The sequence below is a fragment of the Aegilops tauschii genome, chromosome 6, assembly GCF_002575655.3.
Source record: "Aegilops tauschii subsp. strangulata cultivar AL8/78 chromosome 6, Aet v6.0, whole genome shotgun sequence".
Lineage (NCBI taxonomy): Eukaryota > Viridiplantae > Streptophyta > Magnoliopsida > Poales > Poaceae > Aegilops > Aegilops tauschii.
In genome coordinates, this window is record NC_053040.3 from 156,504,547 (window position 1) to 156,574,417 (window position 69,871).

General features: G+C 46.6%; 6 protein-coding genes and 1 non-coding gene across 9 annotated transcripts; 1 reads left to right on the top strand and 6 right to left on the bottom strand.

Moving 5' to 3' along the window:
- Positions 1-575: 575 nt before the first annotated feature.
- Positions 576-1,394, bottom strand: LOC109749978 (zinc finger CCCH domain-containing protein 14-like). Its single transcript, XM_020308922.3, has one exon. The coding sequence runs from the start codon at positions 1,387-1,389 to the stop codon at positions 760-762; it is 630 nt and encodes a 209-aa protein (XP_020164511.1). The 5' UTR covers positions 1,390-1,394; the 3' UTR covers positions 576-759.
- Positions 1,395-1,825: 431 nt separating this feature from the next.
- LOC120966326 (uncharacterized) lies at positions 1,826-5,260 on the top strand. The gene is made up of 4 exons (XM_073501236.1): positions 1,826-1,889; positions 3,828-3,917; positions 4,019-4,317; positions 4,971-5,260. Exons 1-4 carry the CDS (start codon positions 1,869-1,871, stop codon positions 5,092-5,094), a joined length of 534 nt encoding a protein of 177 aa, XP_073357337.1. The 5' UTR covers positions 1,826-1,868; the 3' UTR covers positions 5,095-5,260.
- Positions 5,261-21,150: 15,890 nt separating this feature from the next.
- On the bottom strand, positions 21,151-23,101 carry LOC109749972 (zinc finger CCCH domain-containing protein 52-like). Of its 2 annotated transcripts, none has more exons than XM_040392261.3 (4): positions 22,420-23,101; positions 22,110-22,336; positions 21,935-21,995; positions 21,151-21,865 (listed from the first exon to the last, which is right to left on the bottom strand). In XM_040392261.3, exons 1-4 carry the CDS (start codon positions 22,464-22,466, stop codon positions 21,274-21,276), a joined length of 927 nt encoding a protein of 308 aa, XP_040248195.1. In that variant the 5' UTR covers positions 22,467-23,101; the 3' UTR covers positions 21,151-21,273. The 2 variants fall into 2 exon arrangements, with proteins under 2 accessions (XP_040248195.1, XP_020164499.2); XM_020308910.4 differs by having other exon boundaries at positions 21,935-21,998.
- On the bottom strand, positions 23,098-29,762 carry LOC109750019 (zinc finger CCCH domain-containing protein 14-like). Its single transcript, XM_045229810.2, has 5 exons — positions 29,485-29,762; positions 26,855-27,295; positions 26,489-26,607; positions 26,366-26,426; positions 23,098-23,903 (listed from the first exon to the last, which is right to left on the bottom strand). The coding sequence occupies exons 1-5, from the start codon at positions 29,628-29,630 to the stop codon at positions 23,237-23,239; spliced, it is 1,434 nt and encodes a 477-aa protein (XP_045085745.2). The 5' UTR covers positions 29,631-29,762; the 3' UTR covers positions 23,098-23,236.
- Positions 29,763-30,823: 1,061 nt separating this feature from the next.
- LOC109749925 (zinc finger CCCH domain-containing protein 14) lies at positions 30,824-33,783 on the bottom strand. The gene is made up of 3 exons (XM_020308866.4): positions 33,571-33,783; positions 32,896-32,956; positions 30,824-31,800 (listed from the first exon to the last, which is right to left on the bottom strand). The coding sequence occupies exons 1-3, from the start codon at positions 33,635-33,637 to the stop codon at positions 31,014-31,016; spliced, it is 915 nt and encodes a 304-aa protein (XP_020164455.1). The 5' UTR covers positions 33,638-33,783; the 3' UTR covers positions 30,824-31,013.
- A 4,572-nt stretch (positions 33,784-38,355) lies between these two features.
- On the bottom strand, positions 38,356-41,872 carry LOC109749918 (nicotianamine aminotransferase 1). Its single transcript, XM_020308857.4, has 7 exons — positions 41,460-41,872; positions 40,726-41,065; positions 40,408-40,626; positions 39,952-40,011; positions 39,641-39,796; positions 39,450-39,543; positions 38,356-38,734 (listed from the first exon to the last, which is right to left on the bottom strand). The coding sequence occupies exons 1-7, from the start codon at positions 41,777-41,779 to the stop codon at positions 38,613-38,615; spliced, it is 1,311 nt and encodes a 436-aa protein (XP_020164446.1). The 5' UTR covers positions 41,780-41,872; the 3' UTR covers positions 38,356-38,612.
- Positions 41,873-50,404: 8,532 nt separating this feature from the next.
- On the bottom strand, positions 50,405-56,888 carry LOC109749902 (uncharacterized). 2 transcript variants are annotated; one of them, XR_005759788.3, is made up of 3 exons: positions 56,660-56,888; positions 55,624-55,678; positions 50,405-53,958 (listed from the first exon to the last, which is right to left on the bottom strand). It is a non-coding gene; the product is annotated as an uncharacterized protein (transcript). The 2 variants fall into 2 exon arrangements; XR_012187447.1 differs by having other exon boundaries at positions 55,617-55,678; positions 56,660-56,862.
- Between the last annotated feature and the right edge of the window lie 12,983 nt (positions 56,889-69,871).

Consider the following 69,871-nt stretch of genomic DNA (forward strand, 5'->3'; position numbering starts at 1 on the left):
GGCAATATTACAGAAGAATTCTGATAGTATATCCAGGCTTCAAGGGCATTTGGGGTAGTTAATTATTATAAATCCTGCAACCGTTTTCACCAAAAGCAAGCCGAAGAGAGTATATTAGAATTTCAGGATTCGTTGGTTCACTTTGGACGTTGTTGGTCTGCTGCTACAAATCCTCAATCTAGGTTGTTGGCCCGCTACTGGGCAGCAAATCGATCTCCTCAACACTTCGATCAATGCTGCTTCAAATCTCGAAACAATAAAAAGATCAAATTAGCCAAATCATTGGGGTTGCTCTCACGCCAGGCTCAATAGGTTTGTCAATAGGCATGGGTCTGCGGCTAGCGGAGGCGGCATCGAGATGCTGGAGAGGCGCTCCAGTGCGCGACGGAGGACCTGGTGGCCGGCCGAAGGCTAGCTGCACACGTCCTGGATGAGGGAGGCCTGCATCTGCACCTTTGATTTATTTGAATTCACATGAAAGCATAAATCCACGTTACCAAGTTAGCATCGGACCAATTTCTGAGAGAAATCATATTAACGATTGGATCAACTTAATACTCGGTAGTACTACAATGTACCCTAAAACCTCTCAATTTTTTATAGTACAGATACTCGAGAAAATGAATTACAGTACTGAAAACAGAACATGCTTGTTCACAAAAAAAAAACATGCTGATAAAAGTCATGACTAAAATGCATTATGAAATCAACTGGACGGCATAATCCCATGTGAGTTACACTGACGCGGTCGATGGATCGCTACCAACCACACGGATCTCTAGGAGCAGCAGGAGCCGGCCTGCGGAGCTCGCTCTCGCTGTGGGCGAAGCGGCAGCCGTCGCCATAGGTGCAGGACCCTCTGGCGAAGTGCGCGCACAGCCTGGCCTTGACGCCGTTATATCGCCCTCCGCCCGGCACCGGGAGATGCTCCCAGACCATAGCGCTGGCGTGCCTGATCTGATCGGGCGTGCCCTCCAGCTCCACGTTCTTCAATCCGGCGTCGCACTCGTGGTCACGGATGCACAGCCTGGCGCCGGTGATCCGGGATATCTGCCTTATGGTCGCTCCGCCACGCCCGATGACGGCGCCTGCAAGGGACGCGTCCACGGTGATCCTGGCCGTCGCCGGAGCGCCGAAACCCGCCGGAGCTGCCTTGCCGGGGTTGGGCGCCAGTGGAGGTGCGTGGCGACCAGCGGTCCCTTGCTCTATGTGTGGTGGCGCTGAGTTGTCCTGGGGCAGATGCTCGGAAAGTTCCTTCTCGCCTTGCGAAGGAGCTTCACCGCCCAGGCTGCCCAGGTTTGCGACGGCCTGGTAGCCGCCAGGGAAGTCGTGGGTGAAGAGGCAATCCTCACCAAAGCGGCAACCTGCAGTACTGCACGATGGCAACATGAATATCACGCGGATGAACTCTACTGAACCGGGAAATTAAAGCAACGGGACAAGAGCTTGTACGTGTTCACGCTGACATCAGTTCTCATGAAATCTAATTACTTCATCGGATCCGCTAAAAATCAGTCGACTGAGACTTGGGGAAGTCTCAGTCGATTGCTCAGCCGTCCGATGTTGAGCAGCGTGTAGATTCGCGCTGAGGCTGTTTGTCCCTTGTTTCGGCCTGTGTAAGGCGTGGACCGGCCCATTTTCCTTTTCTTCTTGTGGAACCGCGATCCCGCGCGAGCGTTTGCTTTTTTAGTGGGCTGGGCTGTTTTTCTGTGTGGGCTTTTGTTTGTTGTTTTGTTTTTTGAGAAGTGGAAGCGGCCGCCCCATGGTGATTAAGAAGAGGTGAACGGGCAGTCAGAGCTCAATCCACATCGTCTCTCTCCATTCCCCAATATCAAATCAGAAGACGAACCAGAGGACAAGAGAGGGGAATGGCCGGCGCTGCTGATGCAGTGAGTTCCCCCCTAATTTTTCTTCTCCATCCTTCTTTCTGTCTTGTTTTTGCTGATGCTACACCGTAGATCTGTAGGGGATTGGGGTCCTTCTTTCTGTCTTGTTTTTGCTGATGCTACACCGTAGATCTGTAGGGGATGGGGGGGGGGGGGTAGTTTTGTTAGTGGATCGAGTGTAGATTAGTAGATTCAAGTCTACGATGGACTCCAGGATTTATAGGCATTTTTTTGTATCCTTACTTGTTCAAGCAATCAACAGATTGGAGGATTGATTTTGGAGGTGGTAGTTTGTACGAACAAGTTCAAGTTGTATTTTTGTAGTGTCTCAAAGGGGGCGGCCAGAGTAAGCGGCTGCTAGGCCTTTTTTGTTAGGTGGTGCAGACCTAACGCCAAGTTAACCTCAATTTTTAGTCTTTTTAATTTCAATTTTTTTGTTAGCTTCTTAGTCTGAAAATAGATTTTAGTCCAGGGGCTTGTTGTGAGTCAGCAACATGAGGTCCTCGCCCAAGCTAAGTGCATGTCTGCTGCAATGTAGGAATGTGTTACTGTGCCCATGTATCCAGTAGAGTAGATAGGATTTTTGTATGTCCATAATTCCCCCGCAAGATGAGGTACCGTTCTTTTTCTTTGTTACTAAATATCTGATTAGTAGTTTGAAGCAGAGAATTGCGTCCATAGTTTATATTTTTTTATGTTTTTTTTGCATGTTGAATGCACAATAATGTCTCTCGCTTAATGAATGATACGCACACTCGTGCGTATTCAAGAAAAAAATAGTGTCTCTCGCTCACGCATGTCGATCGGCAATGTCGGTGTGGCAGATCATACTGCCAAAGTTCTTGTTGGTGATATACCTCATATCTCGTGTCCTTATTGTTCAAGCAGCCAATAGATTGGAGGTGTTTTTGTGTGTTTTTTCATGCAGTTGTAAGGTGCTGGAGAGTGTGGCAGATCATACTGTTTTTGTGTGTTTAAGTTCAGTTAGGTTCAGTTAGTCTGGTTCTTTTTCTGCTTCTTCATATGTAAAGCCAAGTAAATTGTACTTCTTTAGTCTGAAGTTCAGTTAGGTTCAGTAAGGTGCTGGAGATGTACATGCATGCATATTCATTTTTGTACACTTTTCTTTTTTTACAAAATAAATTGCATTGGATACTAAATTTGTTAACAATACATGAACTAGTGATTACAGTATAGGCTGGGCATTTATATCTGACACCGTGGACAGTTACTTGTTTGTTCTGTTTGTGTAAAATGCCGTTTTTAGAGAATGAACCAGGCAGGAGAACCGTTGTAGCTGCTTACTCATTGAGGCACTGGTTAGAACTAGTAGTAAAGCCAAGTAGCTATAATAGTGATTAGTATCTTTTTTTGTTTTTTTACTGGAAGTAGTACTGGTAGCACCACCATTTTTCTATGTAGGTACATTTAGTTCAGAGGTTAGACTCATGACCATCACAGGAGTATTTTCTGATCTGTCGAGTAGCAAAAAATGAAATATCTTAGCCTAGATTAGCATCGTTTCTGAATTAATTTAGTCATAAAAATGTATTAAAAAGCAAGATTTTTGTCATTTTTGGGGGGCAGGATTTAATTTCAGGAACCTGAACGGACCCTGTGTGAAGCTATTCGAAACTACTTTTTGTTTGTAATTCCTTTTTTTTTCAGAAGAGCGTAATAGTAACCACATGTACAGCAATACTTTCGTTTCTTCTGTTTCTTGAAACTGAAACTACTAGTCTTTTTACATCATAAGTACTTTTGTTTTGGTTGTACCATCGGGTAAGCATGGTTTTTGGGCTTTTTTCGCAGTCATTAAGCTGCATGAATACATTGTGAAATATATATATGTTTCTGAGGTGAAAGAATGACACTGTAAAGTGTTTTTTTTAGTGAGTTATCCATTCTAATTTTTTTTGCTTCCTTTTTTGATGTGTACAGGGGGTTTGTGAAGTTTGTTTCAACCATTGCAAGTATGAGAGCAAGGGAAGCGGTTTCAGCATGCTTGCATGGGAGTTCAAGAATGCAGGGGTAACTCACTCCTAACTTTTTGTACTAATGTCATCACAATACTCACAACTTTTTGTTGTGACATCACTCCTAACTTTTTTGTTTTTTTTTGTTCAAATCAGGTTGTGCCTTGCAATGAAAGGGCCCGTTTCAACAATGCGACAAGAGAGAAGGTGACGTTTGTGGCAAACCAACGGGCATACACTGTAAAGTGTTACAAGGGTCGCAGAAAGAGCGCTATGTATGGGAGAGGTTGGAGGAAGTTCTATGAAGACAACAATCTGGGCAAGGGTCAGATGGTGGTGTTCTACCTGGATGAACCTTCGCCTACGGCATCTATTTTGTGGTTCCAGATGGGCAATGGCTCTGAAGATGAACAGCCTATGGAAGAGGGTGATCCCATTGAAGATTCAGATTTCAGGTAATGAGGATGGAGAAGCTTCAAGCGATGATAGTGAAGGCATTGTTCACACTAGGGGGCTTTTGCTTAATGAGACAGAGGATGCTCAGCTACAAGGGCTGCTGCCTCTCAGTGATGGTTTCGTCGGGTTTGCTTTTGTTCACCGCCTCACAAGGACTGACATTCGCTTGGGCATGATGGTATGTATATATTTGTCTTCGTTTTTTCTTTTTTTGTATGTGTATGCTACAGGCATATATATGTGAACACACAATGCAAATATGATTCCTTGAAAGAGAAGGGGCGGGGGTAATATGGATTCTGAACCAAAAATATAAGATTTTTTTATTAGTTTTTAGTATCTGCAAGCATGTTTTGAACATGTATTCATGCTCAGTTTTTTTCCAGTACGCTCTTTTCAAGCAAAAAAAATCTGAATTGTGTTTTTACTCGTTTTTTAAATTATTCAAAGACCAAAGAAAGTTTGATTGTTTTGATATAGACACTCATATTTTTTCGTGTCTGTTTGTGTTTTTTTGATAGAAAATACCCAAGAAAGTTGCTGCTGCCACGCCGTTTGAAGAACAGGGGGTTGTTGGTATTTCTGTGGATGGTCGGAGATTCAAAAAAATCTCATATAAAACTGCTGATGATGGCCGCATTGTGTTTGGCAGGAAGAAGTGGAAAGACTTCGCAGCTAGCAGAGGACTCAAAGTCAACACAGCTGTTCTTATTGGCTTCAAGAGCAGCGAGAGGGATGATGTCCATGTCCTGGTTATCTTGAAGAAGCTTGGCTAGGCACCAGCCACAGCAACTAATGACAAGCAGAGCTGCGTCTATAATACTCATCTTTTGGGTATTCTATATATTTCTGTGTCGAAGTCTGTATGACGAACCTTTAATTTATGTGTACACCGAACAATGCGGCTTGAATAATATATGATGGGAACCTTTTTCTACATTATATTCAAGTGTTTCACCTAAGTTTTTTTTTTGTTGATTTTTCCAGTAACCATACATATACTTTTTTAATTTATGTGTACATGCTTTTTTTTAAATGTCAAAATGTGTGCTACTGTATTCGTTTCAAGGACAGCAGACTTCCTCTATACATGTCAATTTTTTTCCACGCTATCCAACCAGCTTATGTGTTTTTAATTGTGGTGTCGAGGAACACGCTCCTTACACACAAACGAATGGAGAATGTGGACATGAAACTTTATTCGATTTTTTAAGCCTGTCGTGATCTAATTTTGCTTGCATGTCTTTTTCTAAAATGATTACTGGGGCAACTACATGTTTTTTTGTCGCAACTAGGGGGTGGGAGACCTTTGTTTTGTTGGAGAGGGCGACGTCAAAAGACATGGCCCCCAATTTACATGTTCCGCACTAGGGGGCACGTAAAACTGCATGTCTTTCTACATTGGTCGCAACTAGGGGAGGGGACATTTGTTTTCTTGGTCGCAACGCGGGGAGTAGGGGGGGCACCTTTTTGTTTTGTCGGAGGGGGAGCCGTCGAGAGACACGGGGGCCCATTTTGCATATCCCACACTAGGCACGTAACTGCATGTCTTCTCTAACTTGGTCGCAACTCGACTATCCTATGTTTTTGTCGAATGGGGCGGCGTCGAGAGACATGGGGCCCAGTTGCATGTCCCACACCAGGCATGCAACTGCATGTCTTTCTAGGTTGGTCGCAACTAGAGGGCTTTTTTTGTCTTGTCAGTGGGCGCGGCGTCGAGAGACATGGGGCTCCAGTTGCATGTCCTACAGTAGGCACGCAACTGCATGTCTTTTCTAGCTGGGTTGCAACCTGACTTCCATTTTTTTGTTGGTTGCCGGAGGGGCGGCTTCTAGTTTTCTGGTCCAAACTCGGGGAGGGGGGGCGGGGGTACCCAATTTTTTGTCGAATGGGGTGGCGTCAACAGACATGGGGCCCAGTTGCATGTCCCACACTAGGCACGCAACTGCATGTCTTCTAGCTTGGTCGCAACTAGAGGGTTTTTGTCTTGTCGGTGGGCGCGGCGTCGAGAGACATGGGGGGCCCAGTTGCATGTCCCAGACCAGGCACGCAATTGCATGTCTTCTAGCTTGGTCGCAACTAGAGGGATTTTTTCTTGTCGGAAGGGCGCGGCGTTGAGAGAAATGGGGCCCTAGTTGCATCTCCCACACTAGGCACGCAACTGCATGCTTTCTAGCTGGGTTGCAACTTGACTTCCATTTTTTTGTTGGTTGCCGGAGGGGCGGCTTCTAGTTTTCTGGTCCCAACTCGGGGAGGGGTGCAGGTACCCAATTTTTTGTCGAATGGGGCGGCGTCAACAGACATGGGGCCCAGTTGCATGTCCCACACCAGGCACGCAACTGCATGTCTTCTAGCTTGGTCGCAACTAGAGGGCTTTTGTCTTGTCGGTGGGCGCGGCGTCGAGAGACATGGGGGGCCCAGTTGCATGTCCCAGACCAGGCACGCAATTGCATGTCTTCTAGCTTGGTCGCAACTAGAGGGATTTTTTCTTGTCGGAAGGGCGCGGCGTCGAGAGACATGGGGCCCTAGTTGCATGTCCCACACTAGGCACGCAACTGCATGCCTTCTAGCTGGGTTGCAACTTGACTTCCATTTTTCTTGGTTGCCGGAGAGGCGGCTTCTAGTTTTCTGGTCCCAACTCGGGGGAGGGGGGAAGGTAACTTTTGTTTTGTCGAATGGGACGGCGTCAACAGACATGGGCCCAGTTGCATGTCCCACACCAGGCATGCAACTGCATGTCTTCTAGCTTGGTCGCAACTAGAGGGATTTTTTCTTGTCGGAAGGGCGCGGCGTCGAAGAGACATGGGGCCCGAGTTGCATCTCCCACACTAGGACACGCAACTGCATGTCTTCTAGCTTGGTCGCAACTTGACTTTTTCATTTTTTTATGATTTTTCGGAGGGGCGGCTTCTAGTTTTTAGGTTGCAACTCGGGGGGTGAGAGTACTTTTTGTTTTGTCGAATGGGGCGGCGTCGAGAGACATCAGGCGTAGTTGCATGTCCCACACCAAGCACGCAACTGCATGTCTTCTAGTTTGTTCGCAACTAGGAGGGGCTTTGTTTTGTCGGAGGGGGCGGCGTCAAGAGACATGGGAACTAGTTGCATGCCCACACCAGGCACGCAACTGCATGTCTTCTAGCTTTGGTCACAACTAAGGGGGGGCTTTGTTTTGTCGGAGGGGGCAGCATTGAGCGACATGGGGCCCAGTTGCATGTCCAACAATACTCATGCAACTGCATGTCTTTCTAGCTTGGCCGGAACTTAGTGTCTTCCAACTTAGTTGCAATTAGGGGCCTTTGTTTTACCGGAGAGGGTGACAATAAGAGAGGGCAACAACTAGTCATGCAATTGCAAGCGTTGTCCCCCGGAGTATAACTACATGTTCTTTTACAAACAATTTTTTTTCTCAAACTAGACCTTTTTTGCTTGGTCGGAAGGGGGCAGCTCCCCCGTGAATCCTCTACCCTCACTATGTGTCATACGAGCACCATAACACCGCTGTTTTAAACCACGCTCGCAAACACAAATCAAGCATGCTCTACCCTCACTGTGTAGAGGATTTATTAAAAAGTAATATTCATATACATTTGTTTACTTTCTTCTTTTTGCATTTTTTGTTTTCCCAAGGATTTAAGAAAAAATAATATTTTCTTGTATCTTATTCTAACAGCGGAGCTCATTTTCTCAAAAATAAAAGGAGCATATTAAGGAAGAAGAGTTACTTGTCCAGATCCTCGGACACATTTTTTTAATACTTTTTTGTGAAGGAAAGGAGTTTTTTCGAAACGGAGGCAAAAGATTTGTCCTATCGATTAATTAAGCAGAGATAATTGCCCAACAAATCAACGGAAAACAGTGACTATACACGGTGTGCTACTGTTTTCTTTTTTTTCTTTTGTTTTAAGTCTCTGGAATGTGGACCCAGGCTCTACTTCTTTCTAGAGGTCACCCAACGGCATATAGACACAGAGAGAGAACGGGAAAGGAAGGAAGCCGCATCACGGGGGCCGTCACATCCAAGGTTTCCGGGGCGGAAGTCGCCGGCAACGAGATACTCGTCGACGCCCGCGGCGAGATGCTCGGTGGCGCCCCTCATGAGTCCTCGCGCCCTGCTGATGAGGTGAGCTACGGCCCCTTTTCCCCTCTCTCCCCTCCACCCCACACAATCGCGCCCCCGTTTGCGTGTACGCGAGGCGAAATCGAGTTGCGGATGTCCATTTTCTGCAGTATAGGATTCATAATTTCTTGAGAATCACGATTCCGTGAGGAATTGCAAGTCTAGAAGAGGGATTTTGGTGTGTTTTCGTGCAGCGGCATGGGGGGGGGGGGAACTAGCGTGGTCGGCCGTGAGGTGAAATGGGCGCCGGTGGTGCTGCTGTTGGAAATATGCCCTAGAGGCAATAATAAATGGTTATTATTATATTTCTTTGTTCATGGTAATTGTCTATTATTCATGCTATAATTGTATTGTCCGGAAATCGTAATACATGTGTGAATACATAGACCACAACCTGTCCCTAGTAAGCCTCTAGTTGACTAGCTCGTTGATCAACAGATAGTCATGGTTTCCTGACTATGGACATTGGATGTCATTGATAACGGGATCACATCATTAGGAGAATGATGTGATGGACAAGACCCAATCCTAAGCATAGCATAAAAGATCGTGTAGTTTCGTTTGCTAGAGCTTTTCCAATGTCAAGTATCTTTTCCTTAGACCATGAGATCGTGCAACTCCCGGATACCGTAGGAGTGCTTTGGGTGTGCCAAACGTCACAACGTAACTGGGTGACTATAAAGGTGCACTACGGGTATCTCCGAAAGTGTCTGTTGGGTTGGCACGGATCGAGACTGGGATTTGTCACTCCGTGTGACGGAGAGGTATCTCTGGGCCCACTCGGTAATGCATCATCATAATGAGCTCAATGTGACTAAGGCGTTAGTAACGGGATCATGCATTGCGGTACGAGTAAAGAGACTTGCCGGTAACAAGATTGAACAAGGTATTGGGATACCGACGATCGAATCTCGGGCAAGTAACATACCGATTGACAAAGGGAATTGCATACGGATTGATTGAATCCTCGACACCGTGGTTCATCCAATGAGATCATCGTGGAACATGTGGGAGCCAACATGGGTATCCAGATCCCGCTGTTGGTTATTGACCGGAGAGGCGTCTCGGTCATGTCTGCATGTCTCCCGAACCCGTAGGGTCTACACACTTAAGGTCCGGTGACGCTAGGGTTGTAGAGATATATGTATGCGGAAACCCGAAAGTTGTTCGGAGTCCCGGATGAGATCCCGGACATCACGAGAGGTTCCGGAATGGTCCAGAGGTGAAGAATTATATATAGGAAGTCAAGTTTCGGCCACCGGGAAAGTTTCGGGGGTTACCGGTATTGTACCGGGACCACCGGAAGGGTCCCGGGGGTCCACCGGGTGGGGCCACCTATCCCGGAGGGCCCCGTGGGCTGAAAGTGGAAGGGAACCAGCCCTTATTGGGCTGGGGCGCCCCCCTTGGGCCTCCCCCCATGCGCCTAGGGTTGGGAACCCTAGGGGGGGAGCTTCCCACTTGCCTTGGGGGGCAAGGCACCCCTTCCCCCCCACTTGGCCGCCGCCCCCCTTGGAGATCTGATCTCCCAAGGGCTGCCCCCCCAGGGGTCCTATAAATAGTGGGGGGGAGGGAGGGCAGCAACCTACAGCCTTGGGCGCCTCCCTCCTCCCCTGCAACACCTCTCTCTCTCTCGCAGAAGCTCGGCGAAGCCCTGCCGGAGACCCGCTACATCCACCACCACGCCGTCGTGTTGTTGGATCTCCATCAACCTCTCCTCCCCCCTTGCTGGATCAAGAAGGAGGAGACGTCGCTGCACCGTACGTGTGTTGAACGCGGAGGTGCCGTCCGTTCGGCACTCGGTCATCGGTGATTTGGATCACGGCGAGTACGACTCCGTCATCCACGTTCATTGGAACGCTTCCGCTCGCGGTCTACAAGGGTATGTAGATGCACTCCTTTCCCCTCATTGCTAGTAGACTCCATAAATGCATCTTGGTGAGCGTAGGAAAATTTTAAAATTATGCTACGAATCCCAACAGTGGCATCATGAGCCAGGTCTATGCGTAGTTACTATGCACGAGTAGAACACAAAGCAGTTGTGGGTGTTGAGTTTGCCAATTCTTCTTGCCGCTACTAGTCTTTTCTTGTTTCGGTGGCATTGTAGGATGAAGCGGCCCGGACCGACCTTACACGTACACTTACGTGAGACAGGTTCCACCGACTGACATGCACAAGTTGCATAAGGTGGCTAGCGGGTGTCTGTCTCTCCTACATTAGTCGGAACGGATTCGATGAAAAGGGTCCTTATGAAGGGTACATAGAAATTGGCAAATCACGTTGTGGTCATACGTAGGTAAGAAACGTTCTTGCTAGAAACCTACAAACCACGTAAAAACTTGCAACAACAATTAGAGGACGTCTAACTTGTTTTTGCAGCAAGTGCTATGTGATGTGATATGGCCAGAAGATGTGATGAATGATATATGTGATGTATGAGATTGATCATATTCTTGTAAAAGGGAATCACGACTTGCATGTCGATGAGTATGACAACCGGCAGGAGCCATAGGAGTTGTCTTTATTATTTTGCATGACCTGTGTGTCATTGAATAACGCCATGTAAATTACTTTACTTTGTTGCTAAACGCGTTAGAAGTAGAAGTAATCGTTGGCGTGACGACTTCATGAAGACACAATGATGGAGATCATGGTGTCATGCCGGTGACGAAGATGATCATGGTGCCTCGAAGATGGAGATCAAAGGAGCATGATGATATTGGCCATATCATGTCACTATTTGATTGCATGTGATGTTTATCATGTTTTTGCATCTTATTTGCTTAGAACGATGGTAGTAAGTAAGATGATCCCTTATAATAATTTCAAGAAAGTGTTCACCCTAACTGTGCACCGTTGCGAAGGTTCGTTGTTTCGAAGCACCACGTGATGATCGGGTGTGATAGATTCTAACGTTCGAATACAACGGGTGTTGACGAGCCTAGCATGTACAGACATGGCCTCGGAACACACGCAATACACTTAGGTTGACTTGACGAGCCTAGCATGTACAGACATGGCCTCGGAACACGGAGGACCGAAAGGTCGAGCATGAGTCGTATAGAAGATACGATCAACATGGAGATGTTCACCGATCTTGACTAGTCCGTCTCACGTGATGATCGGACACGGCCTAGTTAAACTCGGATCATGTTTCACTTAGATGACTAGAGGGATGTCTATCTGAGTGGGAGTTCGCAATCAGATGAACTTCATTATCATGAACATAGTCAAAAAGGTATTTGCAAATTATGTCATAGCTTGCGCTTTAGTTCTACTGGTTAAGATATGTTCCTAGAGAAAATTTAGTTGAAAGTTGGTAGTAGCAATTATGCGGACTGGGTCCGTAAACTGAGGATTGTCCTCATTGCTGCACAGAAGGCTTATGTCCTTAATGCACCGCTTGGTGTGCTGAACCTCAGCGTCGTCTGTAGATGTTACGAAACATCTGACATACACGTTTTGATGACTACGTGATAGTTCAGTGCGGTTTAGAATTGTGGCACCAAAGACGTTTTTGAAACGTCGCAGAACATGTGAGATGTTCCAAAGACTGAAATTGGGATTTCAGACTAGTGCCCACGTCAAGGGGTATGGACCTCTGACAAGTTTCTTAAGCCTGCAAACTAAGGGAGAAAAGCTCAATCGTTGAGTGTGTGCTCAGATTGTCTGAGTGCCACAATCGCTTGAATCGAGTGGGAGTTAATCTCCCAGATGAGATAGTGATAGTTCTCCATAGTCACTGCCACCAAGCTAGTAGAGCTTCGTGATGAACTATAACATATCAAGGATAGTTATGATGATCCTTGAGCTATTCGCGATGTTTGACACCGCGAGAGTAGAAATGGAGAAGGAGCATCAATTGTTGATGGTTAGTAAAACCACTAGTTTAAGAAGGGCAAGGGCAAAAGGGATACTTCATGAAACAGCAAGTCGTTTGCTGCTCTAGCGAAGAATCCCAAGGTTGAACCCAAACCCGAGACTAAGTGCTTCTGTAATGAGAGGAACGGTCACTGAAGTAGTACTACCCTAGATACTTGGTAGATGAGAAGGCAGGCAAGGTCGACAGTAGTATATTGGATATACGTTATATGAATGTGTACTTTACTAGTACTCCTAGCAGCACCAGGGTATTAGATACCGGTTCGGTTGCTAAGTGTTAGTAACTCGAAATAAAAGCTGCGGAATAAATGGAGACTAGCTAAAGGTGAGATGACGATATGTGTTGGAAGTGTTTCCAAGGTTGATGTGATCAAGCATCGCATGCTCCCTCTACCATCGAGATTTGGTGTTTGCGTTGAACATGATTGGATTGTGTTTACCTCAAAACGGTTATTCATTTAAGGAGAATAATGGTTACTCTGTTTATTTGAATAATACCTTCAATGGTCTTGCACCTAAAATGAATCTCGATCGTAGTGATACACATGTTCATGCCAAAAAGATATAAGATAGTAATGATAGTACCACATACTTGTGGCACTGCCACTTGAGTCATATTGGTGTAGAACGCATGAAGAAGCTCCATGTAGGTGGATCTTTGGACTCACTCATTTTTGAAAAGATTGAGACATGCGAACCATGTCTATTGGTATATATGCATGAAGAAACTCCATACAGATGGATCGTTTGGACTCACTTAATTATGAATCACTTGAGACATGCAAATCATACCACATGGGCAAAATGACTGAAAGTCCTCGTTTTCAGTGAGATGGAACAAGAGAGCAACTTATTGGAAGTAATACATTTTGATGTACGCAGTCCAATGAGTGCTGAGGCATGCAGTGGACATCGTTATGTTCTTACTTCACAGATGATTTGAGTAGATGCTGAGTGTATTTACTTGATGAAACACTAGTCTGAATTATTGAAAGGTTCAAGTAATTTCAGAGTGAAGTTGAAGATCGTCGTGACAAGAGGATAAAATGTCTGTGATATGATCATAGAGATGAGTATCTGAGATACGAGTTTGGCACACAATTGAGACATTGTGGAAAGTGTTTCACAATTAATACCGCCTGGAACACCATAGTGTGATGGTGTGTCCGAACATCATAACTGCACCCTATTGGATATGGTGCATACCATGATGTTTCTTATCAAATTACCACTATCATTTATGGGTTAGGCATTAGAGACAACCGCATTCACTTTAAAAGGGGCACCATGCAATTCCGTTGAGACGACACCGTTTATAGAAACCTAAGTTGTCGTTTCTTAAAAGTTTGGGGCTGCGATGCTTATGTGGAAAAGTTTCAGGCTGATAAGCTCGAACCCAAAGCGGATAAATGCATCTTCATAGAATACCCAAAAACAGTTGGGTATACCTCCTATTTCAGATCTGGAAGCAAAAGTAATTGCTTCTAGAAACGAGTCCTTTCTCGAGGAAAAGTTTCTCTCGAAAGAATTGAGTGGGAGGATGGTGGAGACTTGATAAGGTTATTGAACCGTCGCGTCAACTAGTATGTAGCAGGGCACAGGAAGTTGTTCCTGTGGCACCTACACCAATTCAAGTGGAAGCTTATGATGGTGATCATGAAACTTCGGATCAAGTCACTACCAAACCTCATAGGACGACGAAGATGCGCACTACTTCAGAGTAATGCGTGATCCTGCCTTGGAAGTCATGTTGCTAGACAACTATGAACCTACGAGCTATGGAGAAGCGATGGTGGGCCCATATTCCGACGAATGGCTCGAGGCCATGAAATCCGAGATAGAATCCATGTATCAGAACAAAGCATGGACTTTGGTGAACTTGCCCGATGATCGGCAAGCCATTGAGATAAATGGATCTTTAAGAAGAAGACGGACATGGACGGTAATGTTACCGTCTATGAAGCTCGACTTGTGGCAAAGAGTATTTTCACAAGTTCAAGGAGTTGACTACGATGAGTTTTTCTCATCCGTAGCGATGCTTAGGTCCGTCGGAATCATGTTAGCATTAGCTACATTTATGAAATCTGGCAAATGGATGTCAAAACAAGTTTCCTTACCAGTTTTCGTAAGGAAAGGTTGTATGTGATACAATCAGAAAGGTTTTGTCGATCCTAAGGATGCTAAAAGGTATGCTAGCTCCAGCGATCCTTCCATGGATTAGAGCAAGCATCTCGGAGTCAGAATATACGCTTTGATTGGGTGATCAAAGTTTTTGGGTTTATATAAAGTTTGTTAGAAACTTGTATTTACAATAAAGTGAGTGGGAGCGCTACAACATTTCTGATAAGTATATGTGAATGACATATTGTTGATCCGAAATGATGTAAAATTTCTGGAAAGCATAAAGGGTTGTTTGAAAGGAGTTTTTCAAAGGAAGACCTGGATAAAGCTGCTTACATATTGGGCATCAAGATCCATAGAGATAGATCAAGACGCCTGATGATACTTTCAAAAAGACAGCACACCTTGACATGATTTTGAAAGAGTTCAAAATAGATCAGCAAAGAAGTAGTTCTTGGTTGTGTTACAAGGTGTGAGTATTGAGTGAGACTCAAGACCTGACCACAGCGGAAGATAGAGAAAGGACGAAGGTCGTCCCCTATGCTTTAGACATAGGCTCTATAGTATGCTATGCTGTGTACCGCACATGTAGTGTGCCTTGCCATGAGTTGGTCAAGAGGGTACAATGGTGATCCGGGAAAGGATCTCATGACAGCGGTCGAACTTATCCTTAGTACCTAGTGGATTAAGGAATTTTCTCGATTATGGAGGTGGAAAGGAGTTCGTCGTAAAGGGTTACGTCGATGCGAACTTTGACACTAATCCGGATGACTCTGAGTAGTAAACCGGATTCGTATAGTAGAGCAATTATTTGAAATGGCTCCAAATAGCGCGTGGTAGCATCCACAAGATGACATAGATATTCGTAAAGCACACGGTTCTGAAAGGTTCAGACCCGTTGACTAATAACCTCTCTCACAAGCATAACATGACCAAACCAGAACACATTGAGTGATAATCACATAGTGATGTGAACTAGATTGTTGACTCTAGTAAACTCTTTAGATGTTGGTCACATGGTGATGTGACCAGTGAGTGTTAATCACATGGTGATGTGAACTAGATTATTGACTCTAGTGCAAGTGGGAGACTGTTGGAAATATGCCCTAGAGGCAATAATAAATGGTTATTATTATATTTCTTTGTTCATGGTAATTGTCTATTATTCATGCTATAATTGTATTGTCCGCAAATCGTAATACATGTGTGAATACATAGACCACAACCTGTCCCTAGTAAGCCTCTAGTTGACTAGCTCGTTGATCAACAGATAGTCATGGTTTCCTGACTATGGACATTGGATGTCATTGATAACGGGATCACATCATTAGGAGAATGATGTGATGGACAAGACCCAATCCTAAGCATAGCATAAAAGATCGTGTAGTTTCGTTTGCTAGAGCTTTTCCAATGTCAAGTATCTTTTCCTTAGACCATGAGATCGTGCAACTCCCGGATACCGTAGGAGTGCTTTGGGTGTGCCAAACGTCACAACGTAACTGGGTGACTATAAAGGTGCACTACGGGTATCTCCGAAAGTGTCTGTTGGGTTGGCACGGATCGAGACTGGGATTTGTCACTCCGTGTGACGGAGAGGTATCTCTGGGCCCACTCGGTAATGCATCATCATAATGAGCTCAATGTGACTAAGGCGTTAGTAACGGGATCATGCATTGCGGTACGAGTAAAGAGACTTGCCGGTAACAAGATTGAACAAGGTATTGGGATACCGACGATCGAATCTCGGGCAAGTAACATACCGATTGACAAAGGGAATTGCATACGGATTGATTGAATCCTCGACACCGTGGTTCATCCAATGAGATCATCGTGGAACATGTGGGAGCCAACATGGGTATCCAGATCCCGCTGTTGGTTATTGACCGGAGAGGCGTCTCGGTCATGTCTGCATGTCTCCCGAACCCGTAGGGTCTACACACTTAAGGTCCGGTGACGCTAGGGTTGTAGAGATATATGTATGCGGAAACCCGAAAGTTGTTCGGAGTCCCGGATGAGATCCCGGACATCACGAGAGGTTCCGGAATGGTCCAGAGGTGAAGAATTATATATAGGAAGTCAAGTTTCGGCCACCGGGAAAGTTTCGGGGGTTACCGGTATTGTACCGGGACCACCGGAAGGGTCCCGGGGGTCCACCGGGTGGGGCCACCTATCCCGGAGGGCCCCGTGGGCTGAAAGTGGAAGGGAACCAGCCCTTAGTGGGCTGGGGCGCCCCCCTTGGGCCTCCCCCCATGCACCTAGGGTTGGGAACCCTAGGGGGGAGCTTCCCCCTTGCCTTGGGGGGCAAGGCACCCCTTCCCCCCCCCCCCACTTGGCCGCCGCCCCCCTTGGAGATCTGATCTCCCAAGGGCTGGCGCCCCCCCCAGGGGTCCTATAAATAGTGGGGGGGAGGGAGGGCAGCAACCTACAGCCTTGGGCGCCTCCCTCCTCCCCTGCAACACCTCTCTCTCTCTCGCAGAAGCTCGGCGAAGCCCTGCCGGAGACCCGCTACATCCACCACCACGCCGTCGTGCTGTTGGATCTCCATCAACCTCTCCTCCCCCCTTGCTGGATCAAGAAGGAGGAGACGTCGCTGCACCGTACGTGTGTTGAACGCGGAGGTGCCGTCAGTTCGGCACTCGGTCATCGGTGATTTGGATCACGGCGAGGACGACTCCGTCATCCACGTTCATTGGAACGCTTCCGCTCGCGGTCTACAAGGGTATGTAGATGCACTCATTTCCCCTCGTTGCTAGTAGACTCCATAGATGCATCTTGGTGAGCGTAGGAAAATTTTAAAATTATGCTACGAATCCCAACAGCTGCCCGACGAGAAGGTGTCAGGGGCAGCGTGGCCGTCTTCTCCATCGTTCTCCGGCGGCACCCCGGCCAGCGCCACGCCCGGTGAGCAGGATGGGGAACTTAGTAGGACTATGTCTGAATTTTATTATGTGCTCTATGAGAGCGTCAGTCTAATTCTGTTCACTGTCAGAAGGCATTCTGTTTGTTTGTGTTTTTTCTGAACTTAACATGTGGGAGCTGCTCAGATACAACGGCAACTAATCAATTTAGAGAGCGGGGACACGAATCATGGACAGATATGTATGCATGTTTTTGCAGTTTGCTGCTTGTTTTTTATCTGTTGCCTGAAAATTCAGAGTTTGTGTACTTGAACATGTTTTTATCTGTACTTATGTTTTGAACAAGATATATCTGTGATTCACAAGTAAATGATGGCACCAGAACTGCTAGTATATAGCAGAATTTAGCAGTTTTGTAGTCCCCTCGCTGAATTCACGCAAACTGGAATATGTTTTGCGTCTTGTCCCCTGGCTGAATTCGCTAACTGGAATATGTTGCGTCTAGTCCCCATGTCTAGTCATTCAGTGATTTGTGAGCATGGGAGGGATTTTGTATTTTGTTGAGATTGCGTCTTAGGAGAATGTACGCACCTAAGAACGTTTTACAATTTAGGTCTGCACAATTTTGTTGCAAACATCCTCCCTGAGTTTAGAAGCAAAACATTCAGCCGGATTGATGCGTCTAGGGATGGGGACACAGGTACAACAGGCCTGACAAACAGCAAAAACCCAGCAGAAAGCACATACAACAGTAGCAGCTTGTTGGTCCAGCCTCAACCACGACAAACAAAGTGAGAAGCCCAGCCCAAAGTAACAAACAAACAAACAGGGGGAAAACGAAATAAGCCCAGGTGCTAAGCCGTTTCAACCCAGCAGAAACAGAGCTACTTAACGGGCTTAATCTGCATGCGACGACGTCAGCCGACTGAGACTTCGCGAAGTCTCACTCGACTGATACCATATTCCTTTTTCCAAGTCACTTGCTTCAACGCTCGAGTTCTTTGGATTAACAAAAAGTGTCTCAAAACATGTGTTATTTTTTCATACACAAATTAATGTACAACTATTACAAAAAGAACTAAACTGTCATGGCGGGCGGCATGGAACTAGCACAATGTCCTGAATCTAGGCATTATGTTAAACAAAATAATGGAGTAATTACCTGAAGAATCGTGTGCATGGCCATGGCTTGGATTTACTCCCTACGCCCGTCAGGAATGACTCCGGCTCTGTTACACCAAATCAATCGATCAGTCATCATCAAGTGCACCAAGTCGATCAATATGACGTGGCAGAAACGAAGATGGATCTGTAGCCGGTTTCTGTGGGCTGGACTCCATATCCAATCGACTCACCTCGGGCTCGCCGAGGCAAAACCCCGTGGCCAGCCTCGCATGCTCTTCCAGCCGGGCGGGCGCCCCGAGCCTCCGCGCGAGACGAGCAATCGCAACCCCTCGCCGCTCCCGACGCCCAGAGTGTCACGGTGCTCGGGTCGTTGGACAGCAGCAGGTGGAAGCCGGCGGGCAGCGCCTTGCAGGCCTCCGAGCCGCCGACGGCGAGCAGCAGCTCCCTCAAGTACGTGATCCTCTTCGCCCGCCCCTCCTCCTCCCTGGCATCCATCGGCCGGTCAGATTAATCAGATCAGTGTAAGGAAGGAACTAACCATGCGTGCCCCGATTGATGGCCCGCGCTTCCTGACGGTCGCGGCATGAACCAGCGCGCGTGCCTACCTGGTCATGGCGACGGGGGTAGGAATAGTGGCATCGTCACGAGGCGCCGAGCTCATGTCGATGGCAGCGGGAGGCCAGTGGACCTAAGCCTGGGGAGTAATTGACTGGGGAGAAGTCCCGGCGCATGCATGCTCGATCGCCAATGTGAAGCGTCGCTTGTGACGTTGATCCACCGCCACGATTGGCTGGTGAAACTGCTTCAGCCGCTGCATGCAAATTCAGCATCTACAGTCGGAATCGGCAAAACCGGACCCTAAAACGCCCGCGGACACATTCAGACACATCCACAGGTAATGACCTGTCAGTCCTTAAATTTGCTCATCCACATCCAAATACCCCATACTAGAAATCTTACATTCATAAAAAAAACATGCAAAACATAAAATTCACATACTACGTAGATCAAGTACCCTAGTCTGCGTCGGAGATGTCCACTATCTCGGTGCCCAGCTCCGAGTACATGGACAGCAGCCGCAGCTCCGGCTCTTGCGTCGGCCTCCGCATCCATCTCCGTCTCGACCTCGTCGAAGAGCGTGCCGGTCGCCGCCCGTTCCTGTCGGATGAACTGTCGGTTGGCCTCCACATAGGCCTCATCCTTGATGAACTCCAGAATGGCCTGCTGCTTCGCCATCTCGGCCGCTTGGCCGGCCGCGAACTCCTGCTCCGCGTCCTCCATGTTGAAGCCCGGAGCCGGTAACAGCTCCTGCTTCGCCTCGTAATCCGCCACCTCCATTGGAGCCGGCTACTGCTCCTCTCCCTCCTCCTCCGGCTCCGGCGAGTCCGGAGGCAGCCCAGCAGCGATGTGGGCGACGCGCTCGCCCCGGTCGATCTGGTATCGGCGCTCCGGCGTGAGCATAGAGTACACGGTTATCTTTTGTCGGACCATGGCAAAGCTAGAGAGCGTGGGAAGAGCGGGAGAGAGGAGGTGGATGAGTTTGGGCTGGCCGCGCGGAGAAGGAGGTGGATGGGCTAGAGTTGGGGGACGTCGGCCGGCTTAAATAGCCGGAGTTGCCCCCGGGCGGCGTTCACACCCTCCACCAAAGGAGACGCCCGTCGGACCGCCGGGTTTCCGGGCGACTCCGCGTTAGGCCCCATCGTCAGTCCGACGTGGCGGACGCGCCCAGGCGCCCCATATTCATGCCATATTTGGGCTGGATATGAGGGGTGCCGGTCAGCCCAGGCATTTGAGGAGCCCGTCTAGATCGCATTTTCATGACCGTGTCATCCGCCCGGACGTTTGAGGTGGATTTGGGGCGCCATGATGTAGACGCTCTTAGTAGAGGCCTCTCACCACGCCTATCCCAAGGTCGCTTCACATTTGGAAAAATCAAGATGCCGTTAAAAATTAAAGTATTTATGTGGTTTGTGCATAAGAGAGTAATTTTGACAAAGAGTAACTTAGCAAAGAGTAGTTGGGTTGGTAGTAAACGGTGTGACTTCTGTGATCAGGATGAATCAATACAACCTATGTTTCTCCAACATCCATTACCTAGGTTACTGTGGTGGACCATTCATGCGTCCTTCAATGTGTCTCCCCCACCACTTTATCAAATTTATTTAGGGCATAATTAAATAGGGTAGAGTCTAAGATGACACATATTCAAGTAGGAATGTGTACATTATTTTGGACCATTTGAAATTGCCACAATGACGTCGTCTTTAAAAGACAAACAATCATCTTTTTTTTTGCAGTATCTTCAAGGCATTGACATGGATCCGTATGTGGTCGTTACTTAACCATGCGAAGCATATGAAGTTTATGGATGTTGGATGCAACCGATGAAAAATGATCGCACGGGATACTTAGAACCGGTTTGGATGGCGGACCAACAATAGGATAGGTGTCTAGTCATCTTACCCTATTTTCGCCTGTTGCGACAACTTTTTTAGAGTTTTGTCAGATTATTTGAGACCATGTTTTGGACCTCTCACTATTTTTAATAAAATGAGTGTGTGCACCATGAGATAGAGAGGCCGAGGGTATTTGTTCTTTTCGAGAGAAAAAAGTAGAGGCCTCTCTCAAGCCGCTACGGCCTAGGTAGATGGTGACAGGGCCGCTAAACTGCCGGTCACTCAGATAAATGAACCACAGTACTGAAAACAGAAGAGCCTCATAAAAGTCATGAGTGACTAAGGTGCAGTACAAAATCCATAAAATCGACGGCATAATCCCAAGTTTAGAGTTACACTTCCTTTTCTAAAAAAAAAAGTTTAGAGTTACACTGGTCTCATCCAGCGGTCGATGGACCGCTACCAACCACACGGATCTCGAGGAGCAGGAGCCGGCCTGCGTAGCTCGCTCTCGCTGTGGGCAAAGCGGCAGCCGTCGCCATACGTGCAGGATCCTCTGGCAAAGTGCGCGCACAGCCTGGTCTTGACGCCGTTATATCGCCCTCCGCCGAGCACCGGGAGATGCTCCCAGACCATAGCGCTGGCGTGCCTGATCTGATCGGGCGTGCCCTCCAGCTCCACGTTCTTCAAGCCGGCGTCCCGCTCGTGGTCGCGGATGCGCAGCCTGGCGCCGCTGGCCCGGGATATCTCCCTGATGGTCGCTCCGCCCCGCCCGATGACAGCGCCCGCGAGGGACGCGTCCACGGTGATCTTGGACATCGCCGGAGCTGCGTTGGGCGGCGTCGGTGCTCTGAGTGCATGGTCGCCGGTGGGCCTTGGTTTGTCCATGACCAGGGGTGGCGGCGTTGGATTGAGCCTGACAAGCTCCTCCTCGTCTTGTGCTGGAGCCGGAGCTGGACCACTCGGGATGCTCGTTTCTGCGACGGCATGGGAGCCGGCCGGGATGTCGTGGATGAAGTGGCAGTTGGAACCAAAGCGGCAACCTGCGGTGCTGCACGATGAGGGACAAGAAAGTGATCAGATCTGTATTGATGCCGAAATCAGGGGAGCTGGTGGTTACCTGAAGAACCTGACGCATGGCTTGGACTTGCTTCCTGCGCCTGCTTGAAACTCCTCCGGCTCTGCTACACCAAAACAATCGATCATGCGGTTCCACGTTCATACGACAGTAGAATGGAAAATCTGGAGAGGAAACGACCAGGCCTGTTTCGTCTGGACTCACTCGGCTGGCTCACCTCGGTTTCGCCGAGGCAATTCCGGATCCCCTAGGCCTCCAGGAGCACCTCCAGCCAGAGTTTGGGAAGGAACCCACAGTGCGGCGTCATCGGGGTGCTTGGCCAAGTCGGCGTCGGCGGGCAGCAGCTTGCATGCCTCCAAGCTGCCGACGGCGAGCAGGAGCTCCCTCGAGTACGCCATCCTCTCCGTCCGCCTCGCGATGACGGCATCCCTCTCCTCCTCCTCCCTTGCAACGATCGTCCGGTCAAATTAATCGCATAAGTCGAGAAAGAATTAACCGCAAGACGGTCGCTGTACGAACGAGCGTACCTCGGCTGCATAGTGGCGTCATCACGAGGCGCCGAGGACGAGCTCATCTCGCCGGCGCCGGAAATTTTCAGCCTGGCCGAGCTATGTAAATAATCCGGGGTGGGGGAGGCCAGTGGACGTACGGCCGGCGACGCCCCTCCTATGCTGCCATGCTGGGGAGCGTTACTGGTAATTGAAGCGATTGATTAATGCGCCCAGGCTAGGAACGAGGCGTCGATTGTGACGTTGATCCATGGCGACGATTGGCTGGTGCAACTGGTTCGACCGCTGCATGCGCGAGACGTAGCAGAGCTTCTTCAACTCCCCAGGCTTATTAATGTGCGAGCAGAGCACAAACGTTGAGAACGCAGACCAAGTAGTACATCGTGTTGCTGGTCAGTGTTGCGACTCTGCAGCTTAACATGTCTCCCCAGGCCTCGGCAACGTCACTGGGAGGTTCAGGTTTCAACATGAAAGTTCAGAGGCCGGCTTGGAGTATATCAAGTTCCAAGTTCAGGTTTCAACATGAAAGTTCAGATGCCGACTTTTGGAAACGAAACATGTCGAGCTTTCTACTAATAAAACCACAAAAGGCTTATAGAAGTCATGACAGATATGAAATCCATAAAACCGATGGCATTATCCCAAGGACAGTCAGAGAATAAATCTTCAGCCCTCAAGGGTTCACAGTTACACTGACTAATGGGTGGGCAGATCAACCTCATGCGGCAGCCGATTTGAGCAGCTCATTTTCGCCATGGGCAAAGTGGCATCTGACGCCAAATGTGCACGACCCTTTCGTGAAGTTGTCGCACAGCTTGGTCTTGAAGTTGCTTCCCTACCCACCGCCGCCGGCGCGGTGAGATCCTCCGGCCAGGTTCTCACTCGGCAGAGGGGCGTTGGCGCCACCGCTGATCCTGAAGAACAACTCCCTGAGCATGGCGCTGGCGTTGTTGATCTGATCAAACGTGCCCTCGAGCTCAATGTTTTTCAAGGCTTCGTTTGATTCGTGGTCCCGGATGGCCAGCTTGGCCCCGGTGACTCGGGATATCTGCTTTGTGTTGACTCTACCCCGCCCGATGATGCCTCCTGCGAGGGACGCATCGACACTGACCTTGGCTGTGGAAGAAGCCCCGAAGCCTGCTGGGATGGTCATGGCAGGGCTGGGCATTGCCGGAGGTCCAAAGTGGCCGGTGGGCCTTGGTCCCATATGGGGTGGCATGGACTTGTTGATGAACATGTGCTTGCCGAGCTCCCTCTCACCATGTGCAAAGTGGCACTTGTCACCCCATTTGCATCCCTCAGCAGTGTTGTACTTGTTGCACAATTTAGTCTTGACAGTTGGTGTAAGGGGGCCATCTGGAACTGCAGATCCTGCAGGCATTCTTCCTTGGGGATGTGCAAATGCTTGGCCACCCAGGTTGCTCATCTTTGCAACAGCCTGGTGGCCACCGGGAAAGTAATGGAGGAAATGGCAACCCTCGCCAAAGGGGCAACCAGAGGTACTGCACAATGAGAATAAGATGTGGGTAAGTAACTTAATTAGCAAGACAATTCATTTAAGCACAACTGATATTGACTAGGAGGATTCAGACATGAGAGTTCATAAGCCACAAGGGTAGGTGTTGATAGCATCTGAAGAGCAATAAACATTCTAGGGCAAACTTTGCCGAACACAGGAGACATTGTGGAGTACAATCCAAATGGACAGAAGAAAAGTTCTACAATGACTGATGTTCTGATATTACAGTGAACTAATCTACATTTCGAATGTTTATAGATAATAATCATTCCTTTGTGTTGGCTCATTCTGCATCACAAAATCACAGGCAGTTTGGAGGACAAGAAACTATTCATGTGTGTTTCAGCAAAAGAAAAAAAATGAAGAGTTCCATAGTCAACATTGTCAGTTTCGTCAAAGTACTTAAATACTGATGTTTGTTGAACGTCTATTTCAGGAAAGCTCTCTTATGGATCATAAGTTCAAATTTTGTTACTCCCTTATGATTAAGTATCACAAGCTTGTGATGCTTCAGTGACTCAACAAGAAACTGTTGATGGACATATAATTTTAAACCATACAGTAAAACTATTCATGCATGTACGAAATGTTAGAATAAATAGTATATATCAAGAACGATATATGTGGCAGAATTTCAGGTGTCCAACTCATATATTCGATCTTTGTTTCTATATCATGGTTTTAGAGTCACGCGACTAGTCGCAAAAAAATGTCGACTCAACTTAGCGTTGACTCGAGTCGCGAGTCGCGACTAGTCGCAACTGCAGGCTCGACTTTTTCCGAGTCGCTACCCCAAAGCGACTCAGATGAGTCACGACTCGAAAACCATGCATGATATTACTGGCTGGTTGTTCATCTGAAAGCAGTTACATATCCTTATACTGTTCTTGCACTCTCACATATTCAGAAGCGATTTTGCACAACCCATGCACATTCCAATTTTTACTCCGGTCGAAGTTCTTAGAGCAAATTTGGAGATGTAAAACAGAAGATGTAAAAAGATTCATCTCCAAAAGAAACATTTTACATCTCTAAAAAAGAGAAAACTCCAACAGATGATGGAAATTGGTGATGTAAAAGTGCAACTCCAATGGATGATGCAAATGGAGATGTAAAAACTAGAATTGTCGCGAAACGCGGCGTTTGAATCGGGGCGGCGGCCACGGGGCAAAAGCTGTGCGACGGAGCAGCGGTGGGTGTAGGAGCTAGGCGGTGGCTTGGAGATAGCGGATGAGCGGCGGTGACGGCGGAAACAGCGGCTGTGAAGCGGCGAAAAATGCGGTCGATTCGCAGCGTGCGGGCGGAGCGGCAGTGCGGTGGTGGCTGGGCAGGTGCTTGGCGGTTGGGTGGTGGTTAGGCGGGTGCTTGGTGGTCGGGTGATGGCTGCGGCGACGGTGGCCGGGACAAACCGGGCGGCGGCGGTGGAGCGGCGGAAAATACGTCAGACTCGCGGCGTGCGGGCGGAGCGGTGATGCGGTGGTGGCTGGCCGGGTGCTTGGCAGCCGGGTGGTGGTTGCGGCGACAGCGGCGGGGACGAACCGGGCGGCAGCGGTGGAGCGACGAAAAATACGTCCGATTCACGGCGTGCGGGCAGAGCGGCGATGCGGCGGTGGCTGGGCAGGTGCTTGGCGGTCGGGTAGTGGCTGCGGCGATGGCGGCGGGGACGAACCAGGCGGCGGCAATGAAGCGGCGGAAAATACGTCAGATTCGTGGCGTGCGGGCGGAGCGGCGATGTGGTGGAGGCTGGGCGGGTACTTGGCGGTCAGGTGGTGGCTGTGGCGACTGCGGCGGGGACGAACCGGGCGGCGGCGGTGGAGCGGCGGAAAATACATCTGATTTGCGGCGTGCAAGCAGAGCGGCGATGCGGTGGTAGCTGGGCGGGTGCTTGACGGTCAGGTGGTGGCTGCGGCGACGGCGGAAACCAGACGGCGGGGGTGGCTTATCGGGGCGGCGGATGAGCGGCGGAGGGGTGGTTGACGGTCGAAGGTGGCGCGGGCGGGCGGCGGCGGCAATGCTGCGAGTGAATCGGGGCGGCAGCGACTGTGCAGCGGGCGGAGAGAGGAAGAAGGGAAAGGAAATGAAGGTCGATTGGAGGTTGGCGCGCGGCCACCGTTTTTACATCTACTGGAGGTGGAGATACAAATTTACATCGTGAGGTGTTGTATTTTACATCTCCGAGAAGCGAAGATGTAATTTTTTTCCATCTACATCATCTGTTGGAGGTGGATTTTGGGGCCTCGGAGATGCAAAAGTTAGTTATCTTTGCATCTAGATCATTTGGAGATGCTTTTAAGCATGGATTAGAGAGAACCTGTTGCACAATCTTGCTTAAATGATTTGTTAGCAGCAAGCATTCTTTCACAGGTAAAAGTAAAGTTTTAACGAAATAACAGATATGCATAATAAATGTTACCAGGTGGAGTTCATTTTAAGTTGGACTATAACCTGAAAAATTTGGTGCATGGCTTCAATTTGCTTCCTACACCGGTTTGAAATGACTCCGATTCTGTTGAATCAAATTAATTATGCGCGCCATGTCAATAAGCTGTTGATTAACTAATCACACACCTGCTATTTTTGGAGCTGGAGCTGGGCCACTTGGGATGCTCGTTTCTGCGACGGCCTGAGAGCCGCCCGGGATGTCGTGGATGAAGTGGCAGTTGGAACCAAAGCGGCAGCCTGCGGTACTGCACGACAGGAAACAACATGCGGATAAGTAATTGAACCTGAACTAACGGAAGAAGAAAGTAATCTGAACTGCATTGATGCCGAAAGTAATGAGATCATAATTTTCTTTACCCCAAAACCGTAGAGCAATCGTTCTGCGGTAATTTTCAATTTTTCATTGATTAAGGTAATATGTACTACAAAGGATCAAAATAAAAGAAAATACGGTACTCAGATCATGTTGACGCTGTCCCAGAAAGGGATTACCTGAAGAACCTGACGCATGGCTTGGATTTGCTTTCTGCGCCTGCTTCAAACGCCTCCGGCACTGTTACACCAAAACTATCGGTCATCACGCGGTTACGATAGTACAGTATACGGTGAGGAAAGTGGCCGGTGGGCCTTGGTCCCATATGGGGTGGCATGGAGTTGTTGATGAATGTGTGCTTGCCGAGCTCCCTCTCACCATGTGCAAAGTGGCACTTGTCGCCCCATTTGCATCCCTCTGCAGTGTTATACTTGTTGCACAATTTAGTCTTGACAGTTGGTGTAGGGTGGCCATCTGGAACAGCAGATCCTGTGGGCATTCTTCCTTGGGGGTGTGCAAATGCTTGGCCACCCAGGTTGCTCATCTTTGCAACAGCCTGGTGGCCACCGGGGAAGTAATGGAGGAAATGGCAACCCTCGCCAAAGGGGCAACCAGAGGTACTGCACAGTGAGAATAATATGTGGGTAAGTAATTTAATTAGAAAAAAAGTTCATTTAAGCGCAACTGATATTGACTAGGAAGACTCAGACATATGAATTCATAAGCCAAAAGGCTCATGAATATGATTACAAGTGTTGATAACATCTGAAGAACAATAAACATTCTAGGGCAAACTTTGCTGAACACAGGAGACATTGTGGACTACAATCCAAATGCACAGAAGAAAAGTTCTAGAGTGACTGATGTTCTGATATAGAATGGACCTAATCTACATTTTTTTATATTTGTTGATAATAATCATTTCTTGGTATTGGCTCATTCTGCATCACACAAATCACAGGCAGTTTGGAGGACAAGAAACTATTCATGTGTGTTTCGGCAAAAGAAAAAATGAACAGTTCCTAGTCAACATTGTCAGTTTCATCAAAGTACTTAAATACTGATGTTTGTTGAACGTCTATTTCAGGAAGGCTCTCTTATGGATCATAAGTTCAAATTTTGTTACTCCCTCATGATTAAGTATCACAAGCTTGTGATGCTTCAGTGACTCAACAAGAAACTGTTGATGGACATATAATTTAAACCATACAGTAAAACTATTCATGCATGTACCAAATGTTAGAATAAATAGTATATATCAAAAAGGATATATGTGGCAGAATTTCAGGTGTCCAACTCATATATTCAATCTTCGTTTTTCTCAATTCGATAAGAGGCTGTATCATGATATTACTGGCTGGTTGTTCGTCTGAACAGCAGTCACATATCCTTATACTGTTCTTGCACTCTCACATATTCAGAAGCGATTTTGGACAACCCATGCACATTCCAATTTTTACTCCAGTGGAAGTTCTTAAAGCATCTCCAATAGAAGATGCAAATTTGGAGATGTAAAAATTTACATCTCCAAAAAGTGCATTTTACATCTCCAAAAAAGAGACAACTCCAACAGATGATGGAAATTGGTGATGTAAAAGAGCAACTCCAATAGATGATGCAAATGGAGATGTAAAAACTAGAATTGGGGCGGCTGAGCGGCGACGGCCGAAATGCGGCGTTCAAATCGGTGTGGCGGCCGCGGGGCAAAAGCTGTGCGACGGCGGCAGGGTGTAGGGGCTAGGCGGTGGCTTGGCGGTGACGGCGGAAATGGCGGCGGTGGTGAGCGGCAAAAAATATGGTCGATTCGCAGTGTGCGGGCAGAGCGGCGGTGCGGTGGTGGCTGGGCGGGTGCTTGGCGGTTGGGTGGTGGTTGGGCAGGTGCTTGGTGGTCGAGTGGTGGCTGCAGCGACGGCGGCAGGGACGAACCAGGCGGCGACGGTGGAGTGGCGGAAAATATGTTTGATTCGCGGCGTTCGGGCGGAGCGGCGATGCGGTGGTGACTGGGCGGGTGCTTGGTAGTCGTGTGGTGGCTGTGACGACGGCGGCAGGGACGAACCGGGCGGCGACGGTGGAGCGGCGGAAAATATGTTTGATCCGCGGCGTTCGGGCGAAGCGGCGATGCGGTGGTGACTGGGCGGGTGCTTGGCGATCGTGTGGTGGTTGCGGCGACGGCAGAAGTGGGGCGGCGCCGGCGTGAATCATGGCAGCGATTCGAAGCGGAGCGGCGGAGCAACGGCGGAGGTGTTTAGCGGACGGAGGTGGCACGGGCGGGCGGCGGCGGCTGTGCGGCGAGCAGAGAGAGAAAGTAGGGAAAGGAAATGAAGGGCGGTTGGCGGTTGGCAAGCACCGTTTTTACATCTACTGAAGGTGGAGATACAAATTAACATCATGAGGTGTTGTATTTTACATCTCCGAGAGGCTGAGATGTAATTTTTTTTGCATCTACATCATCTGTTGGAGGTGGGTTTTGGGGCCTCTGAGATGCAAAAGTTAGTTATCTTTGCATCTAGATCATCTATTGGAGATGCTCTTAAGCTTGGATTAGAGAGAACCTTTTGCACAATCTTGCTTAAATGATTTGTTAGCAACAAGCATTGTTTCACAGATAAAAGTAAAGTTTTAACGAAATAACAGGTATGCATAATAAATGTTACCAGGTGGAGTTCATTTTAGGTTGGACTATAACCTGGAAATTTTGGTGCATGGCTTCAATTTGCTTCCTACACCTGTTTGAAATGACTCCGATTCTGTTGAATCAAATTAATTATGCGCGCCATGTTAACAAGCTGTTGATTAACTAATCGCATACCTGTTATTTTTGGAGCTGGAGCTGGGCCACTCGGGATGCTCGTTTCTGCGACGGCCTGGGAGCCGCCCGGGATGTCGTGGATGAAGTGGCAGTTGGAACCAAAGCGGCAACCTGCGGTACTGCACGTGCACGATGAGAAACACCATGCTGATAAGTAACTGAACCTGAACTAACGGAACAAGAAAGTAATCAGAACTGCAATGATGCCGAAGGTAATCAGATCATGTTTTTCTTTACCCCAAAACCGTAGAACAGTTGTTCTGTGGTAATTTTCAATCTTTCACTAATTAAGGTATATGTACAATGGATCAAAATAAAAAGAAAATACAGTACTCGGGTCATGTTGGCGTTGTCCCAGAAAGGGATTACCTGAAGAACCTGACGCATGGCTTGGATTTGCTTCCCGCGCCTGCTTCAAACGCCTCCGGCACTGTACACCAAAACAATCGATCATGCGGTTCCAAGTTCAGTATACGCATCGCAGAATGGAAAATCTGGAGAGGAAACGAGCAAGCCAGTTTCGTCTGCACTCACTCGGCTCGCTCACCTCGGTTTCGCCGAGGCAATTCCGGATCCCCTATGCCTCCAGGAGCACCTCCAGGAACCCACAGTGCGGCATCATCGGGGTGCTTGGCCAAGTCGGCGTGGGCGGGCAGCAGCTTGCATGCCTCCAAGCTGCCGACGGCGAGCAGGAGCCCCCTCGAGTACGTCATCCTCTTCGTCCGCCTCGCGATGACGTCGTTCCTCTCCTCCTCCCTTGCAACGATCGGCCGGTCAGATGAATCAATTGACAGACGGCGGTCGCTGTATGAACGAGCGTACCTCGTCGTGGCTACGGAGGGAGGAATAGCGGCATCATCACGAGGCGCCGAGGCCGAGCTCATCTCGCCGGCGGCGGGAACTCAGCCTAGTACGGCCGGGGAGGAGGGAGGCAAGTGGACGTACGGCCGGCGGCGCCCCTCCTATGCTAGGGAGCTTACTGTATTAAAATGCACCCAGGAACGAGGCGTCGCTTGTGACTTTGATCCATAGCGACGATTGGCTGGCGCAACTGGTTCAGCCAGCCGATGCACGCGCGAGATGCAGCGGAGCTTCTTCAACTTCCACAGGAGCTGCACGAGCGTTCGTTCGTGCGGATCTTCTCCCCAGGCTTATTAATGTGAGAGCAGAGCACAAACGTTGAGCCCGAGCCGGGAATCGTGCTGTTGGTCAGTGTTGCGACCCTGCAACTTAAAATGTCTCCCCCGGCCTCGGCAACATCACGGGGAGGTTCAGGTTTCAACATGAAAGTTCAGAGGCCGACTTGTTCGAGTATATCAAGTTCAGGTCAGTCAGATACTTCAGGAAATGAACATGTCAAGCTTTCTACTAAAACCACAACAGGCTGATAAAAGTCATGACAGATATGAAATCCATAAAATCGATGGCATAATCTCAGGGACAGTCAGAAAATCCATCATCAGCCCTCAAGGTTCAGAGTTACACCGACTAATCGCTACTACAAATCACGTTGGGTGGGTAGATCAACCTCACGCGGCAGCCGACTTGCGCAGCTCGTTCTCGCCATGGGCAAAGTGGCATCTGTCGCCAAACGTGCACGATCCTTTCGTGAAGTTGTCGCACAGCTTGGTCTTGAAGTTGCTTCCCTGCCCACCGCCGCCGCCGCCGCGGTGAGATCCTCCAGCCAGGATCACGCCCGGCGGAGGGGCGTTGGCGCCGCCGCTGATCCTGAAGATCAACTCCCTGAGCATGGCGCTGGCGTTGTTGATCTGATCAAACGTGCCCTCGAGCTCAATGTTTTTCAAGGCTTCGTTTGATTCGTGGTCCCGGATGGCCAGCTTGGCCCCGGTGACTCGGGATATCTGCTTTGTGTTGACTCCACCCCGCCCGATGATGGCGCCTGCGAGGGATGCATCGACACTGACCTTGGCTGTGGAGGACGCCCCGAAACCTGCTGGAGTGGCCATGCCAGGGCTGGGCATTGCCGGAGGTCCAAAGTGACCGGTGGGCCTTGGTCCCATATGGGGTGGCATGGAGTTGTTGATGAACGTCTGCTTGCCGAGCTCCCTCTCACCATGTGCAAAGTGGCACTTGTCGCCCCATTTGCATCCCTCTGCAGTGTTATACTTGTTGCACAATTTAGTCTTGACAGTTGGTGTAGGGTGGCCATCTGGAACAGCAGATCCTGTGGGCATTCTTCCTTGGGGGTGTGCAAATGCTTGGCCACCCAGGTTGCTCATCTTTGCAACAGCCTGGTGGCCACCGGGGAAGTAATGGAGGAAATGGCAACCCTCGCCAAAGGGGCAACCAGAGGTACTGCACAGTGAGAATAATATGTGGGTAAGTAATTTAATTAGAAAAAAAGTTCATTTAAGCGCAACTGATATTGACTAGGAAGACTCGGACATATGAATTCATAAGCCAAAAGGCTCATGAATATGATTACAAGTGTTGATAACATCTGAAGAACAATAAACATTCTAGGGCAAACTTTGCTGAACCCAATATACTTTGTGGACTACAATCCAAATGAACCGAAGAAAAGTTCTACAGTGACTGCTATATACAGTGAAAACAATCTACAGTTCAAATGTTTGTTGATGATAATGATTTCTTTGTGTTGGCTCATTCTGCATCACCAAATCACAGGCAGTTTGGAGGACAAGAAACTATTCATGTGTGTTTCGGCAAGAGAAGAAATTGAACAGTTCCATAGTCAACATTCTCTGTTATATGTGTCTTCATCAAAGTACTTAAATACTGATGTTTGTTGAATGTCTGTTTCAGGGAGGCTCTCTTACGGATCATAAGTTCAAATTTTGTTACTCCCTCATGATTAAGTATCACAAGCTTGTGATGCTTCAGTGACTCAACAAGCAACTGTTGATGGACATATAATTTAAAACCATACAGTAAAACTTCATGCATGTACCAAATGTTAGAGTAAATAGTATATATCAAGAAGGATATATGTGGCAGAATTTCAGGTGTCCAACTCATATATTCAATCTTCTTTTCTCTCAATTCGATAAGAGGCTGTATCATGATATTACTGGCAGAATTTCAAGTGTCCAACTCATATATTCAATCTTCTTTTCTCTCAATTTGATAAGAGGCTGTATCATACGATACTACTGGCTGGTTGTTCGTCTGAAAAGAAGTTACATATCCTTATACTGTTCTTGCACTTTCACATATTCAGAAGCGATTTTGCACAGCCCATGCACATTCCAATTTTTACTCCAGTGGAAGTTCTTAAGCTTGGATTAGGGAGAACCTGTCGCACAATCTTGCTTAAATGATTTGTTAGCAGCAAGCATTCTTTCACAGATAAAAGTAAAGTTTTAACAAAATAACAGGTATGCAGAATAAATGTTACCAGGTGGAGTTCATTTTAAGTTGGACTATAACCTGAAAAATTTGGTGCATGGCTTCGATTTGCTTCCTACACCGGTTTGAAATGACTCCGATTCTGTTGAATCAAATTAATTATGTGCGCCAAGTTAATAAGCTGTTGATTAACTAATCGCGATGCATAAAAGGACATTAATAGGCTGTTGCCTAATTGTACTACAATATAGTGCACTAATCGAAGCATAGACTACTAGTAGGAACTTTTCAGCTTGAACTAGTATCCAGCACTGAGAGCCTCGCTCCAAACTCCAGGCGAATTGTTGAGTAGGGAGCGAGGGCATGCCAAGTATTAATGCGCAGACTCCAGAAAAGAAGAGGGAGCCAGCTCCAATGGAGCAACGCAACAATACGCGACAATTAATAGGCGAATATTCATGTGCTCGGGTAAAATTACTGATCCCCAACAAACCAGCATGCGGCGAATTGGCATATCTTAAGCAACACGAGCTTCTGAATATCCCCGAAACCCAACCATGGAGAAGTACAGATCCCATCAGGCCACCGCAGCACCGCTTCCACCGAAAAAGATACGAAACCCTAACCTAGCAACAGAGCAACTGAGCGGCATTCCCCAAGAACACTGAGCCGGAAGCTTCACCGGACTAAACAAGCAGGGCGTCCTAGAGAAGCCGCCGGGGAAGATGATTTAGGGCAGGGCTCCACCCGACTCACCTCGCGTGCGCTTGCCTCCGACGGCGGCGCCATCGGCCGTGCCCCTCTTGCGGCCGCCGCCTTCCATCGCTGCGTGCGCGCGCGCGGTAGCTCCGGCGAGCTTGGCTAGGGTTTGTGGCCTGTGAGTGGTGGCGGCGAGCAGGGGCGGAGGGAGGCTACCGGAACGGCACGGCAGGGTCGCTAAAGAGATCCGGACGGAGGAGTGAGGAAAGGCTTAAAAGGCGACCGGTCGGATAGGCTACGGGCGCGGTGTTCGGTCGGACGGCCGGGCCGGATGGTTTGTGAAAACATTTTAATACTTTTTTGTTTTTTTTCTCTTCTCCGTCTCTTTGTTTCGTGGTACCCAAATTTTGAGAACATGGTGTTGGGTTGGACGGCCGGGCCGGATGGTTCGAGAAGATATTTTAATATTTTTTGTTTTTTCTTCTCCTCTCCGTCTCTTTGTTTCGTAGTACCTAAATTTTTGAAATCTAATCGGCCCACAATCACACTCCACTATGAAACGTGGGAGCTTGTCAAAATGACATAATTTCATGTAGGATGATAGTAATATCCATTCACTTAATGTAAGAAACGAATTAGAAGGGTCGACACATTTCTATGAACAAATCATATCCGTTTCACAAAAACCTCTCATGTGTTACTCCATGTATGCTGCTTTCTTTCATATTTGAAACCATTGACACTCCACCCTTTGGGTTGTCGTTCGTTCATAAGCTCGTAGCCCGTTGCAAATGTGCCATGATATCACTCAGAACTTTGCCGTCAACTCGGCTCATCCTTCGCCAACCATCCCCTTTCATGCTCATGTGATCCCTCCAGGGGCTTCCCAGTCACCGTCTCCCATGGAGTTGCCACACCATCTTCTGCTCTCACCTTCTTTAATGCCCTGGCAGCTACCCCCCTCGTGTGGCGCCACTACTCCGTTTCGTGCAACGAAGATGAGGAACACTACAGAAAAATAGGACGGGGGTTGAACTTGAGGCTGGATTTCCACATCCATATTTCTCATCACACAAGTGATACTATGTGAATGCTTATGGTGACGAGAATCATGACGTGGTGGGCGGTACCTCCTGAATGGCATTCTTGTGCCGGCGGAACGACAAGGAGCTTAGGGAGGGGGGCTCTTCATCGTTGTTTGCCGCTATGTCGACGACGACGTACGCATGGGATTTCTTCCCCTTCACCATTGGTGACGTCACCGGGGAAGTGCCTAGCCGGTACAACAACTTCTTGGTCTTCGACTACCCACATGACTCATCTACCACATTTTAATCCGCGGTTTTTCTTGTTTTCTAAGGTGATCTTCATAGGGTATAGGATGATCATCTTTGATGATTATCAACATGGGTGCGCGGCAAGGGAGTTCACCAAGCATGGCATGCAACACTCCAACCCATGGACATCTCCCAAGTATGCAAATGTCATTACCCCTTCAACACATTCAGCTTCCTCTCTTGCCCCCCGGGTTGGATCAAAGATCGAATCCTTTCCTCCAAGCTGGCCATTTTATGCTCTTTTTGTGTTTTGTGTTTTGAGTTTTTTTTGTGTTCACTTACTTAATTTCCCCATGTGGGTCATTATGCTGAATCGACAAGGTGTACCTCTTTCCCAGAATATGAAATGACGACGTCGAAGTTGCAACACAACACAGGAGAACTGCAACAACCTTGACCCATTGGATTTGTGATTGCTACGACATGAAAGAACATGGGGCCATGGATGGAGGAGGGAGGCGGTGGGAGGTGGGCAGGCTGAAAGATCGTGGATGTCGCCTAGAGGGGGGGTGAATAGGCGCTTTAAAATAATTACGGTTTAGGCTTGAACAAATGCGGAATAAACCTAGCGGTTAATTTGACAAGCACAAAACCTACAACAACTAGGCTCACCTATGTGCACCAACAACTTATGCTAAGCAAGATAAACAACTAAGTGATAGCAAGATATATGACAAGAAACAATATGGCTATCACAAAGTAAAGTGCGTAAGTAAAGGGTTCGGTTCAGAGATAACCGAGGCACGTGGAGACGACGATGTATCCCGAAGTTCACACCCTTGCGGATGCTAATCTCCGTTTGGAGCGGTGTGGAGGCACAATGCTCCCCAAGAAGCCACTAGGGCCACCGTAATCTCCTCACGCCCTCGCACAATGCAAGATGCCGTGATTCCACTAAGGGACCCTTGAGGGCGGTCACCGAACCCGTACAAATGGCAACCCTTGGGGGCGGTCACCGAACCCGTACACTTTGGCAACCCTTGGGGGCGGTCACCGGTACCCGTCAAATTGCTCGGGGCGATCTCCACAACCTAATTGGAGACCCCGACGCTTGCCCGGAGCTTTACACCACAATGATTGAGCTCCGAACACCACCAACCGTCTAGGGCGCCCAAGCACCCAAGAGGAACAAGCTCAAGGGTACCAAGCACCCAAGAGTAATAAGCTTCTCAACTTGTAACTTCCACGTATCACCGTGGAGAACTCAAACCGATGCACCAAATGCAATGGCAAGGGCACACGGAGTGCCCAAGTCCCTCTCTCTCAGATCCCACCGAAGCAACTAATGCTAGGGAGGAAAATGAGAGGAAGAACAAGAAGGAGAACACCAAGAACTCCAAGATCTAGATCCAATGGGTTCCCCTCACATAGAGGAGAAAGTGATTGGTGGAAATGTGGATCTAGATCTCCTCTCTCTTTTCCCTCAAAAACTAGCAAGAATCCATGGAGGGATTGAGAGATAGCAAGCTCGAAGAAGGTCAACAATGGGGGAAGAACACGAGCTCAAAGGATAAGGTTCAATGGGGAAGAAGACCCCCTTTTATAGAAGGGGAAAAATCCAACCGTTATGTGCTCAGCCCGCACACGAGCGGAACTACCGCTCCACGAGCGGTACTACCGCTCTGGCGGAAGAGGCAGGGAAAAGGAGCAACCAAACATGAACCTTGGGGCGGTAGTACCGCTTATAAGCGGTACTACCGCGCACCCCAGCGGTACTACCGCTGGAGGAGCAGAACACGGGACCAAAGATGCAGTAGCGGTACTACCGCCCGACCGGAGCGGTACTACCGCTTATAGGCGGTACTTACCGCCCATCAGGGCGGTACTACCGCTTATAGGTGGAACTGCCGTGCCTTACTACCGTGCAACTACTGCAAAACTCGACACGAAAAATGCAAGACCCAAAATCGAGGCGGTACCAGCGCGGAACCGTAGCCGTACTACCGCTTATGGCCATAGGCGGTACTACCGCTTTGGACAGCGGTACTACCGCTTGGGGCAATAAGCGGTACTGCCGCTCTGGCCGCGGTACTACCGCTAGGAAGCCAAAACTGCCATAACTTCTGCATAAGAGCTCCGAATTGAGCAAACTCAAGCTTATTGGATTGAGAAAGACGAGTAGCATCAAAACAGCGACTGGTTATAGTAAGAAGAGGCAGGGGAGGTATGCCAAAAAATAGAGGAGTGAAACCTCCAACCAAGAAGAACCGGCATAACCTCCAACATCGAAAACATCATAGAAGATGCGAGTGAACTCCGTTTTCGATGAACTCGAGCTTGTCATCAAGATGACCATAAGCTCCAAAACTCACAAAGAGAAGAACCAAACAAGAACCAACAAAGGTGATGCAAGGATGCAATGGTTTGAGCTCTCTATGAACGATACGATCAAGCTACTCATCGAGAGCCCCCCTTGATAGTATGACAATCGATCCTATAACCCGGTCTCCCAACTACCATCATGAGACCGGTAAAATAGAAAACCTATCAAGAGCAAACCTTTGCCTTGCACATGGTCCACTTGAGCTAGATGATGACGATCTTGACTCCCTCAAGTTGGACCACCTTTCTTGGTTGTGTTGGCTCGATGAAGACTAGTTGATTGCTCCCCCATACTCCACTATGGGTGAGCCACTCTTCCGCACATCTTCACAAGTCCATTATCACCACAATGGACGGCAAGCTTCAAGCATTTGATCTCTTCATGATGCTTCACTTGAACTTGCGCACCGCAACATCTTCACAAGTCCATTGTCGCCACAATGGATGGCAAGCTTCAAGCATTTGATCTCTTCATGATGCTTCACTTGAACTTGCACACCGCAACCTAACCCCACAAAGAACTCTCACGAAGATCATGGGTTAGTACACAAAGCGTAATCGACAATGCTTACCACACCATGGGATCGCTTGATCCCTCTCGGTACATCTTGTGCGCTTTGTGTGTTGATCAACTTGATTCACTCTTGACTTAGTCTTGATCAACCTTGACTCTTTCCAACTCTCTTCATTTGGATGATGTCTTGAAGGTAAACATGAATGATCACACAATCTTCTTCTTCAAGACATGCTTGCAATAAGTTCTACTCTCACATGACCAATCTTTGGATAATTCCTTAATAACACCTTGGTCACCACATAAACTCCTTGAAACCAACACATGGACTTCAAGAAATGCCTATGGACAAATCCTTCAAATATAACTCAAGGCAACCATTAGTCCATAGAGATTGTCATCAATTACCAAAACCAAACATGGGGGCACCGCATGTTCTTTCACAGGCGCTCTACGTCGAAAGCGGTGAACCCTAGCGAGTAGCGAGAGAGAGAAGAGGCGAGCGAGAAGTGTGCTCTCTGGACTGGGCTATCTCCGGGATAATTACACACCAATCTTAGAGCACACATGTAAGAAAGGGGCTTGAGAAATGCGGTAAGCCAGTCTGGACTAGCCTTTTTCTCATAGCGCATCATATTCGAGTTATTTTCAACTTCAATTGCCTGAGTCTGAACCAAAAAGCCAGAAAATACTGACCCTTAAATCATATGTAACCAATAATGGTTACAAATTACACCATTCTTCAATAGTATGCCACTTCCAAACCGGTACGAGTCAACCAGGAAGAGTACAAAATATGTGTGAAACGCTAAATATCTTCATTGTGGTGACATAAAGAGAAGCGATTATTGGAAACAACACTAGGGCGATCCAACGCATAGCTGGTGATTCACCACAGCAGTGTAAAAGCTCAATCATCTTTGAGCTTAGGCTTTTACTTTAGCATGCCTCTCGCAGAAAGATTTCAGCCTTTCCAGGCCATCCTCAAGAGATGGCAGGTCAATGGCGAAAGTGATCCGAACCCAATCCTTCATTCCCAGTGCAGTACCTGCAAAAAATTCATGTACATCAGGGAAGATTTGAGCAACGGAGTAGCAGCACATTTTTTTCCCAACTTTGTGTTGTTGCTGTGTACATTTGTTTTAGTTCTTGAGGAATTTCTTTCAGAATGAAGTTTTAGCTATATATGGCCTGCCAGAAAATTTGTGAATGGTGAAAGTGACTTCTAACATTCTTCAGTAAGTACTATTTTTTGAACTCGGCGTTCTTTAGTAAATCCATTTAGTATAAATTTTATTTGCATTTTAGCATGTCTATGTCATAAAGATGGTAAAATTGCAGAGTTGTAATAGGGCAAAAAACTAACTTTTTAGAACGAGCTCCCAACCCATAATTGGGAAGGCAAGGTTGGTTTTGTAAAATCTATTTTATAAGTAGTTTCTTCTATAACAATCACCCAATAATATCATGAAACTAGTAATATACTCCATCCTTTAGAAATGTATAATGCAGATAAACATTTCTAGGGTCATCATGTCTGGTCCAGTTCATTAATTCTTTGTATATAATTTGGTCCTTACTTGGTAAGTACTTAAGACTCTTGTATATTGAAACAGACGGATTTTTCCAACAGAGGGAGCCGGTCTTGCAAACTAGAAACTCAACATATATACTTACCTTGGAAACATAGTCTTCTATTTATTCTTTCCACCTTATCAAATTGATACAACAACAAAAGAGTTTCAACATATATAGAACTTCACCTGGTAAAACTATTACAGATTCTTCTTTTGCCAGCCTGCAGCAGAAATCTATATCATCAGAAAAGCCATCCAAGAAAGAGAGGTCCAACTTAGCCTGAAAAACAAGCATCAACTCAGAATTATATCCTCACTGGACTAGAATACAACTTAACCAGCTGATCTAGAGCATGTTAACCTGCGCATTTCCTTACCATCACAAACATTGATCCCTCCGGTTTGTGCGGACATGTAATGCCCCTGATGTCCTTTATTTTACCGTAACATAAATCTGCCGAGTTTCTTAATAAATCAAGAATTTTGTTGAAGTATTCTTCCTTTGTGTTAGCTATAATTTGAGGGACTGCTCCCTGTGATAAACAATTATTTAGAGTGTAAGACACTTGCTGCAAACTTATGGCGTGAGAGATAGACGTACATCGGTAAATCATATTATCTTAAACAACATGTGTGGAAATGAATAGATATTTATTCAAAAAGTGGAAATGATAAGGCATATATGTACCTGAATGAATGTTGCAGGATCACTTGTGATGTTAATATAGTTTTGAATTGACTGGTCAATCTGTTAGGAGAACAAAGATAAGTAACCAAGCCACACAACCGGGTGATAATATTAAGACTGCCAACATGACCTTTCAGAAGGACTCGGTACACATCGATAGCAAAAACTAAAACATAGCAAAAACTTTAGGAGGGTACAGAGAAATTTCCGCAATTGTACTCCGAAACTCAGTTACGAACGAAACAACATGTAAGTATGGCATAGTATGTTGCTTTGAACTCGCCCAAATTTTCAAGCCAGTATGGCACAAAAACAACTAACTCAAGTTTTGGTATCAACTAACTATTTTAGACAGGATGAGGCGCAAAATTTATATACAATGGATTGGCCATTCGCCACAGCCAGAATGCAAATACCAAAATAGAAGATGCATCCAATTGTAGATCAAACGTTCACCTTGGTTTCCTTTAAGATGCCATTTGGGTCACACGTTGCGATCCATCCAAGTCGCCAACCAGGCACAAGCCATCTTTTAGATATAGCTCCCAAGGTGATGACTGGGACCGTCTTGCCAAAAACGCCCATCGGTATAAAAGGCTTACTCCCAAATGCCAAGTGGTCGTATACCTCATCAGCAATTATCAATATGCCAAGTTCTCCTGCGGTTTCTGCAATCTGCTCATTGCAAGTACATGTTGGGTAAACTGCATCAGATACAAAACAGTAGTGAACACACTGTAGACTGACTTACTTTTTCTAGGAACATATACTCACTTGGGCCAAATGATCATGTGAGTAGACACTCCCACAAGGGTTACTGGGATTGATGATGAGCATCGCAACCGTGTTCTCATCAGCGATAGCCTTCACAGACTCGAGGTCTGCCTCCCAGCCTCTTTCGGGGACGAGGTCGAAATATCGAACCTCTAGCTCACTGAATGTGGTCCGCGACTCGTACATCGGAAACCCGGGTCTTGGGAGCAAGATGTTAGCCCCGGGCTGGGCAAGAACAGAGATCATGATCTCGATGGCCTGGACGCATCCGGAGGTGAGGTAGATATCATCTGGCGAAAGCTCATAAGGAAGGTCTCGAGACAGGTACTCTGCAATAGCACTGTGTTTTGGCAAACAGATATGAGATGCTCTGTCCTGGGATGGCAACTTTTGGATACAGATAATGTGATCTTGGCCAGCAAAATTTTGGACAAACTAAATGTTACAGGCTGAAAATTTGGGAAAAATTATAAATGAACTACCTCAAGCCAATAAATTCAGTTACTCGGATGAAACGTGTTCAAAAGAAGTAGTCCTAGATTAGTAGATTGTGTTGTTCTGTACTACTGCGAAATACATCAAACAGGGTAAGTGCATTTATGAGAACACTCCTATATTCCAGACGACTGGATAGTTTCCTTTCCTGGCCATACATGGAGGAGATTGAGTGCTAGCCACACACCGATGCTGGCGGAGTAGCCGGCCCGTGGGTGTGGGTGGGTGGACGTGCTCACCTGCGCGCCTGGGGCACACCGACGGTGGGGGAGTAGCCGTTGTGCTTCCTGGAGCGGAGCGCGTCCACGACGGCGTCCTCGGCCTCCGGCGCGGTCCGGAAGCAGGCGGAGGAGGTGGGGTCGCCGTGGCCGAGCGGCACGACGGGGCGCGTCCCGGACGCGTCGACGGACGAGTTGAGACGGTTGAGCACCGAGCGGATGCTCATGCTGCCGGCGGCCGCCAGCGGCGTGCCGGCCGTTGGCCGGAAGAAATGCCATCGGGATGGGGTCGCGCCGACGTCGCCGTCCCCGCGGCGGCTGCTGCTGCCGTTGTTCGCCATTCTCTGTGTGGCCGTACGTGTCTGTTGGTTGCTTGCCAGTGTGTTCTGTTGAAGGGATTCCTATTTCCTCGTTAGGTTACTGCTTCTTGGTATTTAGTGCTACTGTCAGTGTTTCTTTTTATATATATATTTCAAGGCAACCAGCTTCGTAATGGACAGAGCATCGGACACCGGGTATTGATTCTCGATGGTCAGTGGGTGCAAGTCTTCACTAGTCATTCCGTTGGGGTCGACAAGGCCTCCTGCATGGATTACTCCCTCCGTCCGGTAAAGAGCATGCAGAGATTTTATGACAATTTATGGAGTGAAATAAAAAATGCATTAGAAAGGTGCAAGCCATCATCTCTCTTCTCTTTAATTACTCAACCCAATGAGCTAAGTGCATGCACAAATTAAAAAAACCATATGTAGATTGTTATTGATCTTGATTACCGTGTGATGAGAGAGAAATATTTTTTTTTTACTTTAAAATGCATTGGGAAGATAGAAGTACACACTTTTGTGGACAAATTTTGAAGCTAAATGTACACTCTTCACCTGACGGAGGGAGTAAGTACCAGGTAGGCGCACAGTTCGGACATACGAGGACAAAGTGAGGGGTCCAATTAATACCCTAAGAGCATCCCTAGCGGATTCCTTATCTCGTGGGCCTTCAAAACCATAAAAGAGTCATAAAAAACATGTTTTAAGGATCGATTTTACCTTTCGCAGAACAGGCCCTGCAAATAGCACTGTAAAAATGAATATCCCTCTCAGAGATGCTCCCCGCCATCCTCCTCCGCCTCCCCTCCTCATTCCCCGTCGTCCCCCGAACACCCCCAATAGCGGCCGGTCACATCCGCGAGGTGGCGCTCATCCCGGCCGCCTCGCCCCGCCCTTCTCCAGCCCCAGATTGAACCGGCGGTGATCGATTTCGGTGAGGTATGCGGTGGAATTGCGGCGTCGTGTCCTTCCCAACGAGGTTTAACCGATATAAGGGCCACCCTCAGTTTGGCCTTCGAGCCTTCAAATATATGGGTCTCGGGTGTTGGTTTTCGCTGTCCTTTAAAATATTTAAGGGTCGGACCACTTTTACAAAATCTATTATGGACACTTTTTTCGACTAAAACATTAAAACCTGAAAATTATAAAAGTTTGATCGCTTTTAAAAGGTCTGCTAGAGATGCTCTCAACTTCATACTTGTGACCCGACAGAGCGCGTCGACCGGCATTAGGATTCATTCTCCAGTGAGAGCGAGCGCAAACAGTGTCACGACAAAATCCCCTTCCTCGTCCTGGTCCATTGAATCAATGCCTCGTCTCCACCTCCCCTCCACATATTCTTCCTCCCAGAAAACAAACACCATGTTGTGTAGTCGCCACCCTGGTCGTTGTGGTGCTTTTCCATTAGCCCCCTTTCCCACATGGATTGATTTCACGAATAAACCACGCTTTTAACCTGCTAGATCCCGCTAGATCAGGCAACTGATGTCGGCACGAAAAAGGGGCAGTTGTTTTCACCGGAAGTATTAGAAGGGATCACACACAACGCGCTTACCCAGATTCAGGCCCTCGTCCTGAATGTAATACCCTACTCCTACCTGGATTTGATTGATGTATGGATCACCTTGTATGAGGGGGTTATAGTTAAGCTTGGCGTGGTTAGGCTAGGCATAAATGTTGACACGTTTACAGGTGCGGAGTAAAAGTGCTCGACATTTTGGATGAGAGTCATGAATGGTTTCATGAGAACAAGCACTATGATCGCTATAATACAAAAAAAAAATCAGTGACCGGGACGATAGCTCACTAAGAGCATCTTCAATAGACGGTTCAAATGTAAAAATACCTAACTTTTATACCATCTGGGGCAAAAAACGCTGCTCTAATAGACGGTCCATATGCAAAAAAAATTGGACCGCGGCCTCCTCATGATGTAAGAGCATCTCCAATAGATGGTCCAAAATTTGGCGGTCCAAAACCGGAGATGTAAAATTTGGACCGTCAAAAAATGCGTTTTCGAACTCCGAAAAAAGCTCAACTCCAACATATGGTCCAAAATGATGGTCCAAATTTACAACTCCAATAGATGGTCCAAAATGAAGATGTAAAACAATATGAAAACGGCCGCGCGGCTGCTGCCACCCACTGTTCAGCCGCGGTTTTGCATTGAAATAGCAACTAAAATTTGAAAATAAAGTGCATCATCATCATCATAGTTTTAATCAAAATTGCATCACCATCATAGTATCAAAAGCGTCTACCAAAAGAGCATTGTCTCAATCAAAGTTTTTCGCCCTAGAAATTCAAATGCACATGAATATTACTCATTCGGGTCATCAACTCCACCGGTGTTGTGAACCGTGGTATGATCATCATCTCCACCACCGTCTTTGTCGACGTTCTCAACAAGCGGTGAACTCTCGTTGCCGTGAGCACCACCGGAACCATCTTCATTTCGTCCCATGTTGCCGCCATATCCACCTCCAACGCCACTCATGTTGCCGCCATAGCCACCTCCCAAGCCACCCATCATGTTGCCGCCAAAAGCACCTCCCATGCCGCCAAAGCCACCTCCCATGCCGCCAAAGCCACCTTCCATGTTGCCACCGAAGCCACCTCACATGTTTCCGCCAAATGCACCACTCATGGAACCTCCAATCATGTTCATGTAACCACCCATGGCACCACCCATGGCATCTCCCATGCCTCCTCCCATGCCTCCTCCCATCATCATTGCCTCATGAGCATTTGCTTCTTCATGAGCATTTCATCGCGACAAAGTTCAACATATGCCTTTGCCTTGGCATCAAGAGTTGATGTGTCCATAAACATGAACTTGAGTGTCCTCTCTTCTACCATCTTCCTCTCGTCGGCCGCGGCCTTCTTCTCCTCTAGGTCCACCTTCCTTTCCTCGGTCGCAGCCAACCTCTCCTCGGTTGCCGCCCTCTTCTCCTCGGCCGCCGCCCTTCGCCGCTCGGCCTCACTCCTCTCCTCTATTTCCTTGAGCTTCAACATTCTTTTCTCGCTGGCATACTCTTTCCTTGCCATGACAATGGCATCAAATCCTTCCTTGAGATCATTGTCTCCGGCCTTGGTTCCCTTCGCTTTCTTGTTTCCATCGGGCCTATAAGATTTTGTCGCGGAGTGAGGAGTGGGGCTCGTCTCCTCAATGGCGACATCTTCTTCATCCACAACCAACACACTCTTCTTCTTCGATGATTCAAAAGTCTCTCTAGTTTTCCACTTCTCCACATCCTTGAGCTCTTTGTAGCAATGATGAAAAGTGAAAGCTTTTCCTTTCCTTTTCTTCTTCTCGCGTTTCATGTTCCTCTCCCGAAACAATCCTTGTGCAATCATTTTCTACAATAAAACATTTCATCATCAACATAGTGAACAAAGAGGAAATATTTGACAAAGCACGGACGAAGAGGAAATATTTACCAAATCACTATCACCGCAACCACTTGGGTTCATGCGAGCAACATTTGACAAGCAACCGGCCCACTTTGGGCATTCGGCGTTGATGGTGGACCAACGTTGGCATAGAGAGTCGCTCGAACGGAAGATACCACTTGTGTTGCGCTCATCGAAATACTCCTTGATGCATTTCCAATAGGTGCTCACCGTTTGGTCGCTTCCAACGCTTGCATCTTGAGAGATTTTCTTCCAAGCAGTGCATATCAACACATCCTCTGCGGTGCTATAATTGCCACTTCTTCCCTTGACAATGAAGCCCTCATCATCCACATCAAGATTGTCATCATCATATTGGGTTTCATATTCTTGTGACTCATATATGTAATCATCATTTGCCACATTTGTTGCGTGCATGAAAGCTTCATCATCAACACTACAATTGCACGCACAAACAATCAAGGACACAAAAAATTTGAAACAACAAACGAGAGCACAAACGCAAAATTTATACCTTTGCGACATTTCGTCGAACATGTTGGAGGCGGTGGCCGTCGGCATGGCCACATCTTCCTCCACGGCCGGCGATGGCGGCGGGGGAGGTGGAGGAATGGATGTGTGGCTGCTGGAGGAGGCCGCCGGCCGCGCCGTCTGCGACTCGTCGCCCCGAGCCGCCACGGCCGCCTTCGAGACCTTCACCGGCCGCGTAGAACTGTCGGCCGGGTTGCGGCTGCGGTTGGCCGGCCGTTTGATGCTGCCTCCTCGTCCCTTCGTCGGCTTCGTCGCCTGCGCGGTGGCCATCGGCCTGGGCGGCGCCAATCCGGGCCGACGGGCGGGGGGCGGGGGCATGGCCGCGGATGCGGGCGGGATGGCAGCGGCGGCGGCCACGTGGGTCAGCCCACCGGCTGTGGCGGCGGCGGAGAAGGCGACGGGGTCATCGGCATCGGCCATGGCGGCGCCGGATGGCGGGGGGCGGCGGCGGCCGGGAGGGTCGTGGGCGGGCGGACGGGCGCGGGCGGGCGGGAATGGAAATGAAGTGGCGGTTGGGCGTTCGCGGGCGGCGGCTAGTTTTGGACCGTCCAGCGCCGCCATGGCCGATGCCGACGACCCCGCTGCCTTCTCCGCCGCCGCCGCAGCCGGTGGGCTGACCCACGTGGCCGCCGCCGCTGCCATCCCGCCCGCATCCGCGGCCATGACGCGCCCCCCGCCCGCCGGCCCGGATTGGCGCCGCCCCGGCAGGTGGCCACCGCGCAGGCGGCGAAGCCGACGAAGGGACCAGGAGGCAGCGTCAAACGGCCGGCCAACCGCAGCCGCAACCCGGCCGACAGTTCTACGCGGCCGGTGAAGGTCTCAAAGGCGGCCGCGGCGGCTCGGGGCGACGAGTCGTAGACGGTGCGGCCGGCGTCCTCCTCCAGCAGCCACACATCCATTCCTCCACCTCCCCCGCCGCCACCGCCGGCCGTGGAGGAAGATGTGGCCACACCGACGACCACCGCCTCCAACATGTTCGATGAAATGTCGCAAAGGTATAAATTTCTCGTTTGTGCTCTCGTTTGTTGTTTCAAATTTTTTGTGTCCTTGATTGTTTGTGCGTGCAATTGTAGTGTTGATGATGAAGCTTTCATGCACGCAACAAATGTGGCAAATGATGATTACATATATGAGTCACAAGAATATGAAACCCAATATGATGATGACAATCTTGATGTGGATGATGAGGGCTTCATTGTCAAGGGAAGAAGCGGCAATTATAGCACCGGGGAGGATGTGTTGATATGCACCGCTTGGAAGAAAATCTCTCAAGATGCAAGCGTTGGAAGCGACCAAACGGTGAGCACCTATTGGAAACGCATCAAGGAGTATTTCGATGAGCGCAACACAAGTGATATCTTCCGTTCGAGCGACTCTCTACGCCAACGTTGGTCCACCATCAACGCCGAATGCTCAAAGTGGGCCGGTTGCTTGTCAAATGTTGCTCGCATGAACCCAAGTGGTTGCGGTGATAGTGATTTGGTAAATATTTCCTCTTCGTCCGTGCTTTGTCAAATATTTCCTCTTTGTTCACTATGTTGATGATGAAATATTTTATTGTAGAAAATGATTGCACAAGGATTGTTTCAGGAGAGGAACATGAAAAGCGAGAAGAAGAAAAGGAAAGGAAAAGCTTTCACTTTTCATCATTGCTACAAAGAGCTCAAGGATGTGGAGAAGTGGAAAACTAGAGAGACTTTTGAATCGTCGAAGAAGAAGAGTGTGTTGGTTGTGGATGAAGAAGATGTCGCCATTGAGGAGACGAGCCCCACTCCTCACTCCGCGACAAAATCTTATAGGCCCGATGGAAACAAGAAAGCGAAGGGAACCAAGGCCGGAGACAATGATCTCAAGGAAGGATTTGATGCCATTGTCATGGCAAGGAAAGAGTATGCCGACGAGAAAAGAATGTTGAAGCTCAAGGAAATAGAGGAGAGGAGTGAGGCCGAGCGGTGAAGGGCGGCGGCCGAGGAGAAGAGGGCGGCAGCCGAGGAGAGGTTGGCCGCGGCCGAGGAGAGGAAGGTGGACCTAGAGGAGAAGAAGTCCGCGGCCGACGAGAGGAAGATGGTAGAAGAGAGGACACTCAAGTTTATGTTTATGGACACATCAACTCTTGATGCCAAGGCAAATGCATATGTTGAACTTTGTCGCGATGAAATGCTCACGAGGAAGCAAATGCTCATGAGGCAAATGATGATGGGAGGAGGCATGGGAGGAGGCACATGGGAGATGCCATGGGTGGTGCCATGGGTGGTTACATGAACATGATTGGAGGTTCCATGAGTGGTGCATTTGGCGGAAACATAGGAGGTGGCTTCGGTGGCAACATGGGAGGTGGCTTTGGCGGCATGGGAGGTGCTTTTGGTGGCAACATGATGGGTGGCTTGGGAGGTGGCTATGGCGGCAACATGAGTGGCGTTGGAGGTGGATATGGCGGCAACATGGGACGAAATGAAGATGGTTCCGGTGGTGCTCACGGCAACGAGAGTTCACCGCTTGTTGAGAACGTCGACAGACCTTATTTTAAGTTCAGAGAATCCGCCTTCACCCTTCGAAGAAAACATGGTGGTGGTGGAGATGATGATCATACCACGGTTCACAACATCGGTGGAGTTGATGACCCGAATGAGTAATATTCATGTGCATTTGAATTTCTAGGGCGAAAAACTTTGATTGAGACGATGCTCTTTTGGTAGACGAATTTGATACTATGATGGTGATGCACTTTTGATTAAAACTATGATGATGATATGCATTTTATTTTCAAATTTTAGTTGCTATTTCAATGCAAAACCGCGGCTGAACAGTGGCTGGCAGCAGCCGCGCGGCCGTTTTCATATTGTTTTACATCTTCATTTTGGACCATCTATTGGAGTTGCAAATTTGGACCATCATTTTGGACCATCTGTTGGAGTTGAGATTTTTTCGGAGCTCCAAACGCACTTTTTGGCGGTCCGAATTTTACATCTCCGGTTTTGGACCGCCAAATTTTGGACCATCTATTGGAGATGCTCTAAGCCATCGATGGTACACCATTCAATAATCTGCCAACATATTTTGTGGTGCATATGCACAAATACAAAACCCAATGCAAGTGGCATGTCACTCCACAAGCTAGTAAGTTTTGCTTTGTGTTGCTCTATTTGTTGATCATGTGATTGTGTTGCTTTATGTTGCATGTGTTAATCAAGTGATTGTATTGCTTTGCTAGACTGGCCTCATGGCGGTGTTGTACAAAAGGAACAAGGGCAAGCCATTCACGATGCTCCAATGTTGGATGAAGTTGATGCGCACAACAAGTCAAGCAACACTGGCAATTCACTCAAGACCATCAATGCCAAAGGAGATAAAGTTGGTGAAATAAGGAGTGGAGTTGAAGGGCTTGCACCACCCACCTGTGTGCCAAGGTCGAGGGGATGGGAGAAGAAGAAAAGAGAAGGGGCATCGGCCAAGATGACAAACAAATAAAAGGACATCATGATGAAGGAGGAGACAAGTGCCAAACGCAATGAGCTCAAGTAGAACGTTCATGGATATGTAAGAAAAGAAGATGAACCTCGAGAAATCAATGATACAGAAAGGAGATGCAAACAGATGTTTCTTTATTTTGCATAAAGAAAAAGGAAAAATATGTTTTTTTTTTTTAGGATTTGAATCATAGACACAGTTCATGTACTGTAGAGATGAACCTATGATGTAATATCCAATTTTGCAGGTGTCTGCTCGGTACTTGCAATTGCAAGTGTGTGCCCGCCCGGTACGAAAATGTTGGTCCACCCCGGGTGTGCTCCACCTGCGTGCCACGTACATAAGGGCGCTTGCCAGAAAAACTGAAACAATCAAGCATGCGCCACATGCTATAACATATGAACACGTGAGCTTACAAAACAATATGCTTTTTTTGTGACGTTTGCAAATAAGAGAAGAAAAAAAGAAGGCCCACTTACGGCCTCTTTGATTTACAGGACCGCAAAAATCAGCAGTGAATACACTCGAATACTACAGGACTTTAGTGCACCAAAGTGTGCGCCACATGAAAAACAAATGATTTGCTTTTCTTTTTTGCAAGAGGTTTGGGAGGATAGAAAATTTTCTATGAAATGTATTTTGATGGAACCTTTTGGGGAAAAAATCATGTAGGACTCAATCCTATAAATCAAACAGCCAACATAGGAAAATACGAAATGTATTTTCAAGGAATCCTTATAAAAAATCATGTAGGGTTCATTGAATCCTGCAAAATTACTTTAAAAATCCTTTGAATCAAAGAAGCCTTTAATAAACTCAAAACTCATCATGATGGAACAACAACAACACGGGTAGCTAAAGGGCACGAGAAGCAAACCAAACGCAAGGAACACTAGACCTCAAGCAAAGCATCCCAACACATAGAAAATGTAGCGGCTGGAACTGATACTGCCCTAAACCCATCTTAAAAGAATCTCCACTGCTGAAACATGCAACAGTAGAAGCAAGGACCAAAAATCTAGTCCTGCAACCAACAGAGGAACAAAATGTGATGGGATGCTGCATGCCATCTTGCATGGTACCAGCGCTAAAGAGTGGAATGAAACGAGCACCATCGAAGAAAGAAGAAACGGGAACAAAATGACACCTGCTACACTTCATCACCCCTGTGATGGTGGATCATGGATGAGCCAAAACTTCCCTAACCTGCGACTACACCTCAATTCAAAGTTGCAGCAACAAAGATACCAAGATCCCATCAAATTAGCCTAGCAGGGTTAAATTACATGGTTCCAACATTTTCGAGTACACGAGCAGGAAATGAGGGGTGACACTAGGGACTAGACACAGCAAAATGCTACTAAGCTGCTAACTCGCTATAGAAAGCTGCTGCAGGAAGATTGATCCGCTTGCAAACCGTCGCTGATGGATGCAAAAGACCCCCATTCGCCTGACAAGTTCAAACCTTCATGGATGTATTCGAAACAGCCAAAAAGCCCAATGCAACAATGTTAGAGACGTGGACTGCCCAACTTGGATAGAACCTTGGTTCTCACAACTTCAGCTCCTAAAGATGCACCGCAAATAAGGCCATCCCACATTTAACTGGTGTAGAGAAACACCTCTGGCACTGAATAAGGATCGAGCTCGAAACAGCCTCGAAGCTTGCCTGCTTTTTCATTTGTCAGATGGAAGCAAGGGACGTGGTGAGCGAACTTTGGGTACTCATCCTTGCTTATTGTTTTCACATCTGCCCCTCTTCGAAATACTGCCCTGTAGCCATCCACCTTTCCTAAAGGCTGAACTTGTATGGACGAATCAGTCTGGCCAACAATCTCCACAAATTCATACTCACAGTTTTTAAAGTCTTCTGCAGTCCATCCAGCCCTCCAGTTCTTGTAAACGGCCCAGATGTCACGGAAGCGAGGGATTATTTCATATTCATTTTTTCTACCAGTTGATCTAGCAACCACAGGATGAGAAAATGACTCTGTACCAGTGTAAGTCGTAGTACCATCATTGCCAGAGGAAACCTTAAAGATTCCACACGCAAGAGTCCGATCTTCTTTACCAGTCAATCTTTTCTCCTCCTCTCCCCGAGGACAGAGATCAAGCCATTTCACTTGTACTTTATTATTCTTGAGATCGACTTTCTTTATGATGGCATAGTAATTGGGGAACTTGTCCATATCACTATAGAGAGCCCAGATCTGCCCAGGTTCGAACTTCTGAATCGACCTTATTTCTGTAAATTCATAGAATTCTGAGTCAGGACATTCAAATTCATCCTGGACAATGCCATCAGATTCCTCATTAACATCCACACCTTCTACAGTAGATGGAGTATGATGCTCTTTGTTCTCTTCCTTTGTTGCTCTTGTAAAGAGCCCTGTATTCATACATGTAGCATGTGGCACCTCCCCGACCTTCTCAGACCCCTTGCCAGAATTAATTCCACTGGATGAACCAGCATACTTGGTATCAACCCCCTTGCCTTTTACTGTGCTTTCCAGAACAACAGAAGCAAAAGCCTCTTCCAAGTTAAGGGGAAGCGCTGCAGGATCAAGTTCAATAGCTCCTTCTGGAATGCCTTCTCTTTCAGTCCCACGCATGAAATGATGAGGGACGCAATGAGAAAATCTTAGTGTGTTATCCTGAGGTATCACACATGGAGTTGCCTCTTTCGACTGCATAAATAAGCTAACAAAGCCTTTTATTTTTACAAGTGGCACGACAATGATGCTAGTGCTGGTTGTGAAATCCGTGACAACTTGAACAAGTTCATACTCAAAATCTGTGTGGCTGTCAGCATCCGAACTCCAGCCGATGTCCCATCCCTTGTGCAGGGCCCAAACTTCATCTTTCCTAGGATATATCTCATACGAGTTTTTTGTCTTGCTTTTCGCACAGGAAATAGTTTGGGAGAACATATTAGCTTCTTTAGCTGTGTCTGATGTTCCATGCTTAAAATGTCCACAAGCAACAGGCAGTTCTGCACGTGACCATGCCAGCTCTGCTTCATTTGTGGGATCCAATTCCAGCCAAACAAAGTGTACTATAAACTTTGGGGCCATTTTTACCTTTGTAATTCGAGCATAAAATCTTGGCATGCAGCCATGACTATCATAGACTGCCCAGATCTGGTTGGGTCTAAACTGACTTACATCTCGAAGTTCGTCGAAGTTAAAAAATTCAGGATCTGCGCAGCTAAATTTTTCCTCATCTGAAGCATCATCAAGGTTTGGGTCTAGACCATTGCTGCTGACAGAATTGGATGTTTCTTCTTTCTCGTGATTAAGACCATTTGTGTGACCATTATGCCCAGTTTTGTCTTCATCAAACTTTGATGTGCTGCTTTGATCATCACCATGCAACACACCACCTTTCCTTAACCTTTTGAAATTGGAAGAACTGACATTATTATCGTCGTCATCATTACCATCATCACCAATATCTTCATCTTCACTCTCTTCCTTATACTTAACTTCTTGCTTCTGCCTACTTGACCTGCGGCTGTGTTGACTCGGCTTTGCATTATTTGCAGCAGCACCATCTACAGTGATCTCTTCTTCACTATCAGTGGTGGTCTCCGAATCACTAGATTCAGACACGGCTCTCCTGCCCCTTTTCAATCCTGCAGCTGATGAACCTTTTGAAGTCCGAGCAAATTTTGCTTTCTCATTTGGTACACCTGCAGCACTAGCGCTATTACCACCTTCCCCCTTCTTTTTGTTTGTATTTGCAGCTGCCTTATGAGATCCATAATTAGCATGAACCCCTGGAGTGGCATTATTCCAAGCCTGTTGACCTGGGGCATTTGTCTGCCGGCCTGCAAAATTCTGTGGTGCCCCTGCATTTTTTACCCCAGCATACTGTCGATCTGCCCCAGAAGGAACAGCTTGCTCATTTATATCATGTGCAATAAAAGGCTTCAAACAACTCTGACAACGGATAGCTTTCTTCAACATTGCAGTGTAGTACTGATATCTCATGCCACAACTTGAACACATGGTCCAGAATGTTTGTGGTGTCCCTGCAGAATTTGAGGGCTGATGAAGATTCACAGGTCTAACAGGAGCAGCTCTCCTTGACTGCTGATAAGGGGATGGTCTTGCTGCACCAACTCTGACTGAGACTCTCCTTTTCATGTCATAGGCAGAACGTTTTGAGCTGTCTGTAAGCGTCATGTTTGCTTCTCCCACTAATTTAAATGCTGCCTCTGCACCTGCAAACTTGTTCTTGTCGGGATGCAGCAAAAGCGCAAGCTTACGGTATTGCTTCTTTATTAGTGTGTCATCATTCGTGAAAGCAGGTACCTGAAGTATCCCATACCAGTCAAGCTCTCCATTAACCTTCGTTCCAGCAGCACAATGAACGTCACAGACAGTTAACATTTGTGAAATATTGTCAATCTCTGAGAAAAGTTGTTGTGCTTTGATGATCAATTTTTTTGCACCAACAAAATCCTTCTCCAGCAATTTTCTTTCAGCCAGAGCTTTTGCTCTAATAGCTTCCTCTTTGTTGCAGTCCATGATAACAAGTATAAATAATCAATATCCAAACTCCTAACCACTCTCATGCAGAAAGTCCCAGTAACAAGAAAGACTGTTTCTTTCTCTCCATTCTTTTTCTCATAATACACAATAGGGATGGTGCACCTTATTGCAATACTGCCTTCAGTTAATTGTAGTGTCCAGAATAACCAACTTCAAGGTACAAAATACGTTCAGGAGCTGAGATATACTACTTAAAGAGCAGTACACTAAATAAATTAACTGGTCAGCCTGCATGAAACAAAACAACGATTATGGTTAATAAATTTGATAAGCATATTCAAGAAAAAACAGAAGGCGTTTTTTGCTACAGAAGAATAAAAATTTGCATTTATTGCCTCGCTCAAGAGATAAAATCACCTCAGACGACATTGGTTTAGCGTTAGTGCTGACACGAAAGGCTGTTAGCAATCTAAAATGAAATGTGTGCATAGTAAATTAATAATATAAACAATTCAGGTTTAAAGAAATATGCGCTCAACTGATAAGAAAGCACAGTTCATTGGCCTCTTCCTGGGTTCCAGCTAAGCCCCAACAACAACCAGAGCAAGTAACAACTCAGTTGTCCTACGGATTACGTTAAGCTGTTTCTTTTACTTTTTGGGGATGTGTGTGCGGGGGGGATCTTTCTCTGTTTAGAAAGCACAGTTCATTGGGCTATTCCTTGGTTCCAGTTAAGCCCCACAAACAACCAGAACAGGGTTTTGACAGTTTCAGTACATTATTTTATTCTAATTCGATACAGCTTGCTGAAGGAATAAAAGCAAGAAATAATTTGATATCTGAAGTCTCGAATGTGTTATGTACAGAAACAGAAAAATAATGCTGGGATATGGCAAACGTGCATTTTAACAAGAATGACAAATTCAAAACTAGTGCATGAAAGAACCGTGTATCAATCTGCACACAACTGTGGTCTGTTAATGTCTTCAAAATTTAAAATTGACAATAAGAACAAGCCTGAAGCAACAGCACATATTTTCTGCACAACACAATGTATTTAATAAAGCTCACAGATGTAATTTCTGAGATGTCACTTCAAATTCACTAGCCATGGATCAAGGTGGAATATACTTACTATAATCATTAAGATATTTTACATTAAAAAGACTAAAGTGGTCTATCACAACATAACCGGCTGGGATATAAACTATACTAAAGAAATGCGAAAAATTGGAATGGAAATTCCTTGATTCATAATATACAGGAACTTGAGAAGTTTTATCATCAAGGTATGGGGCCACTAGACTGATACGACAGTAACTTCAGGGTAGTGTGTGTACAATTTGCATAGAATTGGTGATTCAAAGAAAAATAAGTAGGATTCACAACAAACTTCACATACCTAAATTTCTTTCTTAGAGGCTAAGAATGAACTAAAATATCAGTGCATTTGCAGTATCTTTGGTTTCAGCCAAAGGCAAATATCTAGCACTAATCAAGAGATTTGTAAATCTCATGGTAAATGGACCAACAACATTGCAAATAACAGCAATCAAGTACACGATTACACTCACCGTGAGGGTGCACTAAAGCTTGCATGTCTTATGATGTTGTACAACTCTAGTTCCAATTAAGCCAGTTAGGCAAAAAGTAAACCTTAGTACCCTACAGTCAAATCAGCATTTTGGACAATGATAATAAAATATGTTCCCGGATTCAAACACGCAAACTATAAACAAACCCCTGTGTAGAAGGCCGAATGCCTAATGTTGCATCTAGAAAGCAGTAGGGCAAATTACCCAGTTGCGCCAAATAATAGGATGCATGGAAATAAAGTTCCTGTGAATTAAGCTAGTATTGTACATAAGGATAGGACAAACAATTTCAATGTCTGTTTGCACAGTAGTGCTTCTTAAAGGTTCAAGAGAATGGAAAAAAGTACTTACTACTTACCACGGAATACAGATGACCATCATAACAGGCACAGCGAGGACAAGCTTGGTATTATCTGCAAAAATAATAATAATGAGAATCATATGCAAATTTCAAATGTAATTCTACATATCAACTTCATATGTCCCTCCCTACTTGCCTCTCTCTCTCACACACACACACACGCACTAAACATAATAAATCAGCCAAAAAAACAAATATGATAGCAAGCAATACATTGTTTTTATTTTTGGCTCCACAGTTATGTAGGGACTAGGGAGGTAAGGTGTCAAAAACACGCCCTGGAGGCAACCATAGGGTCGACTATATTTTGTTGTATTCGTGATTTTTTGGATAGTTTGTTCACTGAATAATATCACCACAAGTGTGACTTCTTTGTGAATACTCCGTGTTTATGTTTACAATGTTTATTTTAAACTGATCTTGGAATGTTAAACCTATGAGATTTGTATTTCATAATTATAGAGATGGAGATATTAAACCAACAACACAAGACACATGTTCGAGGGTGTGGCACCCACAGCCACTATGAAACAACACAAGAACATTGTATTCTTCGTGTCGACGGGTGGTCTTAAGAACATTGTATTCTTCGTGTCGACGGGTGGTCTTACAAACAATGTGTGCTCAAGATGTGTAATTACTAATAGGAGAAATGGTTCGAATCTTCAAGCAGAAAAGCTACTCGTATCCCCTAGTACCCCTTTTTTGCCCGTGAAAGAGAAAGGATCTCTTCATCTGCGCGAGCACACACGCGCGCGCGCATGTTCAGACAAGTTTATGACCTCAAAACACTTCGGTTTTACCCCAGCCCTAGTTTCGCCTCAAGACGCTAAAGCGGGGGTCCAAACAAATGACGAGCTCCCCGGCCCAAGTCCAGCCACGCATCACTGGACACGCGCACCCGCATCGCCGCTCACCCCGCGGCAGCCCCGCGCGTGAACCATTCACCGGCCCGCGTTGATTAGGGTTTTGTGGAGTTCCGAGAAAAAGGGGATTGGAGGCCTCAACGGCGGGGAGAGGGGGCGGCGCGTACCTAATCGACGGCGGAGGCGGCGGGGGGCGGGCCGGGACGCGAGCCTCCGGCGAAGGGAAGCGGGCGACGCCGACGAGGAGGAGGGGAAGGTGGGAGGGTTTGCGGTTTGCGCTCGAAATCTGACGAAGGGGGGCGGGGCTCTCTGTTCGCACCAGCGGCGGCCGAGCAAATGAGTACTCGCGCTTGTGAGCGGACGTGAGGTCAAGGGGTTAAGGGGTTGGAGCCCAAACTAGGTATGGATCCGGATGGTATCGGGTGCGAGCCCCGTCACAGGTCTGGTGGGGTCTCTGATGGGGCCGTACCCACAGGCAGATTTTGACGGGTTCGGACTTTGGCTACAATTATTTACTATTACATAATGAATAAAAATTGTTCTTTATCTTTTACCATCCACCTAACCTAACCGAAGATCCGGCATTCACCCAGCGAGGGTAAGTTCGAGGAAATAAAATCTCGCATTCACCCAACTGCAATAATGAAAAAAATCTGCCTTTCATCCAAGAGATCAGGCATCAAAGGGACTCACCAAATCGTTTTTGAATGTTTGGATTCGGTGGTTTAGGGTCCAAACACTTTTAGCCCTCTTCAACATGGTTTAGCTAATTAGGCTGGACCAGTCCGGACGTTCGAATACCACTAGGCCGATGCCAAATCGAGGAAGCTTGGGGAGCCCGGATATGTATCATCTCGGACTCCGACATCCTTGTCTCACACAAAACCTCATCTAAAGTCATGTTTTCAATCATGCCATCCTCCTCTGCTCCTAGAGATTGAAGCCGACACGTACCCTCTCCTCCTCCCGCTCTTGATGTTGCCCAGGCTTTGCCGACTGCCGCCGCCATACTCCCCCGAATCTGGTCACGGCCCAGGTACCCTCCCCCCCTATTGATGACATCCATAGCGGACATCACCCCCGACAAGTGTTTGGACAATGTCATAGTGCAATTTTTAAATGTTCTTGTTGTTTACTTCGAAGCAAACATAATGGATTCAGACATGATGATGACCCAACCTCGAGGCAAGGTTCGATCTGATGTTGCGCCCGATCTTTCACGACACTCCCCTTCAGTAGTAATAACCTCTTACCCGCGCATGCAATGTACATGAATCTTGCTCCAAAACTTAGGTTTTTTTTATAACTTACCCCAAAACTCGATACGGTAATCCTAAAAAAGCATCGTGTCTATTTCATAAAACATAACCTAAATTTTGCATGACGCACGGTCTTGATTTTTATATATCAATAATCAACCGTCCTAACTTGACCCACAAGGTTGTCAACACCATAATTCCTAATTATATCTCACGCACACAAAATAAATTACAACTCCACCTGAACATACTTAAATAGTAAGACTATTATTCTGACATGACATATGTGTTATACTGCATGTGACCCCGTTAGAATAAATCCGAGGCATATCATCGATCATCCGAGGAGCAAGCAATCATACGAGCATGAGACCGAGATTTGTTAACGAGGTTCACCGATATGGCTACATCCCCGGAGCCTGACTATGGGCGCTCCTCCCCATGACAGCGCTACAATACCGCACCTGGTCGCCCTGGACGCCAGCACATGTCGCCGGCTTCCCATGCGTTCATGTGCTATTATGTTGACATAGGTTACATCCCGTGTCTACCCCCACTATATATGAGAGGTCTAGGATACAAGTGTCCTACTAGGACACGACTCCATATCCTATCTAAACACAATACTACTTAGAGTCCAACTATAACCTACCTTATACACAATGTTCGACACAAATCTAACAAACTCCACCTTGGCGAGTATTATCCGCCACCTTAAATTCGTTAATGCGTCATTCATGTACATTGGACTTGAGCTTATCCCATGAGTACCGTTGCTACTCCAAAGATTGCATATGACTCCACCTGCAACTTGTAGTCCCTTCTTTTCTTGACCACAGTCAACACTCGAGCAAAATTAAGTCCCTTGTTACTCTATCTTGTGCTCCCAACTTCCAGAGTATCCCTCCAACGGCATCACACACTGATCACTGACCAACGTGAAAAGTGAACAACTCACATATTGGGTGTCACACATAAGAGTTACCTGAACTCACATCACCGCTCCTTTCTTGACCGCCTGTCTGAAACTTGAAGAAATTTCACTGTTGCTTGTAGTCATCCTGAGTCAAATTCGCAATTGTCTCACCACATGTATGACCAGCAGAGCCCCAGCCCGTCTCCATGTTCGTGCATACCGCACGCCTCGCCGCTATTATCGCGTCGAGCCTCCGCTGTCCTGGTCGAGTCTCAAGGGTCGCGAACCCTCATCACTCAAACCCCACTGCAGAGTTCCATCTATCATCACCGACTGATGACGAGTTTCACGCTTCCATCAGACCATTGGGCTCCAGTCCAGACTGCATGTACTCGCTTTCCCCCCTCTGAAACAGGCTTCGACTCTGACGTCTTACGCCGTAGCCCCTCAATCATCACCGAGTGAAGTCTTCCTCCAGACTCCAGCTCCACCTTTGATGTCTACTAAACAACCTTCTTATTGTAGACGTTGTTGGGTCTCTAAGTGCAGAGGTTTGTAGGACAGTAGCAAATTTCCCTCAAGTGGATGACCTAAGGTTTATCAATCCGTGGGAGGCGTAGGATGAAGATGGTCTCTCTCAAACAACCCTGCAACCAAATAACAAAGAGTCTTTTGTGTCCCCAACACACCCAATACAATGGTAAATTGTATAGGTGCACTAGTTCGGCGAAGAGATGATGATACATGTGTCGGTTTCGGGTACACGTACCATTTTGTTGAAGGTCGTTCAAGCTTTTCCTGGGAGTATGGCATCAGTTACATACTTCAGCGCCGTAGCGCCTGGTATGAGCCTCGTGGAGAAGCAATCGCTAGTCCACGGGGCTCATACTTCAGCGTTGCAGCCAGATGGTAGATATAGGTTTTTGTAATCTGAAAAATATAAAAACAGCAAGGTAACTAATGATAAAAGTGAGCGTAAACGGTATTGCAATGCTAGGAAACAAGGCCTAGGGTTCATACTTTCACTAGTGCAAGTTCTCTCAACAATAATAACATAATTGGATCATATAACTATCCCTCAACATGCAACAAAGAGTCACTCCAAAATCACTAATAGCGGAGAACAAACGAAGAGATTATGGTAGGGTACGAAACCACCTCAAAGTTATCCTTTCTGATCGATCTATTCAAGAGTATGTAGTAAAATAACATGAAGCTATTCTTTCCGTTTGATCTATCCTAGAGTTCGTACTAGAATAACACCTTAAGACACAAATCAACCAAAACCCTAATGTCACCTAGATACTCCAATGTCACCTCAAGTATCCGTGGGTATGATTATACGATATGCATCACACAATCTCAGATTCATCTATTCAACCAACACATAGAACCTCAAAGAGTGCCCCAAAGTTTCTACCGGAGAGTCAAGACAAAAACATGTGCCAACCCCTATGCATAAGTTCACAAGGTCACTGAACCCGCAAGTTGATCACCAAAACATACATCAAACAGATCACGTGAATATCCCATTGTCACCACAGATAAGCACATGCAAGACATACATCAAGTGTTCTCAAATCCTTAAAGACTCAATCCGATAAGATAACTTCAAAGGGAAAACTCAATCCATTTCAAGAGAGTAGAGGGGGAGAAACATCATAAGATCCAACTATAATAGCAAAGCTCACGATACATCAAGATCGTGCCAAATCAAGAACACGAGAGAGAGAGAGCGATCAAACACATGGCTACTGGTACATACCCTCAGCCCCGAGGGTGAACTACTCCCTCCTCGTCATGGAGAGCGCCGGGATGATGAAGATGGCCACCGGTGAGGGATCCCCCCTCCGGCAGGGTGCCGGAGCAGGGTTCCGATTGGTTTTTGGTGGCTACAGAGGCTTGCGGCGGTGGAACTCCTGATCTAGGTTATGTTCTGGAAGTTTGGGTATATATAAGAGGTTTTGGCGTCGGGAACAAGTTAGGGGGGTCTCCGAGGCGGCCACGAGGTAGGGGGCGTGCCCAGGGGGTAGAGAGCGCCCCCACCCTCGTGGGTGCCTCGGGACTCTTCTGGCCCATCTCCGATACTCCGTGGGCTTCTTCTGGTCCAAAAATAATCTCCGTGAAATTTCAGGTCAATTGGACTCCGTTTGGTTTTCCTTTTCTGCGATACTCAAAAACAAGGGAAAAAACAGAAACTGGCACTGGGCTCTAGGTTAATAGGTTAGTCCCAAAAATCATATAAAATAGCATATAAATGCACATAAAGCATCCTAGATGGATAATATAATAGCATGGAACAATAAAAAATTATAGATACGTTGGAGACGTATCAGCATCCCCAAGCTTAATTCCTGGTCGTCCTCGAGTAGGTAAATGATAAAAATAGAATGTTTGATGTGGAATGCTACCTAACATATTTATCAATGTAATTTTATTTATTGTGGCAAGAATATTCAGATCCATAAGATTCAAGACAAAAGTTTAATATTGACATGAAAATAATAATACTTCAAGCATACTAACCAAGCAATTATGTCTTCGCAAAATAACATAGCCAAAGAAAGCTCATCCCTACAAAATCATATAGTTTGGCCATGCTTCATTTTCGTCACACAAAATACTCCCATCATGCACAACCCCGATGACAAGCCAAGCAATTGTTTCATACTTTAGTATTCTCAAACTTTTTCAACTTTCAGGCAATATATGAGTGCGAGTCATGGACATAGCACTATGGGTGTAATAGAATATAATGATGGGGGTTGTGTGGAGAAGATAAAAAAGGAGAAAGTCTCACATTGACGCGGCTAGTCAACGGGCTATGGAGATGCCCATCAATTGATGTCAATGCAAGGAGTAGGGATTGCCATGCAACGAATGCACTAGAGCTATAAATGTATGAAAGCTCAACAAAAGAAACTAAGTGGGTGTGCATCCAACTTGCTTGCTCACGAAGACCTAGGGCATTTGAGGAAGCCCATTGTTGAAATATACAAGCCAAGTTCTATAATGAAAAATTCCCACTAGTATATGAAAGTGACAAAATAAAAGACTTTCTATCATGAAGATCATGGTGCTACTTTGAAGCACAAGTGTGGAAAAAGGATAGTAGAATTGTCCCTTTTATCTCTTTTTTTTCTTTTTTTCTTTGGCCTTCCTTTTTTTGGCCTTTCTCTTTTTTTCGGGACAATGCTCTAATAATGATGATCATCACACTTTTATTTATTTACAACTCAAAGATTACAACTCGATACTAGAACAAAGTATGACTCTATATGAGTGCCTCCGGCGGTGTACCGGGATGGGCAATAAATCATGAGTGACATGTATGAAAAATTATGCATGGTGGCTTTGCCACAAATACGAGGTCAACTACATGATCATGCAAGGCAATATGACAATGATGAAGCGTGTCATAATAAACGGAACGGTGGAAAGTTGCATGGAAATATATCTCGAAATGGCTATGGAAATGTCATAATAGGTAGGTATGGTGGCTGTTTTGAGGAAGATATAAGGAGGATTTTGTGTGATAGAGCGTATCATATCACGGGGTTTGGATGCACCGGCGAAGTTTGCACCAACTCTCGAGGTGAGAAAGGGCAATGCACGGTACCGAAGAGGCTAGCAATGATGGAAGGGTGAGAGTGCGTATAATCCATGAACACAACATTAGTCATAAAGAACTCACATACTTATTGCAAAAATCTACAAGTCATCAAAACCAAGCACTACGCGCATGCTCCTAGGGGGATATATTGGTAGGAAAAGACCATCGCTCGTCCCCGACCGCCACTCATAAGGATGACAATCAAGAAACACCCCATGCTTCAAATTTATCACACAACGGTTACCATACGTGCATGCTACGGGACTTGCAAACCTCAACACAAGTATTTCTCAATTTCACAATTACTCAACTAGCACGACTCTAATATCACCATCTTTATATCTCAAAACAATTATCAAATATCAAACTTCTCATAGTATTCAATACACTCTATATGAAAGTTTTTATTATACCCATCTTGGATGCCTATCATATTAGGACTAATTTTATAACCAAAGCAAATTTCCATGCTGTGAAGCATGAGAGATTAATAATTTCTATAAAACCAAACCACCGCCGTGCTCTAAAAAGGTACAAGTGAAGCACTAGAGCAAATGACAAACTACTCCGAAAAATATAAGTGGAGATCAATGAGTAGTTGAATAATTATATAACTATGTGAAGACTCTCTAACATTTAAGAATTTCAGATTTTGGTATTTTATTAAAACAGAAAGCAAAACAAAAGAAAATAAAATTACGCTCCAAGTAAAACACATATCATGTGGTGAATAAAAATATAGCTCAAAGTAAAGTTACCGATGAACGAAGACGAAAGAGGGGATGCCATCCGGGGCATCCCCAAGCTTAGGCTCTTGGTTGTCCTTGAATATTACCTTGGGGTTCCTTGGGCATCCCCAAGCTTAGGCTCTTGCCACTCCTTATTCCATAGTACATCGAATCTTTACCCAAAACTTGAAAACTTCACAACACAAAACTTAACAGAAAACTCGTAAGCTCCGTTAGTATAAGAAAATAAAATCACCACTTAGGTACTGTTGTGAACTCATTCTAAATTCATATTGGTGCAATATCTACTATATTCCAACTTCTCTATGGTTTATACCCTCCGATACTACTCATAGATTCTTCAAAATAAGCAAACAACACAATGAAAACAGAATCTGTCAAAAACAGAATAGTCTATAGTAATCTGTATCAAACGTATACTTCTGGAACTCCAGAAATTCTGAAATAAATTGCTGGACCTGAGGAATTTGTCTATTAATCATCTGCAAAAAGAATCAACCTAAAAGCACTCTCCAGTAAAAAATGGCAGCTAATCTCGTGAGCGCTAAAGTTTCTGTTTTTTACAGCAAGATCATAAAGACTTTACCCAAGTCTTTCCAAAGGTTCTACTTGGCACAAACACTAATTAAAACAAAAAACCACATCTAACCAGAGGCTAGATGAATTATTTATTACTAAACAGGAGCAAAAGTCAAAGAACAAAAATAAAATTGGGTTGCCTCCCAACAAGCGCTAACGTTTAACGCCCCTAGCTAGGCATGATGATTTCAATTATGCTCACATGAAGGATAAGAATTGAAACATAAAGAGAGCATCATGAAGAATATGACTAGCACATTTAAGTCTAACCCACTTCCTATGCATAGGGATTTTGTGAGCAAACAACTTATGGAAACAATAATCTACTAGCATAGGAAGGCAAAACAAGCATAACTTCAAAACTTTTAACACATAGAGAGGAAACTTGATATTATTGCAATTCCTACAAGCATATGTTCCCCCCTCATAATAATTTTCAGTAGCATCATGAATGAACTCAACAATATAACCATCACATAAAGCATTATTCTCATGATGCACAAGCATAGAAATTTTACTACTCTCCACATAAGCAAAATTCTTCTCATAATCAATTGGAACCTCTTCCGAAATAGTGGAATCATCACTAAATAAAGTCATGACCTCTCCAAATCCACTTTCATAATTATCACAATAAGATTCAACATCCTCCAAGATAGTGGGATCATTACTTCCTAAAGTTGACACTATTCCAAACCCACTTTCATCAATATAATCTTCATAAATAGGAGGCATGCTATCATCATAATAAATTTGCTCATCAAAATTTGGGGGACAAAACATATCATCTTCATCAAACATAGCATCCCCAAGCTTGTGACTTTGCATATCATTAGCATCATGGGTATTCAAAGAATTCATACTAACAACATTGCAATCATGCTCATCATTCACATATTTTATGCCAATCATTCTATGTAATTATTCTTCTAGTACTTGAGCATAATTTTTCTTTCCATCATTTTCACGAAAGACATTAAAAAGATGAAGCATATGAGGCAACCTTAATTTTTTTTTGTAGTTTTCTTTTATAAACTAAACTAGTGATAAAACAAGAAACTAAAAGATTCGATTGCAAGATCTAAAGATATACCTTCAAGCACTAACCTTCCCGGCAACGGCGCCATAAACTGCTTGATGTCTACTACACAACCTTCTTCTTGTAGACGTTGTTGGGCCTCCAAGTGCAGAGGTTTGTGACGGTGTCCTGGACTAGGGGTTACTCACCACGTCGTCTCCCGATCAGTTGGATTGGGACGAGGACCCCCATGGCCGTTTACTCATGGGCCAGTTCGGACAGCCCATGTCGCATACAAGGAGGATTCCACAAGACTTGGCGCCCAAGACAAGGACTCCTCTAAACCCTAGGCCTACGGTGCATATATAAACCGAGGCCAGGCTAGTTAATAGACAATCTCATATTCATTAGATCAATCTCGCGGTAGGTACATGTACTCTGTACTACACCCCATACGAATACAATCAAAAGCAGCATGTAGGGTATTATCTCTTCGAGAGAGCACGAAGCTGGGTAAAACCCTGTATCCATGTTACCATTGCTCCAAGATGCTTAGCTTAGGACCCCTACTACGAGATACGTCGGATATAGAACCAACATTGGTGCTTTCATTGAGAGCCTGCTGGCGGTCGCCACGGGGCGATGGGAATTCGGATCGTCTCCGGCGCGATCTACGCATCGGAGCCGAGCTTTATGGTCGATGTCGGCATCTTTTGTCGCCGGCTTGACTGGTCACCTTGGCTTAACCGAGGACTATGCCCTACCTCCAATCATCATGTTCGTACGAGGGCCTTCATCAACATCAACTCCGATCTTTGTCAAGATCATGAAGGAATCATCCATGGAGCTCGGGGGCTCGACGTCAACATAGCCCTCATGCGACCGTGCTGTTTTTTCGAACAGCGAACTTGTATCCGCTACCACCACATCCTCGAGCATCACTTTGACGATTCCTTTGGTGGAATTATGTAGAATTGAGTGTACAACAACACTGTGAAATTTCATCGCGTTCCGATGGAGCGATCTCCGCCGGTCTTCGATTTACCGGAGCCCCGTCAAATCTGGACGGGAATCTGGACGAGTTTGGAGCATGGTGTCTAGCATCTAGCTCGGACGTCCTTTGGAAGATCCAACCGTTGATCTGCCGCGGAATTCCTGTATATACCACCCCTCCAAATTTCAGCTTGATCCGACCGTCCAAACTCCGAGAACCTTCCGATTAGCGCATCACTTTTCAGATCTGTTTTCTGCGCGAGAACGAATCCGTCCCGAGTTCATCTTTTTTATGAACGGGATTTCAGACATCCTTTTTGAAGGAAGTTTTGTATGGGGTATTGTGTTTTGTTCCCAAACACATCCCACTAATTTTGAAGTCTTTTCCAATATGATCTTCACCATCGCGCCGGTGTCAAACCAGCCCGACAACGTTGCTCTACGGCTGCCGACCTGCGCTAGACACGTCGTCGCTTTGTTGAGCCGAGCTCAACTTCTTTGGATCATCATCTCGGCAAGCCGAACAAGAGTTTGGCATCGCGAAGGATAAATCATCACCAACATCGCCGCCCCACGGATTACACGGAGCGGGCACACTGGCATCGCCGCACGGTCACTTCATCAAGCCAGCATTGACCACGTCACGAGTTACGACCTGCATCGGCATGGCCGCACCGTTGCTTCATCGAGCCGATGTCCATCACGCCGAACTACTTCAACACCTCGGCTGACATGGCAGCTGCAACGTCTCCTTACCGACCTGCTCCGTCTCCTCGTTTGGACCGGGGGCTTCGCCATCAACCTACTCTGGAGACTTCGGTGTCGTCAACCGACCAACTTCGTCACGTTAGCTGGACCGGGGGCTTTGCCTCGGCAAGCCAACCTTTACCAGCATCGTCATGCCGTTGCTTCACCGCCCATCAGGCAATGGGTATGTGGATCGAGTCCCAATTTTGGGAGTCACTTTTCTTCGGACTGCTACACCAAATAAACCAGGTGTTGTTAATCCTAGCAATTTTTGCTTGTTTGGGTTTATTTTTTTCAAGGAATTATTACTCTGGTTTGTCCCATCATCTATACACATGTCTATCAAATGGTGGCCGCATTAACGACGGTCGCGTGGTGGTTCGGTCAGTTTCCATACATAGTTCGGCGAACGCCGCATCCGGAACTCGGACCGACCTATGAATTTAGGCTTTGCCACGCCTTTAACGCATCACACCGACGCCCTGCATGGACATTGACTTCGGCACCAGGTCACATATCTTTAAATAGATTATTTTGCGTAAATTAATTACGCGAGGATTTTTATATATTTATATTATTATTGTTGGCCTGCACTATTTTACATGTGCAGGTAATGGACTTCGACTGCGTCACGTGGTCTCTTCGGCAACCCGTCGTCGTCCCAATCGGCGTAAATCGGTTCGTGTGATCACCTTGTTGGTCCTATTGCCATACCGACGTGTTCGGTTGCCTCGGGGATTTCGACATCGCCGAGAGAGCTCTACCTCATCGAGTGTTCGGCGCACAGGCCATATTTCCTTTATTACTAACTTTGCATAAAATATTTATTATGCAACAATTTTTTTAATTTATTATTATTACTATTATCTCCGGTTCGCACTATTTTTTGTGCACAGGTAAATGATCCGGGTCGGGCAGTGTTGTCACCTCGGCTGGACGGGGGGCTTCGTCAACACTTCATTAACCCATGCTGGGGATTTTGGCGTCACTCTGCCGGCCTGCATTGACCGTGCTATGTCACCACTTCGGAGTGCCGAGCTCTTCGCTCCGCCACCTCGATCGGGACCGGCTTGGGGAATGGAACCTTGTCCCACATTAAGCTCAGACCGTGTCATCAATGCCGAACACATTAACCAGCTAAGTCGCTTTCATGCTCAAAAACTTTCAGTTTTAAATTTTGTTCGGTTCGACCAAGCATTATACTTTTTTGGCAAAAAGTCGTTTATGAAAAACTTCCTTGTCAAAACTTTTTTTATGACACACAAATTCAAATACCCCGTCTACTTGGGGGCTTCCTTTATGAAGCTTTTCCTTTTGCATATGATTATACTTGTATGGCTTCGTTCCTTGTTCGTGTATTACGCCACAATATGCACCATGTTGACTTAAGTGTTCCGCAAGCTGGGTTGCCTTGCTCCTTTGTTTACCCCTACGTTCCCGATTGTTCGGCTAGGGAGTAAAGGGAGCACCTCTGCGATTGTCACGATCGGGTCATCCGAGCTCGGACCTCGGACTGGGTGAAGCCGAAAGCTAACGCTCTTATTGTTTTCAATCATGGTCGGCACACAACGGAACTCATGAGTACAAAAAATGTATTGCACAAGTCTCATAGTAACAATGAGCAACCGAAGAAAGGTATTGGTGGGGGTACTATTTTCTTCGAAGATGCTTCTTACACTTCGTCAGTAATATAGCATAAGTTCCTTGAGCGCGCTTTGTCTCTTATAGCCTTATGGCCTGATTGCCTGGTTATCGGAAACACCATCGATATTCTCGACAGGTGGAGTACATAACACTTTTCGGCCCTTGACCGAAGAGGGAGAAGTCGACGGTCGGTTAAGACGCGTTTAAAGTTCGGGTGAACACATATATGATATAAGTACTTCGGTACGTACAATCATTATACATAAAATTCTTTTACCCAAGTCACTTGGGGGCTCTTAAATTTATGTGAGCTGTTTTTTAGTAAGTGTTCTTCTTCTTAGTCGTTGCAAAGTCTTTTCCTATCACTCCATTTTTTGACGCGAGTGTGTGGTCAATAGCCGAGGAGCCTAATTTCTTCCTCAAAGCCGCTAGAGTTTAGTTTGCTAAACTGGCCTAACGAAAAGTACTCCACCTTCGGGATAGGAGGTTGAAGCCGTAGGCTGACCCGCTTGAAGTCTTGAGATAGGATGTGTCATGTTAAAGCACCACAGAAGCACCTTTTTTTTCAAGACCAATTTTCAATTTGGCACCGAACACTTGATCTAGTTCGGACGTTCAGTTTTTACTGAAGTTTTTTGGTTTTCCAAGCCTATGGCACTTTTAAACTATTTGTTTGTTTCCAGCATAAGTCTTGCAGTGCAACGCCAGACACCTTTAGAGATTCGGCAAAAGCATTCTCGGATATTGCTATATATGCATCGGTTTCGAATTGTGTCTTCGGTCGATAGTTGGGTTGCCCGGCTCCTGTGCTTGCCTCCTATGTTCCGCTTTGTTCGGCTAGGTGCGCAAAGGGAGAACCATTGCGATTGTGCTTCCAGCTTGAATGGTTAAGCACCTTAGTGGAGAAAGCCGAAAACTGACTGGCACAATAAGCGTAAACTGGTCAGCGATCTGACGACTATAAGATCGATAGAGGTCACCCTATGTTAAATAATGGGTCGTTCATAACATTGGCCGAAGTGTCTACGGCTTGACCTCGGCTGTCGCCGAACACTAACCGGGGGCTAGTAACCGGCCTCCCAACTTTAAGCTCCTATGACTAAGTGAAAGTTATAAAGCCCGCATATCTGATTGCCTCGTTTCCGCTAACACAACCGCCTTCGGGTACCGAGACGTCAACTAAGAGTTAATTGGTTATTGCGGAAACACCCTGCGTAGCATCTACGAGGGGGTGGAAGCCGACGATGGGCCACTTTCAACTGATAAACGGTCGCAACGGAGTCAAAATAAACATATCATCGGCGTTTGTATTTAATATACGAGGGCCTCCTTCCGCAATCATCGTTATAAAGCCATAAATATGCATCAATTTGACTTAAGATTTTGGCCAAGTTGGGTTGCCTGGCTCCTGTGCTTACCCCTACATTCCCAATTGTTCGGTTAGGTGGTAAAGGGAGCACCTCTGTGATTGTTACTACTGGGTCATCCGAGTAAGTACCTCGGACTGGGTCAAGCCGAAAGCTAGCAATCTTAAAAGTATCACATTGGTCGGCAACGACGGAAGTGAAAATTTTGGTTCAGTAATACCATAGAGTTCGGGAACTTTCCCCGAACTAAATCCTCGATATTTTCGTCCTACATTGATCGGAGGTGAGGTTTTCATAATCATGATAAGCATGACGACCCAAAGAAAGGAGCCGATAGCAGGACTATTTTCTTTGGAAGATGTTTCTTACTTTAACAAGTAATATAGCATATCTCTCTGCGTACCTTTGTTTATAAAACCGTATGGCCGGATTGCCTTGTTTGCCGTAAATCTTTGCCATTACAAAGGCTTTATAAAGTAGGACAAACACTCCTC

Excerpts from the sequence above, each read along its gene's own strand:
- LOC109749978 (XM_020308922.3), bottom strand. The coding sequence starts at position 1,389 with ATGTTGCCATCGTGCAGTACTGCAGGTTGCCGCTTTGGTGAGGATTGC.
- LOC120966326 (XM_073501236.1), top strand. The coding sequence starts at position 1,869 with ATGGCCGGCGCTGCTGATGCA. Across the intron at positions 3,918-4,018 it reads GGGAGTTCAAGAATGCAGGG|GTTGTGCCTTGCAATGAAAG; the intron begins GTAACTCACTCC and ends TGTTCAAATCAG. Across the intron at positions 4,318-4,970 it reads ATTGAAGATTCAGATTTCAG|GAAGAAGTGGAAAGACTTCG; the intron begins GTAATGAGGATG and ends TGTGTTTGGCAG.
- LOC109749972 (XM_020308910.4), bottom strand. The coding sequence starts at position 22,466 with ATGAGCTCGTCCTCGGCGCCTCGTGATGACGCCACTATGCAGCCGAG. Across the intron at positions 22,337-22,419 it reads GACGCCACTATGCAGCCGAG|GGAGGAGGAGGAGAGGGATG; the intron begins GTACGCTCGTTC and ends GATCGTTGCAAG. Across the intron at positions 21,999-22,109 it reads ATTGCCTCGGCGAAACCGAG|CAGAGCCGGAGGAGTTTCAA; the intron begins GTGAGCCAGCCG and ends GTTTTGGTGTAG.
- LOC109750019 (XM_045229810.2), bottom strand. The coding sequence starts at position 29,630 with ATGGTGTTTCTCATCGTGCACGTGCAGTACCGCAGGTTGCCGCTTTGG. Across the intron at positions 26,608-26,854 it reads CCATGCGTCAGGTTCTTCAG|TACCGCAGGCTGCCGCTTTG; the intron begins GTAATCCCTTTC and ends CCTGTCGTGCAG. Across the intron at positions 23,904-26,365 it reads CCATGCACCAAATTTTTCAG|TACCTCTGGTTGCCCCTTTG; the intron begins GTTATAGTCCAA and ends CTCATTGTGCAG.
- LOC109749925 (XM_020308866.4), bottom strand. The coding sequence starts at position 33,637 with ATGGAAGGCGGCGGCCGCAAGAGGGGCACGGCCGATGGCGCCGCCGTC. Across the intron at positions 32,957-33,570 it reads CGGAGGCAAGCGCACGCGAG|AATCGGAGTCATTTCAAACC; the intron begins GTGAGTCGGGTG and ends TTGATTCAACAG. Across the intron at positions 31,801-32,895 it reads CCATGCACCAAATTTTTCAG|TACCTCTGGTTGCCCCTTTG; the intron begins GTTATAGTCCAA and ends CTCACTGTGCAG.
- LOC109749918 (XM_020308857.4), bottom strand. The coding sequence starts at position 41,779 with ATGGCGAACAACGGCAGCAGCAGCCGCCGCGGGGACGGCGACGTCGGC. Across the intron at positions 40,012-40,407 it reads GCATCTTAAAGGAAACCAAG|ATTGACCAGTCAATTCAAAA; the intron begins GTGAACGTTTGA and ends TTCTCCTAACAG. Across the intron at positions 38,735-39,449 it reads ATCTGTAATAGTTTTACCAG|GTACTGCACTGGGAATGAAG; the intron begins GTGAAGTTCTAT and ends AATTTTTTGCAG.